A 71,445-nucleotide genomic window follows, 5' to 3' on the forward strand; every position below is an offset into this window, starting at 1 on the left:
TTTAAGTGTCTGAAATGTTTGCTTTCTACTTATTGGTAGGGCATGCCCTTCAGAATTTGTTATTCCACTTGCTAAGTACCGAAAATCTGTATATGGGACACAACTCTCAGTTGGCATGAGATTTGGTATGATGTTTGAGACAGAAGAATCCGGTAAGCGCAGGTAATTTTCCGATCCTTGGATTAAGCTGTACTATAATATGGCTGCTGGACCATTCAGCTGTGATGTGAAAAATCCTTAACAAGCAAGAAAAGTTGACATATGCTTCATCATCCTGCAGGTATATGGGTACAATAGTTGGTATCAGTGACTTGGATCCTTTGAGATGGCCTGGTTCTAAGTGGCGAAATATTCAGGTAGTTAATAAAAAGTTTAATGTGAAGTTCGATCATTCATAATATGTTGTTGTTTAGTCCAACTATTTTTCTATGAGCAGGTGGAGTGGGATGAACCAGGATGTGGTGACAAGCAGAATAGAGTTAGTGTATGGGAAATTGAGACTCCTGAAAGCCTTTTTATATTTCCTTCTTTAACTTCGAGTCTAAAACGGCCATTACAGTCTGGATTTTTGGGTAAGTTACTTGATCTGTGTTCCCTCAAATATCGATGAGCTTTCCTGTGTCTGATAAGTTAATGTTGATTGGTGCAGAAAACGACTGGGGAGCTTTGATACGAAGACCATATATAAGAGTTCCTGAAAACGGTGCAACGGAGCTGGCGAATTCAATGCCAAATATCTACTCTGAACACCTGATGAAAATGCTTTTGAAGCCACAACTTATTAACAATAATGGAGCCATGGCCATGCAACAAGAATCTGTTGCTATGAGAGGTACTCTACAAGATGCAAAGACCACACAGGCACCAGAGAACCATAAAGTTAATCTTGCTAGTACAGAGAACCTGCCACTGAAAAATTTGTATTCTCAATCTGTTCCTGACCAAGCTAATGTCGTGAACTTACATTCTCAAGCGAAAAATGATAACCATATGTCTTCTGGAACAGTTATTGATAAGCCGAAGCTCGAACCTGAGGTATTAAATGATCAAATGTATGAGATTCCATCTGCAGGAACAGGAACCAACATTGAAAAAGTGGCCTCAAATCCTGCTAACTCTCAAAGTGTTGCGAACCAATTGGCATTCCTTAATCAAAACCAGAGTCAGTCACTTGCGCAATCCGGTTCATGGCCTATACAACCTCAGTTAGAATCATCGGTATCCCATCCTCAACTTGTTGACATGCCTCAAGGTGATTCTGCAATTGCAAACAGCATGCTTCCTCAGCTAGACATTGATGAATGGATGGTGTATTCTTCTAACCAAACTTTTGCTAACCAAAACCGATCAACTGGGCCGGTATCAGATTTTCAAGAGCATTCTGCCGCACTTCAACCTCAAGTAGTGAATCCTCCCATGCCAATGAACCAAGAAGTGTGGGATCAATATGTCAAGAATTTTAAGCTTTTGTCTCAAGTAGACCAGCTGACATCTGTCTGTCAGCCGGGGATGTACAGCCTCAACGGTATATCGAGTTCAAACAATTTGAGGGATCTTTCAGCAGAGAGCAATAATCAAAGTGAAATTTGTGTCGATGTTAGTAATAGTGTAAATACAACCATGGTTGATCCTTCAACTTCAAGCACCATTTTGGATGAGTATTGCACTCTGAAGGAGAGGGATTTCCAGAATCCACAAGATTGCATCGTCGGCAACTTAAGTTCTAGCCAGGATGTCCAGTCTCAGATAACCTCTGCAAGTCTAACTGAGTCACATGCCTTTCCTCTGCAAGACAACTCAGGTGGTACATCTTCAAGTCATGTTGATTTTGATGAAAGCAGCTTTCTGCAGAATAACTCATGGCAACCAGTTGCTGCGCCCGTGCGAACCTACACTAAGGTTTGCTGTTGAAACCTCTTTCCAAATTCACAGTCATGCTAAGATATCTTACAAATGAATGACATTTATGCTATTAGCATTTTTCCTAATAAAAAATCAATTGTATCAACTGCATCTAATCATCATGGTTTTGTTGATTCAATGCTGACAGGTGCAAAAGGCAGGATCTGTAGGAAGATCAATTGATGTCACAACTTTCAAGAACTACGAAGAGCTGATCCGCGCGATTGAATGCATGTTTGGACTAGATGGTCTGCTGAATGACACCAAAGGTTCCGGCTGGAAACTGGTGTATGTGGATTATGAGAGTGATGTTCTTCTTGTTGGGGATGATCCTTGGGAGTAAGTTTCTGCATTCTCTTGTAATGTGGATTTATGAAAATATATTTATATGATCAAATAGCATATCATCTGATAATTTCCTTCATTTAAATTTTCTGCAGGGAATTTGTCGGCTGCGTTCGATGCATCAGAATCTTATCGCCTTCAGAAGTTCAACAGATGAGTGAAGAGGGAATGAAGCTTCTCAACAGTGGAGCCTTGCAAGGGATCAATGTTTGAATATTAGGTAGTGGCCTATATATAATATCACTTAAGCCATTCTTTGCAATTTCATTGCAACACTGGCATCAAAGTGTTTTTTCTAATTCAAGAAAATATCTCAAAAGTAAAGTTATTTGTTGTAGAATTCCTATGTATCAACCTTGTAATGACACAAAGGTTCTATGTAATGTATGAACTAAGTGACACTTTTGGCAAAGAATGGAGTATTAGGTGTATGGAAAAAACTTGAAGACAAGGTTGGTCTGAGTTTTAAGAAAGGTCACAGGCTAGAATGTTCCAATGAGCCAAAGATTACATACTTAATGTCATGTTGGGTGAGACATTCTTGCAAGCAAGTGGAAATATTATGCTTTATTTGCTTATAGCATATGACTTGCAACTTGTCAAATATTAGATCTGTTTCAAAATCAATTTAGACAAGTTATCCGTTAGAATGTCAATGTATAAAGACATAATTGTCGAAATATATTGATATTTTAATGTATTACTTTGTCTAAATTGATAGATACTTTAAAATTAAAGAAGTGATTAGCTATTTTTGCTCTCTTCTTGAATTAGTAACATTTTTGCATTGAATTTCCATCTTGTTAACTTGATATGTGAAAACTTAAGATGCAACATGGAAATTTGTGCATTAGCTCTTGAATTTTAATATTATTCTGGTTGCTTAGTTTTTTCCCCACTTCTTTTGTTTCCCAAACTAAATATAACACCATTCGAAGCAATCCAGCAGGCAGTAGTTAAGCAACTTGTGTTCCCATGAATCATGGTAATAAATAAATGGTCAAATAGTCATCATTAGTTACATTGGTCAGATCAATTTTGAGTTCAACTGGGTGCATTTTTCAATTTAATCTTGGTTTTTGGCGCTCCAGTTAATATTTTTTGACTCCCTAGTTTGGTGTCAATAATGTATTCAGAAATTGGTCTGTGATCTTGAAGTATTGTTTACTTCATTCATGGAAGTTACTTCAGCTTCACCTATCATTACTTTATATATTTATTGTTTCAATCATTGTTCCAGACCTGTACTTCGAAGATGGTCTTCGGTCGAGGCAAGTCCTATCTTCTCACCACTCTATCATGGCCGGACGACCTCCGGCCAGAAACCTGCAAAAAGCACACTGTCGCTCAAATACGAGATCATACACTTGGTGATCTGGTGTGTTTGGAAAATATAACTTCCTTTTTTAGTTCCTTTTATTCTTAGTTGTTGCCATATCTTAAGGTAGTTATTACTTGCAGCCGCTTTTGGTCGTTGCTGTTTAGGCATTCTACAACTGTCAAGGGGTCGATAATGCGATATTCGATTCGAATTGAATAGTATTTTGATGTTTAAGGCAACTGAGTTGTAATCTCTTTAATTTCAAGAAAATGGTGATAGAAGCAGCCATAGGTTAAACATTATAGGGACACTATTATTATGGTGGATTGGTGGCTATGTAAAACAGCAACTGTTTGTTTCTGCCATTGAATAATGAGAAGTTTACTCAGGAAGCACACACTGACATAACATAATTCATCTCAATTACTATGTTTCATGAGAGCACAGAACGGTTCTCGAGTTATTAAAAGAAATAAATAGATAGCTTCAACTTTAAGTTACTCATAATAATTAGAGACATATTGCATAGTTTAAGATATTAAAAGCAAATCCATGCCCTTCATTATTGACCAACAGATGATCAAAAATATATGCAGCAAGATACACACTACAACTTGCTAACAAATAAATTAGGTGACATCCAAGAGAAATAATGAAATTGGAAAAGATTTGGTGCATAACTTTTCTTTTTTATAATTTTTTTTTGTTATGTTTAAGATTAAAATCTGAAACCATTTATAAAGAGAGGAAAAAAATGACTATGCAGAGTAATGTAATATTTATTACTTTTACAAATGTTTTATTAATAAAATAGTGGATTACTAGGTAATTTGCTTGTATTAGATATGGTAGATGTACTCCCAAAAAAAAAGGTGCTATAAATTTGCTTTAACATTTGCATCTGTTGACCATGTTTCATGGGTCATAATCGTGTTGTGCAAATTTTCTACTAGTTTGTAATGTTACTTCATAGTTAGGGTTGTAACTTGTAAATGAATTCAATTCAACATGAAATTTGTGATTGGTAGTAAAATATTTATTCTCTTCTTGACACCTAAATATAACCTCCTATAAATGTGGTGGATATTCTGGAAAAAATTAGTCACTAAATCAGTCACTATATATTTGTATTGTTTCACACATTTTTAATATGTATTTTATATTTTAATATATATTTTATCCGAATGATTGATTTTTGTGTATATATAACATGAAGGATGAAAAAATTAATTGTTGGAAAAATATCCAGAAGGGAATGGATGATGATTGATGAATCACATTCTTAGAAGGCAATTGGAAATGGACTACTTCTTTTAGATGCAAAAACATTCATAGCCATGTCAATTCAATTGCATTTCAACAAAAGGAACTGTAACTGAAAAATAGTAGACTTTAGTTGACTTTGTAATTTTGATACAATTCACTTTTCATTGCTAATACTTTATAGAATCATGAATAACTCTAAAACAACTAGTATCCAAATACAGAAGAATAAGATTATATGAAAAGACCAGAACTAAATCCAAATATTTATTCTATTCCCACTTCAAATGGGATTTTGATGACTCTTTAGAAGCAATTCATTCACACAAAATTATGTGTGAAAAAGAGATAGCAGAACCAAGATTCAAGAGTATTCTTCCTTTCATCTATGTCCTAATCAAACAACTAGCATCCAAATCCTATTACCAGAAAGCCGCCGATTGAACCAAACTAACTCCGGCGCAGAGCATTATGCTCTAACCGGTTTCTGAAGCACAGCAGACAACACAACTTCAGATTTTCCTGATCCACTACTATCAACCTTTTCTCCTACAACCCATTTCAATTTCTTGTAACCAAACTTCTCAATCAACCTTGTCAAAGCTTGTTTCTTCTCTTCATTGGCACAATAGAAGTTGTCAATCCATAACAAACCACCAGCCCTTAAAACTCTATCAATATCAAACATCAAAAACTCCAACTTCTCTATCTTCCCTCCAACACCAACAACATCAATTGCACTTGAAGCATGAATCAGATCAAACACATTGTCATAGAAAGGGAACCTATGATCTAAGCTCAAGTAAAGAGGGAAAAGCCCTCTTGCAGCAATGAACTCACTGAATGGTGCATCAACATTGAGAGTGCTAGTGATCACAGTAACATTCCTCTCAGCCATTCTAGCTGCAAATGTTCCAGAACCACCACCAATATCAAAACCAATTCTAACACCTCCATTACTACTTCCCAAATCCAAAACATCATCAACAAGAAAATCATTCTTACTCTTAACCTTCACAAACCTTTGATTCTCATTACCATTCTTAACCAAATCAAAGCAATCAATGCATTCTTTACTCAACTTTTTCCCTTTCAAACACTCAAAACTCTTGCAATTAAGTCCACTCCAATTAACACTCTTGTTACCACTACTACCAACAACAAAAGGGTTCCAAAGAGAATTGGGAAAAGGGTTAAGTCCTACCTTTGAAACTGTCTTTGAAAAGCACCTTCTTCTTGGTAATGGCTCACACCCTTTCACAATCAGCTTCTGTGCAACACTCCAATCATCATTGCAAGGAGCATTGATCTTGTAGCTCATGTACTGTGACAACAAGTCTGAATTTTTCTCACACAAATGGCCAACAGAAGGAACCATCTCAGTGATCCCAGTTCTTGAATCTTTGCCTAGAGGTAGCTGGTGATGCTGCAGGAACATTTTCAACTCATTTGCAATGTTGGGTCTTGAAAGATCAATGCTTTCATAGCCAAGGAGCTCCTTTTCCATCTGGGCAAGTTTCTTCTGAGACAGATTAATCTCTCTCAGTATAATGGAAACTTGTTCTGAGATTATGGATATGTTCTTGTTGTTGTGAAGAATCTGAGTGTGTTTTGGTGAAGAAGTGAAAGCATAAAGAGCAAAAAGATTTGTGGTTATGACGGAGAAGATCATAACTATGTTCACAGCTGAAGAACAGAGTGTTGCTTTTCTGAATCTGGCAGTTCCATCACCAATTTTCAGAGAAACAGAACCCATTTTTTCCTTGTTCGTTTCTTACAGGTGAGAAATCACTGACACCGATGAGTGTGGAGAGTACCAAGTGAAGGTGTGATTCTAAGAGAGTAAGATCCAAAAATGGAACCTATGTCGGTTGGGCATGTTACTAGTTACAAGTACTACTATGTTTTTTTCTTTGTTACTGTTCTGACCGTGTAATAATGTCTGAGATAAGAGAGATCTATAATCAACTTGCCATTTTTATTTTAATAAATATGTATATATAAAAGAATCAAACATTTTCAATTTCAGTAGGTAGCATTAGTGGAATCCAATTGTTTTTATTGAAAAAGGTACAGTTGTAACCAAGAAAAAGAGTGATTGTAGTTGTGTGGTTTAGTTTTTAGAATCTTGTTAATTTGTGCTTTAAATATACATTTTAAGAGTACCATAAAAATAAATATTTTATTAAAATTTGTTTATTTTTTTACATTTTCAATTCATATATATATATATATATATATATTGTTATTATACCTTCATATCACTATACTACATTGCAAAATGCTTTGGGGAGTGTTATGCGATACAACAGATGAACCAATGCAAGCATGGGACAAGTCAAAACTCAAAAACCTTATTGTCAACCACAATAATAATTAGTGAATGCCTCGGTAAAGAAAATCATATTAACAATTATTAGTAACAGTAACATATATTTCTGTCACATAAAGTTGCTTAGTGATACAATAATAGCAATAAATTGAATTTAAACGTAATGCGGTGCAGCCAAGTTCTTGCAGGATTCAACTTCAACTTTCTGCTTTAAACATGAATTTACCCAAACATAATTTACAGCTTAGACTTTGATTTAGGAACCCATAAAATTTACAACTTAGTAAATATGCCTATATACATCATTTACAGTTAATACAAATTAAGGGTCAAAATTTACACCTGCATCATCATATCAGGACTGAGGGCAAGTTTGCGTCTAAACAGAAATGTAGTGTAAACACTACGCAATACATTGCATTAAGAGGAAGAAGATGAATTGCATATCAAGCACGGCGTTTACTCAAACGCCATGAATTTGGCTCCTGATATCTGTCATAGAGTGGTTCAATCCGCTCTTGACGCTTTCGCTTGCTCATCTTTGTAGGATCTGATACTTTGAAGAATCTTGGGGCCAATTCAACAAGCCATTTAGGATCTATCACTATGACCTCACGCATATATTCCTTAGTAGTCATAACAAGTTCATGGTAGATGACCCAACTAGGTTGTCTCTGGAACAAAGATGAACTTGGATGGATATATACAGGCTGGTTCTCAACAAGGGTTCTGTAGCCTTCCTGGGGATCCTTCCTTGCTGCATGGAAAAAGAATCCTGCAGTGATCGCCTTTCTGATCTTGGTAAAGTTTTTTCCAGCACTTACAACATCCAATTTATACCTGCATATCAGAGATGATGATTCAGATTTCAGAATCTAATTCAATCTGGCCAGCAAAATTATATGCAGAGGACCAATGACAAGATTTATGCTACAATTCACAGCAGAATATGTTAACAAGAAGCCCAATTTCGAAACATTTGGTGTCCTCTAAACATTTCACTATATTACAAAACAGTATATCTGCAGAAACATTGAGAACCTTGGTACAAAATTACAATTAAAAAGAAAACAAACAAACAAGCAAACAAGTAAACAAAGCAGCTAAAATATTTAGTAGCAGTAAATAGATATCTTACTTATCCATGATGGTGAGAAGCTGTTTCCTGACATCCTGTGCTCTCCTCAATGATCGAGATTGAACAAAGTTCTCAAAACACCATGGTCCCGAAAAATTCTTGGCTTTCCAAGCCTCATAAACAGCAAGCAGTGTGAGATGGTCACCTTCAGGCTGGAAAAACTTTGCCCTCTTCTGATCTGCTTGGGCTTGCTTTTCCCTAGGCCTGTAAAAAATATTGCCAGTCTGAATCATGGAAATTATCGTCAATATCTCATCACTACATCCAAGGTCCACACTGGCAAGTAACATCTTAGACAATGGTGGATCCAAGGGAAATTCTGCCATTTTCCTCCCCAATTTGGTTAAAAGGCCCTCTTCATCCAATGCTCCAAGACTATAGAGCTGTTCCATGGCTGAAATAATAGCTTGGGATGATGGTGGATCCATAAAATCAAAGGACAGAAGATCATTTATTCCCATAGCTTTCATGTTGAGAGTAGTCATTGCAAGATTTATCCTTTGAATCTCAGGAATCGTGGTGGGAGGCATCTCATTCCTATATGCGCTCTCAGTATATAGGCGATAGCATTTTCCAGGTCCAGTACGCCCTGCACGTCCTGCTCTTTGTTTGGCTGAAGCTTGTGATATCGGAGTTATCACCAATGAATCAAGTCCTTGTTTTGGGTTATAAACATTTTGCTTTGCAAACCCAGGATCAATAACGTAAAATATCCCATCAATAGTCAAAGAAGCCTCAGCAATGTTAGTTGCCACAACCACTTTCCTTTTCCCGGGAGGAGCAGGGTCAAATATCCTAGACTGCATTTCACTAGGAAGGGCACTATAAACAGGTAATATTATCAGTTCTGGAACATTCTTACCTAATCCCTTCATTCTTTCGTAGAGAGATTGACAAGCAAAATCAATCTCCTCTTGGCCAGTCAAGAAGAGAAGAATGTCTCCTTCAGGTTCAGTCAAGTGGATCTGTAGGACAGTGATTAAAGCTGCATCTAAGTAATCACTTTCTGGCTGCTTACTATAAAGAATCTCCACAGGGAAAGTTCTCCCGGGTATTGTAAAGATGTTACAGTTAAAGAAATATCCTGAGAACTTCTCTGCATCCAGAGTGGCAGATGTGACAATCAATCGCAACTCAGGTCTACACTGCACTAGCTGCTTAAGCAGTCCAAAAAGAACATCAGTATTAATGGTCCTTTCATGGGCTTCATCAAGCATTATGACAGAATACCGTGACAGATTCTCATCAGCCAGTATTTCCCTAAGAAGCATACCTTCGGTCATGTACTTGATTACAGTATCTGGTCCCGTAGAATCTTCAAACCGAATGGCATAACCAACTTCTTCTCCCAATCGACATCCAAACTCTTCTGCCACTCTCTTTGCAACTGACGTTGCAGCCACCCTACGAGGTTGAGTGCATCCAATTTTACCTCTTGTGGTGTAACCTGCTTCAGCAAGATACTGTGTGATCTGAGTAGTTTTGCCTGAGCCTGTTTCACCAATTACCACCAACACCTGATTATCATGGACAGCCTGAATCAATTCTTTTTTTAACTTGTAAATTGGGAGACTCTGCCTCTGTTCTTGAATAGAAAGCTTTGACCTTTGCCCAAAAGTAATGGTCTTCCCATAAGCATCCTTCTTCCATTCTGGCATATCATAGGCTGACAAACCAACACCCCTAAGCTCCTGAGCAAGATGCCTTTCACCAGACTCTGGCATAGGGTCTTCCCAAGGACGATTGAGATCCTTTGGAATAGAATCAAGCATGGTGCGCTGCTGCTGTTCTCGTACTTCTCTACGCTCCTTTATAAGTGCAGACTGGAGGGCAGCAGCACGACCAAGAGAACCCTCTGGATTTTTGAAAATCTTGACAGGAGATGTATCCATTTTATGCCTGCTCTGCCCTTGCAAAAATGCCGGTTCATCCTCATTCAACTCAATCTCAAGCTCCTCCTCAGCACCTTCCTCCTCGTACATCAGCCCATCCTCCTCCTCGTCATAAGTTGGGTACTCTGAAACACTCAAAACACCTGAAGCAATCAACTGCTTTGCCTCCCATCTCTCAGGAGAGCTCATCCTCTTCAAAGGCCTCCGTGATTTACCCATATCATCCTCCTCCACAATCCCGATACCTGACAGACCCGTCCTTGCAACTGCCCCATCCTTTAAATCCTGAATCCGAAATGTGTCCTCATCACTTTTCTTCAACGGAAGATCTTTGCCAGTATGCTGATCAACATCCCTCATTGACAGACTCAACTTGTGACCAGAAACAGATATTACCTTCACATAAACCTCCTGATCCCGCTTCACCACATCCTTCGCATTACTAATCCTCTTAGTTGCAATCTGCGAAACATGCACCAGTCCTTCCTTCCCTCTATCGTCATCCAACTGAACAAAGCAACCCGTATCCATCACCCTTGAAACCCTCCCTTTATAAATCTTATACAACTCAACTTCACCACCCCCACCATGTATCGGTTCCCTCCAACCTTTCCTCTCAACACCACAGCCACCACCATCATCTTCTTTGCCATAACCATCATTTTCATCTTCATACCCATTTAACCTCCACCTCTCATATCTATCCTTATCATTATCCCTACCACTATCACTATTAATCTCTCTATCCCTTCCCCTTCTCCTAGAATCCCTTCTTTCATCATCATAATCTCTATCTCTATCTCTATCTCTATCTCTATCCATATCTATATCTATATTTCTATTCCTATCTCTATCACTATACCTTTCATCTCTATCATATTTATCATACCTGTCCCTTCTGCCAATTCTTTCCCTTCTACCTCTGTCTGTTTCTCTGTCCCCATCTTCACCGTTTATCTCTCTGTCTCTGTCACCACCTTGTTCCTCTTTGGCTTCAGCTTCAATCTCCTTCTGCAGCTCCTTAACCCTGTCCCTATCATCCGCAATAGCCAGTGCCTTGAACTTCCCCTTGGAACCACCACCGTCCAGCTTCGAACCCTTACTGTCGCTGTTGCCGGAACCCTTCTTCGGAGGGAGAATAGCGTGGATTATCTTGAGAAGTGTCCGGACAAAATAATCGGGCAATTCGGCACCGTTCTCCTTCAGTTTCGCATCGAATTCTTCGAAGTTCTCGGAAGATCGACCCAACTCGGTGATGAACTCAGCAAGTACCTTATCAGCGTTTCCGGTGTGAGACTCCATTTCTGTGCAAACCTTCGAAACGAGAGACAAGTACTCGAGCTTCTTCAACAAATCCTGTGAACTCTCCACCGCCATGGCTTTGATTAAGAACCGAAGCTCGAACGATGAATTCGGAGTTAGCGTAGATTCGTGGTGTTATGTAAATGAAAATTTGGGGTAAAAGCGAGCATCTTTCAGATCAGAGGAACCGTAATTGGGATCAAACAAAAGAAGAAAGAAACAAAAACCCTAACAGAAATTGTGTAAGGTAATTAAACCCAGAAACTTTTAAATTTTAATACGAAGATGACGGTTAAACATTATCCTAATCTTAAGGTGGTTATTCTTTTAAGCTAATTGTTATTATAATTTTTTTTAAAGTCAACGTCTTAGAAAGATTTTTAAATAATTGCCTTCAGTTTATATATATTTATTTTAGTTGACAGATTCGTTGAGAGATTAATTAATATTTATTATTAATTAGAATAATAAAATATTGATAATATTATTCATATACTAAATATTTTTTATATTCGTGTGACTATCAATAATTAATTATTTTTTTATTATTTTTTTAGTTATTAAAATTAAAAAATATACATATAATAAACTTAATAAATATTATTCTAAATATATAACAAATTAAAAATATAAAAACAACAAAAAATATATAATAAAGATAATTTTATTTATTAAATCATAAGAAATAATATTATTTAATTATTAATCTATGATACTTACATCAAGGTGATGTAAGAACCATAAACTCTTAAGGTACTAAACTACCAAACATAAAAAAATCCTAAATTAAAATTTTATTTCTTCTTTGCATAATAGTTGAATGGGCTAGCACAAACAGCTTCAACTGCAAATCTATTTTGTTCAACCTTGCAACCAGTGGATCCCAAAATTCTCTCAGAAACATGAACAGAACACTTAGATTTGCCAAGACATTTCTCCTTCAAGTGTTGCAAAGTATTAGAAGCTTCACATTGAGATTTAGTAAATGATCCACATTGACCTTGTGGTTGACCGAAGCTTACAAATTTAAATTCGGAGATGACTTGATTTTCATGGCAGCTAAGTTCCAAAGTGTTGCCTTCATAAGCATTCGCACAGATATTTCCAATTGTCACCGTCGCAAATTTTATGTTAAATGGGTGTCCTCCCATCTCTTCAAACAAAACTAACTCATTCTCGTCTTCCTCGTTAAGGAATGATCTTGGAATATGATACCTACAAATTAAATTAAATTAAACAATCTTGCATGGTCAAAATAAAAAATATTAAAAAAATTAAATTTAATTAAAAATAATTAATTACCATTGTTGAGTAGGCTTTCCACAACCGGTAGCACATTTGCTAGAAGTATATGCACCACGGAAATCACAAGTTGTAGAACAACCATTATCATCAGCAAGATAAGTTGGCCAATACCTACCAATGTTGTTGCCATTAACCCAAGCTTGACCCTTTCCTAAACCACTCAAATCCACCGCTACTGGATCATTTCCAATTGGACTATTGAATTTTGTCTGAAATAAAATGTATCATTAGTTAAATAATAAGATATAAAAGAAATTAACAAGTAATTAAGTGTGTAAATAATGATTACCTTGTACCAAGTGAAAATCCTATCTGTTGGGAGACCTGTTTTGAGCCAACCAAGACTGTTCTTCTCATAATGTTTGGCATTTTCACCATGCAATCCAATTTTGTAGTTCCACACATTGTTTGTGATGTTCTTCACCACCTCATCACCACTTTCATCATGTGTTACCAAGTGAATTGGACCACCAACACCCACTTCCACATTGTCAAAGTATGCACCATAGTTCTATACACATAAAAGAGATTAATTAATTAATTAATTATTGTTAATAATAAGAATAAACATTATTATTAAGTATTAAGTCTATTATTTTCAAACCAAAAACCGCTAAAAAATCGAACAATTCTTTTAGTTTATCGATTAACTGTTGGTTCGACCAATTTTTTATTGGTTTTTTATTAAGCAATTTTTGACTTCATCCGAACCAACTAGGTGATTAGTTTTTGGTTAATCTAATTGAACCGGATGGTCCGGTTCGATTTTCAAAACCATGATATTAACAATGTAATTAACTTACTGGTAAGCCAACTGTGGCACTAAGGAGAGAAATCTCATTGGTCCCAGCCTTCAATGTGACATTGGTTTCAAAAGAGAATTGGTATTGTCCATTTTTAGCATATTGGGAACCTGATAATGTGAGACATTCACAGATTAATTAATTAAAGAATGATTAGTGTGACAATAATAACAATAATTAAATAATTAATTAATGAAAATTACCTGCATGTTTTCCATTAACAAATGCATGAAGTACGTGACCATTGGTATTGATTCTGAGCTGAACATCCTTCTTAGTCCACATATTATCATCAACATTAACACTGAGGAATAAAAGATTTTGTTAAACAAAAATCATTAACACTAAGTATAGCAAATTAGCAACCATATATATATATAATTAAAGAGAAAATATTATTAATTACCTGGTAATGTACCACAAGTAATCAGAGGTACCATTTGTGACAAGCTTTTGATCCAAAAGTTGAGGAGCACTTAGGGCAACATTACCAAGAATTTTTCCATTTTTCATTTGTTCAAAAGGTTCATGTCTCCATTGCCATTTCAAATTATAAGATTCATCATCATTGTCTGCAGCTTCATTCTCCTTCATCACCATTACGGATGTTTGAACATTGACCTGAACATATTTATAATAACTAATTAAAAAATAGTTCTTTTAAATTGTTAATCAAATAAGAGTGAATACCCCACTCACCCTGACAATTACCTCGAAAGGATAACGAGATCCCAAGAAAAAAAACACCCAATCCGATATCTGATCTTTTTTTTGGGCAAAAAAAAATAACATTAACTTTATTGTCAGGGGTCGGATTGGATCTTTTTTTTGTCAAGGATCTTATTGTTTTTTGAGGTAATTGTCAGGAGCTATTTTGAGTTTTTCTCATCAAATAATAATGATAATGATTAATTAATTAATAATTACCTTGGCAGTGCTATAAGCTTCATTAGAGCAATCTGGAAGAATAGACACAGACCAAGCTGGAACATTATATTGATTGTTCTGGAAATTAATTGAAGCATCATATGAATTATTTGCATTGCCAAGGAAGCAAGCTGATTTTCCACCATGGCTATAAATTGTGGCCTGTCATAATCAAATCAAAATTAATTAATTAATGTAACTTTAAAAAAAAATATTATCTAACAAAAATAATAAAAATTAAAAACTTACCGTGACCATGTTACCATATTCAACATCCCTCCTGTGACCATTAACAAGAACATCCTCAATTGATTTCAGAACCTCATGAAGTTTCTTAAGATGTCCCCACTTAGGTTGATTCAAATTACCTAAAGAAACAAATATAAAAAAAAAATAACCTCTTTTTGATCAAGTTTGCACTACATGATACTTGAACCCAAGACCTCTTGATTAAAAAAAGAAGCATATGCCACTTGAGCTAAAGTTTATTGGCAATAATTTTTTATATGCTTACCATATTCATCCAAAGGAGCATCATAGTCATATGAAGTAGTGATATATGGGCCTCCTGAAGTTCTTCCAAAATTGGTACCTCCATGGTACTGTAAACAATAAATACATGATAAATTGATTAAATTAAAGCATTAATCAAGATTAAAAAAAACAATTAATAATAATAATTACCATATAGTAGTTTTGGTATGTTCCACCATATTGGAAAAACCTTCCCACAGCAAAAGCAACATCCTCTGCAGTTCTATGTGGAATTTGTCCTCCCCAGTTCTTAAACCTAATAATTTAATTTCCCAAATTAATTGACCTAACACAAAATTATGAACGAAAATACCAAATAAAAAAAAATAAATCAAGAAATTATTGTTACCAGCCAGTCCAATTCTCAGTCCACATCTTAGGCTTGTTTTGGCTATTAGGATAAAATTGGTCACAGTAAAAACCGTTGCAAGAGTTAAGCTGTGTATTAGGGCACAAAAAAAAAAAACAATGAACTAATTAGCAACAATTATAAAAATTTTAAAAACAACATAATAATAAAATAAATTGTTATATTTAAACGATAAAAATGAAAATTTTATGTAATTTACCATTGGATCTGGAGCATTATCTTGTTGGCACATAACCCATGGAATACCAACTTGATAAGATTGAGCCAAGTTTGCACACCAATTAACATATTTTTTTCCATCATCACCATAAGAACTCATAATATTTCCATACTCATTTTCGATCTGTTAATTAGCACATAATAAAAAACAAAAATTATTATTTTTATTATTATGTGAATCATAAGAACTAAAATTAAATAAATTAATAAAAATTAAGAAAGGGAAAAAAAACCTGAGCAAGAATAATAGGTCCTCCTTGTGATGCAAAAAGCTTCTCGTGGTTCATCATGTCCACAATCAAGGTTGTGAAGTTTTTCATCTCATGCTGCAAAAATAATTAAACAAAAATTAGATTATAGAAGTCAAATTTATACTTCATTAAATAAAATAAAATTATAATATGAGGCACCTCGAATTGAGCATTGTTCGTCCTAAATTCAATGCCAGGAATGTTGTGCAACCACACTGGGAATCCACTGATGAGAGATTTTAAAAAAAAAAATTAAAAAGAAAATCGATCATATAATTCAAAATAATAAATATATTATGCTTAATTGTGTAAAATTAATATATAAATAATTTTACCCATAATTCCATTCTGCACAAACATATGGACCAATACGAAGCATGGCTTTAAGACCTTCATTTTGGACTGTTTTAATAAACCTCACTAAATCCAGATTCCCAGTAAAGTCATACTACAAAACAAAATAGAATATATTTAGCATTAAGAAAATATAATTTCAAAACCAAAATATTTTAAAACAAATATTTTTATTTCGAAAAATTATTAAAATATATATACCTGACGATAATGAGGTTCATGAGCGTTCCAAAAAACATAGGTTTCAATAACATCAAGTCCACCTTCCTTGGCTTTCTTGATCAGTGATGGCCACATCTATTATAATAAATAATAATACAAAAAATTAATATATAATAAGTTTTATTCGCCTTATAATTAGTTATACCAAAAATTTGTAAATAATTACTCGTATAAAAATAGGTGAAAATTCAGGTGAAGTCAACTTTATGTAAAGTTGATAAAAAAATTTAGTTACATCAGTCAAATCATTTAATGACTCTTAATTATCAACTTCATGTGAAGTTGATTGTACCTGAGTTTTTACCATAAAAATATCTTTATATAAAAGTATATTATAAATAAAAAATAAGATAGTTTTTTTTTAAAAAAAACAAAGAGCTCAACACGGTACAACAGAGCAGTCAAACAGAAATAAAATAATCAATTTAAGAAGAAAAAAACAGGATAGTTATTTGATAATTGATTATGATTATGCATTAATTACCTCAGCAGTACTACGTGGATAATGAATTGAGCCAGAAAATAGGATTTTTCTCTTCCCATTGAAAGTAATGGCTCTTCCATCATAAGAAACATTCATGGCTTCAATTGTGAAGCTCATCAAAGCCATGCATAGAAATAGAAATGCAGCATAAGAAGCCATTCTTATTCCCATCTTGTTATGACTGATGAGTAAGTAACTAAGATTTAAAGCTGAAGTGTGAGTAACTAAGTGTTGAGAGAACCTATATTTATAGTTGAATATTTGTTGAAAAATTTGGAATCAAATTTGAAATAGAATGGATAAGAGAGAAAAAAAAAAAAACAGATTCAGATAAGATTCAGCATACAGATTAAGTTAATCTTTTGTTGTAATTAAATTTTAGATCAAATTAACTACATTTTAAAATTTAAACTAACTAAATTGATCTTATTTACATTTATTTTATGAAATTCAAAAAGATTAAGTTAATCTTTTGTTGTAATCAAATTTTAGATCAAATTAACTACATTTTAAAATTTAAACTAACTAAATTGATCTTGTTTACATTTATTTTATGAAATTCAAAATTAAAAGGTTTTGGGATCTATTAGGTATTGGATTGGATTAACATGTTTAAAAAATGAAAAATTATCCATGATCCAATCCAAAATAGGTTTTATATTTTATCATAACTAATGTCTTTAAAAATTAAAAGGTTTTGGTGTTTTTTAAAACTATGGGAGGTTTAAAAAATTTTAAAAGTTTGGAGTACACAAATCGGACCCAACGATTTGTGTTGAAAAAATTTTGGAGTACACAAATCGGACTGTCGTACTCCAAATTTTTTTAATTTTTCAACACAAATCGTACGGTCCGATTTGTATTCTGTACATTAAATCATCCCATATTTTAAAAAAATACCACAATAGATCACAATTTAGAAAAACAACATTGTTAATCCAATATTAAAAATAAAAAAGTGCCATAGTCGTTTACCAAGCATGTTATAATTTTTAAAACATTATATTTAAAAACTATTTTTATAAAGTCAGAACTATACTTAAATTTAACTTTAATCAGTTGATCAAACTCGTTAAAATGTAATCGGATTTCATGGAATCCAAGTTAAATTCGAAATTTTATGTTCACCTGTAGAACCTGGATTCTAGCTTGATCTCAACACCAACATCCTTGTTCTAACACTTTAGATATTTGATGTGACTCGTCCAATTATATTAATTTTCATTTTTTTTATTTGCATTAAAAAAATCCTTCTCCTATCTTATCCAATCCAATATTTAAGCCATTTTTAAACCCTGTTCTTTCAACTGTGTGACCTTTTTTTTTTTGTGTCAAAGGGAATTCAACCAATAGTTGAAATAATTCCTATACACAAGGAAAGTTCAGTGTGTGGCCAAAGTAAGGTACACTTCAATATGTCACAAAAATAAAAAATATTAAAAAGTTAATTAAACATGGATGAACATATGTATATTTAAAATTTAGTGTGTGGCCAAATTTATTTATCAAAATGTCATATGTTTGTGGTTATTTTGTTCATCCCTGCTCTAGTCACATGAAAAAAAAATTAATCAATAAAAACAATTTAAACAAATTTTTAATTTAAACGGATCTGTTTCAATATAAAAATCTATTTATCTACTTGAAGTTTATTTAAACTCAATTTTGAGCTACCTTTGATTCTAAGGTAAAAAAAAATTATTTGTACACTTAAATACCTAATACATTCATTTAAACAATACTCCCCGATATTAGGCTCCTAATCTATCTAGTCCATGCTACAATTTAAACTAAGTGAAAGTGTGAAACGTATAGCTTTATCATTTGAAATCTGGTTAATACTTAATAATTAGCTAATTAATTAATTAGCATTTTTTGACATTTGAACAACTTTCTGATGTTAAGGAATTCTGAAATGAGAATAATAAAAAACTCAAATACATTTCTTTTAAAAAGTAAATTGTCAATGAAATTTGTTGAACTTTTTCATTCCTTTCTTTCCTCTTATCAAAGTTGTTAAGACCTTAAAGAGTTGCATTGTTGGTACTTGATAGTGTATTCAGAGAATGATGCGTTGGCTCTCAAGTGCGTGGTTGTACTTATAATGCAAGAAACATAGGGGCAAAAATATAAAAATTAACATCACAATCACAAGTAGTTTGGATTCTGGAACTTACAAGTTTATCACAATAAAAATGTATATGATGAAAAAAACAAAAACAAATAATGTACACATGTAAGCCTCACTCATTTCTATATATTTTTGTTCCGAAACAAACCCTACTTTCATGGCCAAACTCCACGTTTAAATTACCGGAGACAGACAGGAAGGGGAGGCAAAGAATAAAGTGAAGAGAAAAAAAAAACCCAAGAATTTTTTTCCTTTTAGGATAACAATAAAAAGCATAAAAAATTAACTCTAGTGGTTATCCTTCAAAGAAAATTAAGGCATGTAATCAGAAGTACAACATTGCATTCTGCCAAGGTGCTACAGCATTTGTAATGGTCACCAATGATTTTGGATGCATGTGAGCATACTATCCTTCAGTCGTGAAAGCATCACTTCATCTCTGCCATTTTCTCTCTGACAAAGAAGAAAAATCAAATGCTAAGTGATACATGCAACTCAAAAAGTAGGACTATCATTTTTCTCTCTTCTAATTTTAGTTAAGAGTCAGTTAAATTACTTAATTGAACTCTTGTGTGAAAGCAACTTATTATGTGTAATAACTTAATTTGAACGTCCAATAAAGACCTAAGCTATGTAGTAAAACAAGATAAAAAGTTTAAAATGTGGCTTTTGACTTGAAGTTATAAACCTAAATTTATTATTCAATACGTGCATCAGGGGAAGTACTCGAGACCTAAAGTCCATAACAAACACAATTATACGATATTTAATTGGTGAAGCACTGTTTACATACAAAGCAATGAAGGAAAAATATAAATTTAACTATTTCAGAGGAGTAGGAAACTATTAAGTGAACATATAAGTCTAAACATAAAATATTAAATAACTAACAGAGTAGGCTTCCAACATTTGTTTTCTTATATTAACATGAGAATCATGCTTAAAACCTCTATTCTAACCCTACACGCCTTACCACTTAAAACTATCAACATTTAGTTATTACTGAAGAACCAATTTGATTCAGCTAGTAAAATATGATGTCATGTTTTCTAAAGCAAAACAACTGACTACTCTAATATTAACAACGAAATATCATATATAACAAGTCTGAAAAAAACCACGTTATTGTCTTAGTCATAGGATCCCAAAAGAGTATGTAATATTAGAGTGCTTAAGAAAGTACCATGTTGAAGATGCACACCATTTCCCTTCGTGCTTGACTGTGGTGATCGCTGGATGCGTGGAGAGTCCTGCCTGCCAGTTGCACCGGGTAGGGAATGTCTCTTCTTAAGATGGATTTCTTGGTCATGTACATCCGGACTTGATCTTGGAGAGTTATTTGCATTCATCTTGGCCCTAGCAGATTCAGTAGCTTGCATGAAATGGGGAATAGAACTATTGTTACTACTGTTATCTCTTGCTTCTTGATCAATGTGATCAGATTTTGCTGAGCCGAAGGAACTGCGTCTCTTTCCGCTCGGTTGATCTTTAGGTTGTTGTTCCCTACTACCTCTTGTGCCTGAATCATGATTTGCACTTGCAGGAGATTTGTTATCGGAAGACAGGATTTTACGCTTATTGCCGGATCCAGTCTTGTTGGTTTTCTTCTCTTTAGGTTTGATGGATACCTGACTTGATGGTGTTCCTTGAGAATCAGGAATGGTCAACGATACCTGACTAGAAGGTGTTCCTAGTTGATATTGCTGACTTATTGGGGAAGCTTCCGGAGACAACTTGGAATCTTGTTGAATGGCCTCTTCCGGTTCTCTCAATAGGTCAGATGCATTTTGCTCAGGCTTAACAGCAACCTCTTGAGAATTCCCAACTAGCCCTGGATGGTTAACATTGTTGCTTATGTCATCAATGATCTCTAATTGATCTGAATATGAGTTTGGTATGCTATTAGTTGGAGCAGCCTGCACTATATTGGGATCAAGACCATGATCCGTCTTACTTTCAGGATTATCAATCCTTTCTACCAAATCTTTGGCATCATGCTCACTTTCCTTAGCCCCGGCCTCAGATCTGTCAGGTGAATCAAGAGTAGAAGTTACTGAGAGTTCAGTACCACATTCAGACGACCCAACAGTTATGAAAGGATAATTTGCAGAATTCTCAGATGAGAAGAACTCCTTCGATCTATGTGCAGTAACTGCAACAATAGAAGATGTCTCTGCTTGTGATTCAAGTGGTGCATCTTGATTGGACAGACTGCTTGATTTACTTGAATTGGCCATTGAAGTCAGCTCTTCAAATTTTGACTGCATGGCAATAAAAGCGGGATTATTAGACTTCCTTGTTCCATGCACAAGTTTCTTTCCCTCAGTCTCGAGTTGGTCTGAGTCAAATTGATTTGTAGATTGTCTGTCTGCTTCACCATCAATTTCAGGCTTCTGATCAATAGGACCAGGTTCCTCCGGGACACTTGCATTCGCTTCCATTTTGCCATTTTGGAAAGAATTAATTTCAGTTGCTGTTCCTTTATCATCACTGATAAAAGTCTTTTCAGGAACCTCTTCCAAGTCAAGTGGTACGAAAGAAGACGTAGAATGGTTTGCATCATAGTTATAGTTATTAGCATCATAAGTGGTTGTCTTATCTTCATCCTCAGATGCTGGAGGCAATTCCCTAGAGCCAGATGACTGAAGAACAACTTCGGTTTGAATGTCCATTTCCGATTGAGAAACAGAAGTGTCCTTTTTGGTTTTGTCTGATTGTTCAGGCATGCCAACTGGTTTTACGTTATCTGCAGAATCTGCTGATGAAACAGACATCCATCTCTCCAACCATCTCCAAGCAGAATCACTTTTTGAAGGGTCACATTTGACACCAATAGGTTTATTTCTTGGTGTTGATTCCAACAGCTTCAGTGTACAGAATATAGACAGAAATTTAAAAAAAAATGACATGAGATATATACATGATGTTTAAATAGGTAACATAAACAACCCATTTACTTTACCTGACAAGCGAACTTGTTGCTCGCTAGCTTCTCCATGGAAGTGTGTGTCACGTGATTTACATTACCCTAAATCATGGCAAAATAAAACCAAAAGATTAAGTGTAACACTAGCAGCATAAGTTTTTCAACATTGATACAAATATTATATGGATCACTGCAATGATAACACAGTCATAATATCAGGTAAGAGTCATAACCACAAATTAAAAACGAAATGGCAGAAAATACAGAGTTCAAGAAATTCACACTAAATTTTGAGACTGCGAGTTTCCAGCTCAAATATTTTCTTTTTTTGAGTTTAGGATGAGAAATGCATATATTTACTTTATGATTGAGGATGACTGATTAACACATTTTAACCTTTGCACAGAAACATCTGCAGTTACTAGCTATTGCCAAATATCAGTTCATCTTATCATCTCATTCTCAAACCTGATGATAATAGGATCATTAACATAGGCCTTGGGGGGAGAGAGAGAAGGGGGGGGGGGGGGGGGTTGGGAATTATTCATTATTCCAAATTCATAGTAGATTGTTCACTGGTGGAAGGCACACTGAAAGAATTGTGGATAGAATTTTGCATGCTGAGCAACATGTGCTCAAATTAAGCACTCTGGGTAATCGCGGGTTTCTTAGAGTATTGGAGATCCAAAAGTAGCTGCTAAAACAAGTAACCATTTATCCAAATATACTATCAGTGAGCAATGCGTGTGCTAATCAATAATTAAAAATATATATATCAAAATTCTTGAGAAATCATGTTTGACATTCAAATGATTTTCTGAATGTACCTGCTGAGCACGACGAGCTCGGACAAGGAGTTGCATTTTAACAATCGCTTGAACACATCGAAGCGTTCCTACGGCATGCCTCCTGACCAAGTGGCCTCGAAAAGCAGCTTGCAACTTGACTACATTCTTGCTCTTTAGCAATGCTCTCCGAGCCTAAAAGAAACAAAATAGAATATTTATAAAGGGAAGCTTACAGAATTCTTTTCTCAAAAGATCCAGGAAATAGTGAACCTCGAAAGGATGACGTACCAAGAACCCTCTAATGGCAGCCTGGATGATGATAACAGCTGATTCAGGTGGATTTGGATCAACATCCACCATATTCTTGGTTTCTGTAACAATTGTTTCTGGTATTTGTGAACTTTCCAAGGACAGTAACTGAGGCTTCTCATCAGAGACATTTGTTGTATGAATTTTCTCAACAACATTATGTTCAGCCGGCACTGGTTGAAAACTAATACTTCTACATTCTGAACTCTCCTTGTTTGCCGAAGATGGGGTTTCTGTTATTACAGTGTTGCTAAGCACGCGGTGCCTTGCAGATCGCTTCCGGAAACTCCAACCACGTTTATCACTAGTATCCTTGACCTGGAACAATTAAAATCTTTTAATATGATATAAGAGCAGCAATGAATTGTTTCAACAATAATATGAACAATGCTTCAAAAAGCATCCGTTTACTTGAGTAATGCACTATCCAGTAAAAATACAATTGAATCTAAATAGCATAGATCCAAAACACTGAAAAATAATAATTAAAAAAATAAATCAAGTAAGTATTCACAAGAAACCCTAAATAACCCAAGATTTTGCTGAAAAGACATAAGTTAAGATTTTTTTTAATACCGCAATCATATAAATTAATTCATCCCTACTAAATTACTTTTAAATGTTAGGTCAAAACTCAAACAATAATTCACATTAATCAGAACTGTTGTCATTTTCCAGCATTTGTAAAACAGTAGTAATTGAATCTCATGAAACGTGCATGGGGATTTCTTAAACAGAACAAATGCAATATTCGGGGTTTAGAAATAAAAGTAAACCAATTGTAAAATCCAACACAAAAACAGATGAACAGTTGAGAGTGTCAACACCTCCATATATTATTAATATCCATTGCTAGTCCTCAAAATCAAGGACAAAAAAGTAACAATAACAATGATTGCAGCATCGAATCCAAAAAGGGACGGAAAAATATATAAATATATAATTCTTAGGCTTTTTCATGGAAACTGAATCATAGATTCTAAATCTAAAACAAAAGGAACATAAATCACATCCAGAATATGAAAATTTTGAACTAATGATTAATGCATTAGTTTCCTAATCGAAACAGTGCCAGCTGGACAGCATCTAAACCAGAAAAATACACGGAAACAAATCAAGCACCATTACTAGTAAAAACGTAAAAACTCATGAATGCAAGAAACGGAAGAGAGGCAAAGCAAGTAACGAAGCAGATTCGAATGGTGAAGTGAGCAATGGAGAAAATTGAAGAAGGTGAGTGGAAGTGACTGACCTCAGAGACTGGTTGGTAATCTGTGTCTCCAGAATCAGGACCACCACCGCAAGTGATGAGCTTCAAGCACGAGCTAGATTTCACCATTCTCTCCCTCTCTCTCTCTCTCTCCCTCTCTCTCTCTCTCTCTCTTCTGTGTGACTGTGAGAGTGTTTAAAAGGAAAACAATGAGAAGAAGAAGACGACGAAGAAGAAGAAGAAGAAGCACTTGGTTTGCTTTGTTACTAGTTACCGTATAATATTATTGTTATTGTTGGAAGAGAGAGAAAGAAAAAAAAGAAAGAGAGAGAAGGTTAAGCTTAAAGAAACACGGATTTGAAAGGGAGTAATAAAATGTAGCTTAATGTATTCAATTGAATCCGCTGTGGCGTCCATTTCCCTCATCCACGCTTTGTTCCCTTCTCCTTCCACTTTCACACAATCTCAACCAAAATAATAATAATAATAATAAGTTAAATATTTTTTTTTTAAATTATGAATTAGACTCGAACAACTTTTAAGTAAATATGAAAGATTATGTTATTTGAATTATAGTTGGTTAACTAAGTTAAATAAGTTGTTAATATTCTGTAAAGTAGTCAATATTCTATAAAAAAAGTCTAGAAAATCAGTAATTTTTGTGTTTATTAGCCAACACTTAATCATTAAAATAAAAATGAGTGATTTTCTACTATTAGATGTAATCTCACACCATTAAAAATACTATTAATAACTAATTAATGATTACAAAACACTAAAATTACTGCTCCCTAGAATTCCTCTATTCTATAATATATTAATATACCCACAAATTTCTAACAGAAATAGACGGCAGCAATTGGCTTACCGCTTTTATTTTAAAATTTAATATTAGCTGACCTCCTAATGTTAATGTATATATTTATAAAAATATTATTTGTATATTAAAATTAGTTATTAATATATTTGTATATAAATATATGTATGATTTAATTTATTTTAATATATATTTATATTTTAATATATATTTTAAATTAATGATTAATTTTAGTCACTTATTAAAATTAGGAATGTGCATGATATGACCCGCTTTAAAGATCTGGTTCGGTTCTAAATATTTTAAGAGTTATTTTGGTATAATTTTATCGGGTCTAAAATTGGGTAAGAGTCTCATAAATTGACTTGGTCAGTATTTTGGGTCGGATCCGGACTATAGTTTTGGTCACTCAAATTTGGCCTGATGATCCGGTCATCATACACAATTAATATTTTGTGTTATTAGTGATGGATGATAGCGATTTTTATGTAAAATTTAAGTTTTGTAAACTTTAATATTTTGTGTTATTAGTCATTATAAGACTATAAGTTAATGTTTTATGTTTAAAATGCATAAGACTTTAGACTAATGTATAATATTGTATTATTTGTATTGATTTAAATATTTGGTGTTATTAGACAATATTAATATTGATTGTGGTTATGCTTTAATTTTAGAAAAGGGTTGGTTCTTGTTATATTTTTCTAAGTGAATTTTACCATGTCAAATAATAGTTGGAGTCTTAGAAATTTGAATATTTTCACATGTTAGCTTACAAGAAGATATCAAGGTAATGAATGTTAACGGCCCAGTTTTTACTCGATTTTTATTCGATATGATCGTGGCCCGAAAATATTTAGATTTTATTGGGTCTATGACCGAGTTCGGGTCTAACAAATAAGCCCAGTATATATTTCGGGTCGAATCTGAATAACATCAAACCTGATTTTATCCGATCCATAAACACTCCTAATTAAAATAGTCTTTTTTTCTGACTCTGAAAACAAATTTGTATCTTATAGGATACAATATGATTTTAAAAAAATAATTATAAGACAAAATTATTCCTTACCAAATGTATCAATCATCCTACGTTAAGCAATGATACATTAATGTATGCGCATTAAAAATTCTAGAATAATAATTTTGGAAAATAGGTTTATTAATTATTTAGTTAAATTAATAAACATTAAAGTTACTATATATAATCTATCTTAAATATAAATTTGAAACAATATCTAATCCATAGAAAAAAACATGATGAGTGTTAATTAATTAATTAATCTAAGTTTACCTTCCTTAACATAAAATGGAAAATTCTCATTATTACTCGTTGATTGTTGACGAACATTAATATCTAACTGACCAACTCGTGAGAAAATTACACGTAAGAATTGTCTTGTGCCTTTTATTTTTTAGTTTTTTTCTTGGTTGAATGAGTCCAAAAACCATAATTGCATTTTGGCTTCCATTTTTAACTTTAATTTGGGGTATTTATTACTTTATATAACCATATCTATGTAGAAATTCAGAAATTCAGGATGTGTTGTTAAGGTTATTTATGTTAAAAATTTAGTTTTTTTAATATATTTTTTATACAACAAATACTTTAAAATTTTGAAAATTTAATTCTCTCAATACAAAACTTTTACATCTAATAATATTTTAACAAGTGTCTAATCCATTTAATATTTATAAACGTAATTTTTTTTTAGTTAATGATATTTGTTAAGATATTAAATGTAAAAATTTTCGTTAAAAGACCAAAAGTTTGAAGCTTTGGAATAATCTAAAAATGTGGCAATAAATAATTTTCTTATTAACCATTTCAATTCTCAGTTGACATTATTTTTCAAATCCTGATTAAAGTGATAGAAAGCAAAAAAAAAAAAAAAAACACGTCGGTAATAAGTGTCTGAGTGAATATTAAATGTTTATTTTATTTTATATATATGCAAAATATCTTTAAAAAAAAAAAGTAAACAGAAAAAGAAAAAAAATAGTGTCAATTGAATATTAAATGCGAAGAAAATATTTTGTCGCGAGTTGGAATGTGGTTTTTTTTGTGTTGAAGTAAAAGTAATAATATATTTTAATATTATAATTTTTAGTGTTTTTTAAAATTATAGAATATATATAAATTAGAGGGTCTGATTTTTGTATTTTAAATTTTTTAATTTTTTTAAACATAAATTAAATGGTCCGATTTTTATATCTCTCATAAATGGAACGATTCGATTTCTGTACCTCTACAAATCAGACGGTTCAATTTTTGTACTTCTAATAAATTGGATGGTCCAATTTTTACTTCTCTAATTAAATAGTTTCACATTTAAAAATAACACCCCAATATTCTAAATTTTTAATATAAAAAACAAAAAGTGTTGGAATGTTACAGTCATATAAATTATGATGCAGGGTCTTTATATAAAGGACAAATGACATAAACAATTTAAACGAAATTTACATAAATTATCTAAAGTGAGAAGTGTTATATAAGTAACTTAATTTCATGTAAATCAAATTCACTTAGGTCAATTTACACATATAAACGTAAATTGAATTGATTAAGTTCGATTTAGGCGTCATGTTAGTAATTTGATTTTAATAAGTAACATACCCAACAACTCTTATAACCAATTTCATATAAGTTGATTGTCTTCAATGAAATGCTAAAAATCTGCCAGGCATCTACTGACATAATGTCCATTGATGGAAAGTCCTAAATGATACACAACATCCTAAAGCGTAATCGTACACTCTTCGAATGACATATAAAAAGTGTGAGTCTTGGGTCGCCACCGCTCTACAAATGCACTGACCAGCGGCTTATTCAACCTAAACCAGTGGTCGCTGAGTCTCGTGAGGTGGGCTAAATCGGCCATCGATAAGTATAGAATGATCCTGTCATCCATGGGTATACCATGCTGCCTCTTCATCATACTGGTGATACATCGATGTGGCTGCACCACGATAAAAAAAATCCTTTTAGAGCCATCACAGGTCACATTAAAATTAAACTACATTAAACAACTAGATAAATTAAATTGAATTAAATTAGATAATTTGATAAATTTAAACTATGTTAATTCTAAATAAATTAAACTGAATTAAACAATAAAAAAATTTAACCAACCTAAACGAAATAAATTTAGAACGAGTTAAATTTTTAACTAAATTACTAGGTCTTTATCCTAAAGTTGAGAAATTACATTATTTCTAAAAAATTAAATTAATTTACATCGTTCTCTTATTTCTACTGATTATTTAACCTAACATTATAAACCTCCCAAAACAACTCAAATACTACTAATCTATTTAATCACTTCTCTTACTAAACATTGCTAAACTCTAAACCAAGTCATGTAACTATCATTTGTAGTTTAATCACAATAGCATATATAACAAATTTCGAAACCACTTAACATCACAAATTATTATTGAAAAAAATTTTAGAAACTAATATCTTCATGGATCGAACCAGTAATGTGAGCGATGCAGTCTAACTGATAGATATGATTGGAATCGTCTTCCATATTCACAGTTTCAATTCTACCATTTTTTTGGCACAAATGTTTTATGAATTTCATGTTTTTGGTAGTTAGAATGTAATTTGAAGCAAATGGGTTCGAACTCCTTATACAGGCAAAGGAATACTAAATCAAAGCTATTTGGTTTGATTTACTACTGGCTCTCCTTCATGGTAAATCGAACCTACTCCATTCGATTTACTAAGTGGTGAATTCGAATCCATTAAATTCGAATTAATAGGGGCAAAATCCACAGATATAATTAGAAATTATTAGCTTTGATTTATAATGGATAGAGCTAAATTGCTAGTAAATCGACCCCTAATACATTCGATTTATATACATGCATAGTAGTTCAAATTATATTATTATTTCGATTTACTACTATAATATTTACATCGGCCTAATTTAATTCGATTTAAAATATATTTCAGGATATTAAAATAACTTATTCATTTTAGAACATTCATATAATTTTGTAATCTAACTCATTTAGTTAAGTTATTTGTCCTTATATAAACGATGAAATAAAACGAAATTATTATTTATTATAAAATAAATATTTAAAAAAAAAATAGAAAACATTGATTCCAGAGTTACTTATGTTATAAATAGAAGGGTTAAGTATGATTTTGGTCCCTAACGTAGGGGCTGAAAATTTTTTTCGTCCCTCGCCTTTTTTTTGCTCCAAAATAGTCCTCAAAGTTTCAGTTTGTTTTAAAACCGTCCTTCGAACCAAAATGCCCCTATCCCTTCTTCCCCAAAATTCTCCCTTCTTCCCCAAAATTATGCAAACCACTAGCACCACCACAACCACCACCACCCACCACCCACCACCCACCACCCACCACCTACCACCACCACCACCACTACCACCACCACCACCACCATTATCAGAACTCAGAATTAGAACAACAACAACCACCACCACCACCACCACCACCACCATCATCATCATCATCATCATCAGAACTCAGAATCAGAACAACCACCACCACCCCCCATCCACTGCCACTCCATCACCAGCATCCATCACACCAAAACATCAGAAAATCCAGAAAAATCAACATCAGAAAATCAGAAAAACCAAAACATCAGAAAATCAACATCATCATCGTCATCCTCATCAAAACCCAGAATTCAGAAAATCCAGAAAAATCAAACAACAATATTACTCAGAATCAGAAAATCATCATCATCATCAAGAACCCAGAATCAGCAAGAAGTGGATAGCGGATGGCGGTGCGGCGGTGGGGAAGAAGAAGAAGAAGAAGAAGAAGAAGAAGAAGAAGAAGAAGAAGTGGCGGTGGGGTCGGCGGGCGGCGGGAAGAAGAAGAAGAAGAAGAAGAAGAAGAAGAAGAAGAAGAAGGGTCGGCGGGCGGCGTGCAGCGGCATGGCGTCCCTCTTCTCTCCACCCTCCACCCTCCCCCCCTCCCCCACACCTTTCTCGGCCCCCTCCCCCCTTTCTTTCTTTCTCGCCCCCCTCCCCCCCTCTCCCACCCCGCTTCTGTATCCCCCTTTCTTTCTTTTTTTCTTTTTTTTTTATTTATTTTTTATTTATTTTATTTTATAATTTTTTTAATAAAGGGTAATTTGGTAATAAAAAAAATATAATTGGTAAAAAGGACGATTTTAAAACAAACTGAAACTTTGGGGACCATTTTGGAGCGAAAAAAGGCGAGGGATGAAATAAATTTTCAACCCCTACGTTAGGGACCAAAATCATACTTAACCCTAAATAGAACTACGTGATACTTGGATTGTATTTTATTCTGATATCTACTAACATGGGGTTAATTAAAGGAGTCATTTAACTAAATATACTTAAAATATTTTCTAATAATTAAAATTTAACATATATAATCAATTAAATTGTGTTATTTCTGTCATAATTAGATTAGACAAATTGATTTAGCTAAAAAATTGATGAACTAAATCTTAAACCGATTTAAATTAATATTCTTTTTTATAAAAATAATTATAATATCTTATTATAGAAAATGACTAAAATATTTTTATGATATATATGTATACATATAATAAGAGTATTTTAGTAATTTTTTATAATAAAGGATTATAGTTATTTTCAATAAAAAATATTAATTTAGATTAATTCAAAATTTAGTTCACTGATTTTTTGGTCAAATCAATTTATCTAATCTAATTTTGATAAAAATAATACAGTTTAATCAGTTATATATATTAAATTTTAACTACTAAAAAATATTAAAAAAAAAGATATTTTAGACATCTTTATCTGAGTGGTTTTCTTAATTAAAATGAGGACAATATAAATAATTACTTTTCTTTAAATTTCTAAACTCAAAACAAAACTTGAATATAAAACTATTTCTAAAGGGTTAACAAAATAGTTTTACTAAGTAAGTTAATTATTTGCATTAAATTCATTACTTTTACGGCATTCTCATTCCCTACTGAGAACGTGTGGTTTGTTCTCACCCCAAAATCTTCCACCCTTTCAGTGACACAGGTTCGAAGATTCAGTTAGAAGATGCAGACGACTAGTATATTAACTTGTGATTCCTGTTATTTTTATAGAGTTCCATCGCCCTTGTTTCTTTAAGTTTTATTTTATCCAGAGGGATAGGTATTGTAATTGAGTTTTATATTGAATTCATTTGTATAGCATTTACTATTATTAATAATTGTGTGATTTTAATTACTACAAATAATTTTCTGGTATTTTCTTATAAACTGAAACGCGATATCGACCTAAAGGCTCAATATTAAATAGTAAATAAGGAGAACAGGTTAGTACCTCCTTACTTTTGGTACGATCATGACGTGCTAAAGGTTAGGGTGTTACAGATGGTATCAGAGCCAGAACCCGGATCGATGTGCCAGCGAGGGCGCTGGGCTCCCTTAGGGGGGTGGATTGTAAGGCCCACATCGGTTGGAGAGGGGAACGAAGCATGCCTTATAAGGGTGTGGATACCTCTCCCTAGCATGACGCGTTTTGACGAGTGAGTGTGGGGGGCTTCGGCTAGCATCCCTATCGTCAAAAGCAAAACCGTGAGGCCTTGTGTGCCAAAACGGACAATATCGTGCTAGCGGCTGGTCTGGGCTGTTACATAATGTCCATCGATGAAAAACCCTAAATGGTACACAACATCCTAAAGCGTAATCGTACACTCTCCGAATGACATATGGAAAGTGTAAATCTCGGGTCACTACCGCTCCACAAATGCACTGACCAGCAGCTCATCCAACATAAACTAGTGGTCGTTGAGCCTCGTGAAATGGGCTAAGTCGGCCTGTTATCCATAGACATACCATGCTGCCTCCTCATACTGGTGATACATCGATGTAACTGCACCACGATGAAAAAAATCCTTTTAGAGCCATCACAAATTACATTAATTAAACTACATTAAACAATTAGATAAATTAAATTGAATTAAATTAGATAATTTGATAAATTAAACTATGTTGATTCTAAATAAATTAATCTGAATTAAACAACAACAAAATTAACCAACCCAAACGAAATAAATTTAGAACGACTTAAATTTTTAACTAAATTACTAGGTCTTTATCCTAAGGCTGGGAAATTACATTATTTCTAAAAAATTAAACTAATTTCCATCATTCTCTTATTTCTACTGATTATTTAACCTAACATTATAAATCTCCCTAAACAACTTAAATACTACTAATCTACTTAATCACTTCTCTTATTAAGTATTGCTAAACTCTAAACCAAGTTATGTAACTATCATTTATAGCTTAATCACAATAGCACATATAACAAATTTTGAAACCACTTAACATCACAAACTATTATTGAAAAAAATTTTAAAAATTAACATCTTCATAAATCGAATCAGTCATATGAGCAATGTCGTCTAACCGATAGATATAATTGGAATCGTCTTCCATGTTCATAGTTTCAATTCTACCATTTTTTTGGCATAAATGTTTTCTGAATTTCGTTTTTTTGGTGGTTAAAATGTAATTCGAAGCAAATGAATTCGAACTCCTTATATAGACAAAGAAAGACTAAATCGAAGCCATTTGGTTCGATTTACTGCTAGCTCCCCTTCATGATAAATCGAACCTACTCCATTCGATTTACTAGGTGATTCGAATTATTAGGGGCAAAATCCACGGATATAATTCGAAATCATTGGCTTTGATTTATAATGACAGAGAAGACGAAGGAGAGCAGAGAAGAAGAAACACAGTGGTTTCTAATAATAAATTGGGGATTAGGGTTATAAAATAATTCAGGGACTAAATTGAGTTAAAAAATGATAACAACCACGTCAGATAGCCGTTAGAATGTTATCATTCTAACTTGGCATCTCTCTATACACGTTATCACACCGTTTGGGAATATTCTCCAGAAAATGTTTTAGGGACAACCGTGAGTCACCTTTGTTCAATTCGAGGACAATATTGGAGCCAATGCAAGTTTAGAAACGACTTTGAAACTCGAGTGCAAGTTCAGGGACCACTCTAAAATTTAACTCGCCATTGATATTTCACATTCATATCAACTTAAAATATTTCGAATAATATATAATATGCTTAGACTTAGATATTTGACATAACTTCTTTTTATTATTATTATTATTTTTTTTTTTTAGTAAAAGGAAAAAGAAGTCATTCATGAGGATCAAAGATCCATACATACAGCTTCTGTTATTATTAAATAATAATGTTTCCATCTATCAAACCATGAAAACCAACCAATACTTTGATGCCTATTTTGTCCACAACTGCAACATTATTATGATTGTCACATGGATATGATTCTCCCCTCTCTAGAATATTTGTGCATATTTGTTATTAAATTTAATTAAATTAACAATTATATATATATTGTTTAGGGTTATTTTTTATTGTGTGCCATCACTATTAAGACTTTTTATTACACTTTTGACTAATTATTTAACTTAAATAATTATGATAATCCCTTCAAATACCTTTTTTTTTTATCATTTACAATAATCCAACTTAAAATAAATTTTATATTGAGGCTAATACTTAAAAAAAAACTTATTAGATCTTAAATTCTCTAACTATAATAACTCGTTTTTGTGGTGATATTTAATCTTTTAATATTAATGTTTATGATTAAATAAAAACTTAATTAAAATGTGAAATTTGAGAACAACTCAAATTTTCATGTGGTATGAAGGTAGTTTAATAATAACTTTTAATTTTGTTTTGATACTATATTAAAATTTAAATAGATCTAATCTATCCAAAAAAATAGCTTAAAATTATAGAAATTGGTACAAAAATACCCATATTATATTATTTCTTTATTACATATTAAAAATATTGCAATTTACAGCCTAGCTAGTTTTCTTCATATGTTCATGCATCCATTCCTTCTCAATTTCCTTAAAGGTGTCTCTTTTACCAAAAATCCAAAATTATTGATATGGAATCTGCCACTATATATTATTCTATAATAATACATGCTATGGTGGCTAAGATAGCATATATAGAGCACTTAATTAATTTTAATAAATTAAGTGGTTGTGCATGTTCAAATACTGGCATTATTGTAAACACTTATCAAATCCTACTAGTTGATGAAGTTTAATTATTTTGACTTCAAATTATTGTACTGGACACTGGCAATAATAAATTAATAATAAATTATTAAATGTCTCTTATATTATTGGTTTGAACGTTGTGCAGTCTATCTACAATTCTACATTATATTATTTAGGGGTGAGTACGGGTAGCGGGTACTCGATTACTCGTTCGAACTCCAACAGAACCAATTAGATTGGTTCTGAAATCAACGGGTAATTGGGTCCAATCCGAACCAAACTCATGATCTTTGTTAGTGATTGGTTTGGGTATCGGTTCTGGAGGTGCGAAACCCGAACCAACATGCGAACCTGATCATATATTAATTAAATAAAAAAATAAAAAATATATATGACTTTTTCATTAGACAAAAATTATTCACTATTATTATGTTTATATTTTAATGAGTTTAGTTTTTAATGTATTTGGTATTTAACATGTTTGGATTATTTCTATTGATATTACATGTTTATTGTACTTATTAAATTTTTAAGATAAAAAGTTGGTTTATTTTTTTTATGAATTTCAAAATCATCGGGTACCCAATTATTAGAACCGAACCAATCCGTTCTTAATCGATTTGGTTTGGTTCGAGTACATTTACAAAGAACACAAATCCAAACCAAACCAAACCAATTACATTTTGATCGATTCGGTTCTAATTTTACTATAAACTCGAACCAAATCGACATGTGCTCGCCCCTAATATTATCCATATAATTATATAATTTGTTACGCATGTGAATTATTTTTAGTGCACAAAACGTAAGAAGTTGTAAGTTTATATTATTAAAAGATTAATTGCACTTAATTCCTTAAATTTATACTATGTGCATTTTAGTCTTTAAGCTTTAAACATATCCAAATTTGACCACCTAAAAATTTCAAACTGTGTAAATTATGACTATATTGTTAACAAAATAACACAAATTAAACTTATAGATTAAACTTGTAAGTATATTTTAAAAAATTGAGAAAGAATTATTTGCACATAATTTAAAGTTCAATGCAATGCAAATAGCACATTCAGTTGATTAATTTACATATTTAGAGAATTAATTTGTTCGTTTTAAAATGTAGAGACAAAAGTACACAACACAAATTACAATTTAATAGAAGAAAAAAGTTCATATAATAACTACCTTTCGAATTAAATTCCAAATTAGGTCAATATTCTTAAAAGAAAATTAATGTTTATAACTTGAACAACTATCAAGGGGACATTATTGAGGAAAATTTAAAGTGATGAAAGCTTTTGGGTCCTGTTATTTTTTCTCTGAATATATTTAGTACAAGGAAGTGTTTTTCAAAAGCTAAGTTACCTTGTAGGTAGGGTATGATATTATAATAATAGTACCGAAGTAGTTGTTGCTCAGAGCAGGAATGTCATTGCATTTTTATGCTCATGCAATAATTCAAAAGGGTTATATATGAAATGCACCCTATTAAGTATGGTGCACCATGCATTGCATTGTTTTAACTAGATGACATAATGATAATATTAGATTATATATATTATTTTTTTTTAGTTTAAATTTTTAGAAAAAAGTGATTACATGACAATATGACATAATGATAATACTAAAGTTTTTATAACTAAAATGTCTAGAGTTCGATCATTGTATCTCCAAATATAAAAAAATAGCATAAGACAAATAAAAAAAAAGAAAAAAGTCTATATAAAAATTTAAACAAATCTAACAAGAATTTTTACTTGAAGGAACGTATAAAGATATACGTCTTCATGTATTAGTCGAGTGATCAATTCACTTGTCTACTTAAATAAATGTTAGGAGTTTGAATTTCGTCTTGTATATGCAATAACTCATTGACTAGTGACAGATTCTTAAACGGAACTCAGATTCGCAACATATTAATTTTTTTGGGAGATACTATGGATAACCCAAAAAATATATAATCATTCATGTTGTTTCTTTTTATCTATTTAAATTTTTTAAGGAAGTATTTTTATAACTATTTATATCCTAATCCAAAATATAAGTCAAGCCCAGTAACGTTAAGAGACCCAATTAAAGAGAATGACCTTGTCCACATATCCAAAAACTTCTTTTAAGAAGTCAGAATAGCTCGAAACAGGCAGCTCACACTTAACTAAGTGAGTAACTGCCTCTCAGAATTTCTCACTCATTTTTAAAAGAGAGATCTCAACAACCTCTAAGATAAAGGGACGGTTATCCACTATCAGAAGTGAAACTATTCTAACGGTAGTTATTGGCACATCACCTATAAATGCACTGACACCTCTCAGATATCTGTAAGTTCCAATACTCTAAACCTTATTAACCCCTTGTTGACTTAGGCATCAGAGTGTCTTATAAGTACGACCCCGGCCCCCACCTATTCAAACGCATTCGTACAATTCGGACGGCGGTTCTCAAACGTGCACAAGTCGGAGACCACCCTCCTTCAACGTTTGGGCTTTTCATTAGAACCAATCATCCGGTTTCAGGTAAACCCCGAAACAATAACATTGAAAATTTAATAACTCTTAAATCAAAACAATAAAACTCATACATATAAAATAAGCATTACAAATTTAACAAAAATTAATTTCTTATTTTATTATTTTACATTTCTCTTTATTTTAGAGAATGTTTTCAGCTAGCAATACCTCAGTAAGTCTACTCTAGCCACATACATAAGTAAATGTGGTTAGAATATTATTAGAGTGCACAATGCAACATATTCAACAAAGGTGCACCATAACATTGCCTGCAATTCACATGTACATTCATGTTTCATGTCTCATGTCTCTGGCCCAAACCAAAGTGATTGAGAGTAGCTGGAATAATAATAATAAAGCAATTTTTGTGTTGAGATTCTTTTGTCTTTGTGGCTCAAATAATAATCATCATCAAGAGAGTCCAAGCATCCATGCTCTGTCTTTTTCTTTTTTCTTCTTTATACACATCAAATATTATCATATCAAGGTCACTTCATTATTAATGCCCCTCCCAGATTAGACACATACACCATTTGAATTTAGAGACATAAATTAGTAATCGTACCAATATTAATAACTAATTATCATAAAATAAAATAGGGCCCCATATACTATTAGGTAAAAAAAAATTAGGTCAAACACACTTAGCAAGTTAGCATACAGAAAAATAACGAGAACGTTATTTACTATCATTAGCCCATTATTACTTGAATTTTAAAAATTAAATTGGTCAACTACCAACTTACTTTGATTATCAATTTATTAATTTTTTTTGTTATTCACGATATTCTTTACTCTTTAGTATCATAGAACAAGGACTAATCTATTGTAGATCCGAATTTTATTTAAAGATTTGTCGTTAGTTAATAAGTTACTGCATATACAAAGTGAGATTCGAATCTCAATAATTACTTAAGCGGATGAGTGAATTGATCACTTGATCAATCCAAATTAGTTGATTAATTAGATTTTCTTCGTAGATTTTTTTCTTTTTCTGACCCAAAATAATATCTTTTTGGTTCTTAGATTGATAGAATTTTAATTAAGTTCAATTTAACGATTGAATTTTCAATAACTACAAACAATAATAACGAAATATAATACAAATAATAATTGAATGATTATACAAAATAAATGATTCTAATCAACAAGAATAAATTATGATAATTTAAATGAGTTATAACTCAGTCACCAAAAAAAAAAAAAAAGAGTTATAACTCAAATGACATAGTCTCTTTGTAATTACCTAAAAGATCGCGGATTCGAGTCTCTCTATCTTTGATAAAAAAAAAATAAATTATGATAATTTATAGTCGGCATTTTAGTAGTTGTTTGATCTCTTAACATGTATGCTTAATTTCTAACAATTATTTTAGTGTGGATTAGATCATTAATATTTGAATTTTATTTACTAAGAATACTTATATGATAATGATACTATATATTGGATTGGATTCCTAACTAAACTTCCTTTTTGGTAGCATGAACATCTCAGTGAAAGCAAAATGTTCCAATCATAAGAAAGGTACATAGAAATCAATTGTGTCACCAATTTGATTTTGATGCCACCGCTTAGGGTTGAAGGAGAATTTATATTATATTATTTTCAGTTCAGCAATCAAAGGACGTTTAGGTGCAACGGCACATGACTATCCAACCATTTAAATTTAAATCAATTTTAATAATAATAAATATTAATAAATTCCAACATATGGAGGCCCATATCACATGGGAACCAACGTTACCACCATCTTCACTTCATCAAATTAATTAAAGAGTTCCCATTATCAGCTACTTGATACAATTTTCTCAAGTGAAATCTTAGGGTTGAGTATTGTGATTGATGAAATATATTTATAAATTTTTTTAGCAAAAAATATAATTTTATCCTAAGTTTTCTAGCAACATATGCTGGTTTAATTAACTCAAATTAGATTAATTAAGATTCAGTGAGTTACAAATACTAATCAATATTCTAGAGAGAGAAAACAAATCAAAAGTAACAATATTATGCTTATTATTGGTTATTCTTGGATTATTTGGTGAAATTTGTTCCATGCAATAGAATTATTAAAAAAAAGTAATTAATTTTTATTTAATTTACTTTATAAACCTCCTTATTTTAGTTGACTGAAATCTTGACCAAAAACTAATACTCAACATCCTTAATATATGATATTAACTTTTAGGGGTGAGCACGGGTAGCGGGTATCCGATTACCTGTCCGAACCGAACCGAACCAATTAAATTGGTTCTAGAATCAACAAGTAATTGGGCCTAACTTGAACTAAACCAATGACCTTTGTTAATAATTGGTTCGGGTATCGATTTTGGGGGTGCAAAACCCGAACCAACCCGTAAACTCGATCATATATTAATTAAATAAAAAAAATAAAAATATATATATGATTTTTGGTGGCTTTTAGTGAGATTATTCACTATTAATATGTTTGAATTTTAATGAGTTTAGTTTTTAATGTATTTGGTGTTTAACATGTTTAGATTATTTATATTGATGTTACATGTTTATTGTACTTGTTGAATTTTTAAGATAAAATTTGGTTTTTTTATGAATTTTAAAGTCATCGGGTACCCAATTATTTGAACCGAACCAATCCGTTCTTAATCGATTTGGTTTGGTTTGGGTACATACACAAAAAAATAAAAATCCAAACCAAACCGAACCGATTACATTTTGATCAGTTCGATTCTAATTTCACCTTGAACCCGAACCAAACCGACCCGTGCTCACCCCTATTAACTTTTGTACTAAGAAATCCAATATAAATATAACAAAACAAAAGATGTCATATATAATATAAAATAATTAATTATGATATAATACAATGTAAGTATAAAATAATATAAATATAATATTTGTCAAATGAATAAACCCAATGGGATACTAGTACACTCAAAATACTATTCTCTCTATTTCTTTTACATCTTCTATTTAAGAATATATAAAGTTTCATAGAATTTGCATCCAAACTATATATCAAAGGGAGTGTATGATAAAAAAATAAAAAAAAAGTAAAAAACCCTCAGTTAAAGGATATGGACCTGAAATGATCAAATGCCAGCTACACATAGCACATGTATGTGTATACACTCAATAGAGATGGCTGAAAATGGATGCATAAAATGCATGGACCAAAGTGGTTCCTATATGTGTTGTTGTCCCTTTAGTACCAATTTCTTGATCCCCCACCATTGCCATAGTGCTGTGGTTGGTTGATGAGTCACAAAATTGATGAGAGCTACATACTAATAATAATAACATTAATGATCATGATGTCTTGCATGTCACACATGTATATTTTTGAAATGAATCCTCATGCTTTAGAGTCACATATTGCATTATGACACTTTTTTGTCTTTATTGGTGAGAAGTTAATGTCCTCATTGACATTATCTTTTTCAATATTAATTTTTTGGTGTGAATTTGACATGATCATATTATTGAAGTTAACTTTTTCTTTTTTGGACTTTGGATCATATTATTGAAGTTGAACAAAGAATGAACACTAAGGTGTGACCGTGTGACTGTGTTGCTCAGAAAAAGCCCAAAAGGAGATGACAAAAACTACATATTCTAATGGGCCTCATGGATGTAAAGGGCTCAGTAGAATTAGTTGATAATGGGCCCAAGAAAATGATTGTGTTCTTGGCTTAATCTATTGGGCCTAAAAGAAAAGAGTTGGTGGCCCAAAACTTTATTTGAAAAAAAATAATAATATTGATATAGGGTAAAATAACATTTAATCACCTAATTATCATGTCAGTAAAAATAACTATTTTTCACTTGAATACATGAATGATTATCCAAAAAAAAAATAAATATAATTAAATGACTATGTAAAATATTTTACAATATGAATATATCAAAATTAAACTTTAAAAAAGACTAAACTTTTTTTTAATTATTTGATTATTTCTTGAAAGGACAAAGATTTGTTATACTTTCGAAAATATGCTAATTTTTTTTATATTGATTAAATATATGTGTAATACATTGTTATTGGAAGATTAGGTGTTTTTCTTTGATATGGTATTTTTTTTTATTGGTATTTATTCAAATTGGATGGTCCGATTTGTTTAAAGAAAAAAGTAAACTACAAATCAGAGGGTCCGATTTGTATTTTTATTTTTTTTATTTTTAAAAAAAAAATCAAATAGTCCGATTTTAACATTAAAAATTTTTTTATTTTCAAAAACATAAATCGGACCGTCCAATTTATGATTGTTTGTTTGAAAAATAAAACAAATCAAAGACACCAATTTATCTTAACTATAACAAAATAAAGTACATCTCTTCTCACACTATTTTAAGATACACTCTTCTCTCTCACACGAAAAAGAATTCGCGTCGGAAATACAATGCTATTGGGATAAGCATCAATGTGTGGCTGAGAGAGTTTGCAGTGAAATAATGATCTTTTGAAAGTTAGGACGGTACAGTCCAAAGAGCAGTTAGATAGAATGGTATGCAACCTCTTGATTATAATATTTCATCACATGTTTTAAAAAAAACTATGATTAGATATAAAAGATAATTGGTATGAATGGTAAGTAAATTTATCATTTTTCCCGTAATCTAAAAGTACAAGTTTTAAGTGATAGAAAATATTCGTCTTAGACCATTGTTGGACATCCATTTGTAGAAAACAAAATTTTAAGAAGAAAATTGAAAAATTAAAAAAAAAAAACAATTTCTGAAAATTGAATCAAGCAATGTAACAACAGAAGATGAAAGTATTGTATTGGTTGAGGGAATAGACTTTAGGAAAGCTTTCACATATACCAGTGTATTTGACTAATACATCCATATTCAATAATTAGGAAGCATTGGATATTGATTTAAAAATAGAAAATTTTTTTACGTGTTTTATTCACTTTATTAAAACAGCGGTGTACTAAGTACGAATAGGTAAACAATTTAAATTTTGTCTGATAATATATAGCGTAATTCCTAAAACATTTCTAATTAGATAGTAAAATGACAGACATAGTAGTAAACATGACCAAGCTAAAATGCAAACAATTTCAGCTAAGGACGTAATAACTAATTTGAAGTTCATGGGCTATTTCTTTAGCAGTCATGATAGACTATTAACAATGAGTGGTACTTGACCAGTAAATTAGATTTAGATTGTGTTTTTTTTAGTTGGTTACATGGTGAAATAAGTTGTATGAGTTCCAACAAGGTGTATGCATGTTGGGATAAATTATTTCATTAATTCAAATCATCTATACTGAATCACAAAAAAGTATATATATCATAGTGCGAAAATGTATTTTTAGTCATAGAAATTAGAAATTAATTGAAAAATTATCTCAGTCTTAATTAAAATCTTTTATATCTTTAATAGGATGACTGAATTGTAACTCCTCTGATAAAAAAAAGAATTATTGAGGCGGTTTTGGTATATCGAAGACTAAAATCCTGAAGTCACTATTTATATTTGAGCACGACAGAATTTTAGTCTTTAATATACTAAAGCCGCCTCAATAACTCTTTTTCTATCGGAGGAGTTACAATTCAGCCGTCCTATTAAGGATATAAAAGATTTTAATTGAATAAGTTTGAGACAACTTTAATTGAAATCACCTGCATTTTAGTTTGGTCATGTTCACTATCATTTTCGTTATTTCACTATCTAACTAGGGATGTTTTAGGAATTGCGCCATATGCTATCAACAAAATTTAAACCACCTATCTATTCGTACCTGGTACATCGCTATTTCAATAAAATGAATGAAACAGGTGAAAATTTTCCTAGACTTTATAATAAATTCAAATTTATCCTACTCCACTCATTTTCTTCTTTTTCTTTTATTACATAGTATAATTTCTTATTTATACTCTCAATAATTTCTAATAAGCCTAACTATTATTTATTATTGGTCCGTTCTATTAATTAAATTCTACATAAAAAACAAAGACATGTTTGGTTCTATAAATTTGAAAGATGGTGATAGAATTTGTATGTTTGCAAGATGGAGAGCCTAGTTGTTATTCTAAGTTTAGTATCCATCTTTGTTCTCTTCATTATCACACAAAGAAACACAAGAACAAGATCAAGAACACCACTTCCTCCTGGCCCTAAAGGCCTTCCTCTAATTGGAAATCTCCACCAACTTGATGCCAAATCCCCACATCACTATTTTAGAGAACTCTCCAAACACTATGGCCCCATCATGTCCTTCAAACTTGGTTCAACCCAAGCTCTTGTTATTTCCTCATCAAAATTAGCCAAAGAAGTGTTAAAGACACATGACCTCAAATTTGCAAGTAGGCCACCTTACTTAGGCCTAAGGAAATTGTCATATAATGGCTTGGACTTAGGTTTTGCACCTTATAGCCCTTATTGGAGAGAGATGAAGAAGCTTTGTGTTTTGCACCTTTTTAGCTCTCAAAGGGTCCATTCTTTTAGACCCTTTAGAGAACAAGAGGTTGCAAACATGATTAGGAGGATATCCCAACATGAAGATTCAAACAAAGTTGTAAACTTGAGTGACACTTTGATGTTTTTTACCAACACTTTGATATGTAGGGTTGCTTTTGGGAAAGAGTATGGTAATGAGTACCATGTTGTTGATGAAGAATTAGGGTGTGGCCAAAGGAGCAAGTTGCAAGTGTTGCTAAATGAGGCTCAAGCATTGTTGGTTGAGTTTTACTTTTCAGATCATTTTCCCATTTTGGGGTGGGTTGATTGGCTTAGAGGAACACTTTGGAGGCTAGATAAGAACTTCAAGGAATTGGACAAGTTCTATGAAAAAGTTATCTTTGACCATATGGATTCAGCTAGGGCTAATAAATCCAATGAGCAACAAGTTAAAGACATCATTGATATCTTTCTAGAGATGATGAATGATCACTCACTCTCCTTTGATCTCACTCTAGATCATATAAAAGCTGTGCTCATGGTAAGTAATTATAGCTAGCATCTTTTTAATATTTTTTGCTTTAGTTAAAAGAAATTATTATTGGTTATTGAATTTAATTTATTTAATTAGAAAAAAAAATTAAAATGAGAAAAATTATAAAGCGACAAAATAAAATTATACAGTTAGTCTCTACACTTTCAGTGAAATTATTGTAAATTAGTCCCTATACTTTAAAAATTTGTAATTGAGTTCCTAAAGAGAATTAAAATCTACAATTTAGTTTCCGCCAGTCAAAAAGTGTTGATTTAACAAAATATTTTCAAAATATGCTGAGAATATTCTGTTAAAATAGAAAATATACTAAGAATATTCTATTAAATCAAATATTTTTTGAACGACAGGGACTAAATTGCAAATTTTAATTATCTTTAGAGACCCAATTACAAATTTTTAAAGTGTAGGAACCAATTTGTAATTTCACTAAAAGTATAGAGAACAACCGTATAATTTAACCACAAAATAATGAGTTAGTCATAATTGAATTTGTAATTTTTATGGTGGGAATATTTGTTCTATAATTCAAGAGAAATTAGATTCTCACTTTTTTCATTTTACTAACTTTCTCTTATTTTAGAAGCTTTGGTCTGTCATCTGATATGGCTTACACTTGAATTCAACTAGATTTTCGTTAAAAACATTTTTAAATAATAAAAGTTTTATTTGTACATTAAAATCAGTTACCACAATGTATTTGTATATAAATATATGTGTGGTTTAATTTATTTTCAATGTGTATTTATATTTGAACGTGTATTTTATACTAATAGTTAATTTTGATGGCTGATTTTAGTGTACAGACAGCATAGTCTTTCAAATAAATACAATATGTGCTATGGAATTAGATCTAACATGATCGTTGAATGTGAATGCAGAACATCTTTATAGCTGGAACAGACCCAAGTGCAGGTACAACAGTTTGGGCAATGAATGAACTTTTGAAGAACCCTAAAGCTATGAAAAAGCTTCAAAGTGAAATTAGAGGTTTATTTGGAGACAAAGATTTCATAAATGAAGATGACATTCAAAGGCTTCCATATCTCAAAGCAGTAATAAAGGAAACACTAAGAATGTTCCCACCATCACCACTACTCTTACCAAGAGAAACAATTGAAACATGCAACATAGAAGGTTATGAAATAAAACCAAAAACTTTAGTCTATGTTAATGCATGGGCCATAGCAAGGGACCCCAAGAATTGGAAAGACCCAGAAGAGTTTTGTCCTGAAAGATTCATTGAGAATCCAATAGATCTCAAAGGGAATGATTTTGAGCTAATTCCATTTGGTAGTGGAAGAAGAATTTGCCCTGCCATGAACATGGGGTTGGTTACCATAGAAATTGCATTAGCAAATCTTGTTCACTCATTTGATTGGAGTTTGCCAATTGGGTTTGACAATGAAGAAATGTTTGACACGCAAGTGAAGCCAGGGATAACCATGCACAAGAAAAACGATCTTTTTCTTGTGGCCAAGAAACATGTACCTTAGATAGTGTTTGCAGAGAGACAGAGACGGAAAGACTGAGAGACAGAGATTAAGAGACAGAAATTGAAATAAATTTCCATATTTTGTTTGGTGTAGAGTGAAAGACAGAAATTGAAACAAAAATGAAATTCTAATTTAATTTGTACAAAAGGTAAAATTGGAATTAACTAATTGAAATGAAGGTATTTTAGGTATAAAATATTATTAAAGTTTTAATCTCTATCTCTAAAAATTTTAGTCTTCTGTGTCCTCACTTTTTGGAGGTACTGAAATACTGAAATTTTAGAGACAGAAACAAAAATTTTAGTATCAGTCTTTGAATCAACAAACATGATACTGAGTTTCAATCTTCCAATCTCTATCTCAGTACCTCAAAACAAACACTACCTTAAAGTTAGTTGTGTGCACGTGCCTTCCTAGGATTGATATTTAGCATGGTATTTTTATATACTCATGTATACAACACACAAGTTTTTGTTAAATATTAGTGCAAATTATAAGGGTTTTTTATTTTTATTTTTAGCAATTAAATTAAAAAAGCTTGGATTATGATAAGAGTAATTGATGACACTCACTAATGATCAAGTTTTCTATGAATTTAGTATATTTATATTATAACCTTGTGTTGGTATTCTTTTAGGAGAGGCTAATACATGTTTATAAAGATATTTAGTTTGGGATTTTTTTAATAAATAAAATAAAATAATTATTTATCGGTATATATTTTTTAAAAATATTTATATTTTTCTTTTATGATATAAAGGATAATTTACATACATAAATTGGATGAGAAAAAAAAATTACATAAATATTTTAAGTTGAATCTTGTTTGACTCTTTGTAAATCGAATCAAATAAATTTGATTTATATTTTTTTAATGTTGATTCGATTTACTACTTTACAATATATACATAGTAAATTGAATTAGCTATATTAGTAGTAAATCGAAAAAGTGTAAATCAAATTTATTTGATTCAATTTACAGAGTCAAATGAAACATGCATATATTAAAATTCAATTTAAGACATCTATGTAATTTTTTTCTTATTTAAATTTTTTTCTTATTTAATTTATTTATGTAAATTATCTTGAAATAAAATAAATTTAATTTTAATACACTGATAGTGTATAATATTTTACATAATCGTACAATTACATCCGTTCTTTTAGATGACAGTTGATATAGTCAATACAAAAAATAATTATTTTTATTAATGTATTATCACGTAATGAATTACACATATAAAATTATTTTATACCAACCAACTATACTTCAAAATTGGATTCATCAAATAAACCATTCCGATATCAATCAACATCTTTAGCCCACCGACCCCGACCCCCCCCCCCCCCCCCTTAATTCTAAAATAAGAAAAGAACATCCTTGCACTATTTTCCCACATAACACGTTTCAATGTCAATCAATGGTTTTCGTGAAAGAAAAATTAGTTATGAATTTATGATAGAGACGGATGAGAAATTGTATCTTGAACATTTTAATAGTCATCTGGAGTTATCTATAATGGTTTTTGTTTTTATCACTAGTAACAAAATAACTAGTCCCTCCATTTCTACTTAATTATCACTTCACTTTTTTTTAACATTAAAAAATTATACATCTAAACATTACATATATATAAACATAAATATGTCTAATATATTAATCTAAATGTACCAAAAATATAAAGATGACAATGGAATATTTGAGTTACCAAATAACATATCTTAAAAGGAAAAGAATTCTATAGAAATTTGCCAAGGAAGATGGTTATCTAATTGCAGACTATATATGATAACAAATTTGAAAGTTGCGGTTGCTATATATAAAACTTGCAAGAACAATAATACCCAAAATTTATCCACCAAGAAAAATCAGCTAGAGATTAAACCATTGTAATCTATAAATTATGGCTATAAACAAACCAATAAAATCCTTTTCCCCCCTAATAATTGCCTATATATTTTCTTGGTCTTCTCCACCACTAATTAAAATTCTAAACGGTACCATAATACAACCATGAATGGGAATACTAAGAAACTTATAGGTATCATCACAATGATCCCAACACAACATAAAAGCAGCCATTTTGTATGGTGAAGTCTTGAGATTCTTCAATGGAGCTTTTGATTCAACTAAAATATGGAACAATCAATGATAGGTAAGAAAAGGGAGTGGGGGCTATGTTCACTAACATGAAAAGGTGTTCCAAGTATAAGTTAACACTGAGAAACAAACAAATTAAATGAATATAATGGACCTAAAATGCAGGCAACAAATGTGATTTCAATGCGTCGGGTAGAAACGAATGCGACCGCGGCTGCGGCTGTGGCTGTGGCTTTGGCTCTTCTGGAGCATGGCTGTTTGGAAAATTTAGAGGAGGGGATCTCCACCAAGATTTGCGACAGTGCGCCTTAATCGCCGAACTTCAGCATCCAAGGTCTCATTCAAAGCTGTGAAAATAAGGACACAAATTGTTACACAGTTGTCGAAATGAAATGTAAGCCTTGAATGCTTAATTGGACCCCCCACACCCTAAAAGTATCATTATCATAGTTAAAAAATCTAGGGTTAAATAAGTTTTATAGCCACAGAATTTATTATTTTTGGTTTTAGTCCTTGTAGTTTATTTTTGATACACAAAAATTAAAACTTTTGGTTTTGGTCCATGCCATTAATTTGTCATTGTTAAATACTAACTGACAAACTGAAATCTAACTTAAGAATATCACATCCTGATTGTGTTAATGTCTGTATTAACAAAGACAAATTAACGATGGGGACTAAATCCAAACATTTAGAATTTTGCAAGCCACATCCCCAATCATGAATTACGAATATGATTGTGATCAAAGTTATATTTGATTGAATATTTAAATAACAATTATCTTTATTATAGTAGGTATCAAACTTATAAAGAAAAAGCATCACTTCAAAGTAACGGCTGTCATGCATTACCCCTGTAAAATTTGATACAAAAATGATATAAAAAGAGTAGCAGAAACTAAAGAGAGAACATTTAAATAGACAACAACTGACTTGCATAAATTTTTGCAACATGAACGTTTTGAGCAACTGCATCTATTGAAGAAAAATCAGGCCAATCAACTATAACCAGAATACAGCATTCTTTAATCTTTATAAACAATTTTGAAGGGGGTTATAACATGCAAGCAACTTCCAAGATATACAATATTGGTGAGAGTTACACTAGGGTTCCAAAAAACAAGAATTCGTCAAGATGAATCAAAAAGGCATGGTTGGATTAAAAAAATAAAAACCTTTCATACTCTGCTAATTCACATTAAACATTTCAAAAAATTGATAATCAGCAAACTTAATTGAACAAAGACACAAAGGCATAGAGTGAAGATTGTTGTCACACATAATTGAAAGAAATGACACAATTATCCACTTCAAATCAAGGTTACACTCTACAAAAGTTAGATCGGTTTTGGGCTAGTTATAATACATAGTGTAGAAGGAAAATATTTACGCATACCATCTTTCAGTTGGGACTGTTGTTCCAAGGCTTGAAGCTTCAATTTGTACTCATTATTCAAACTTTTAAGCTCTGAATTATCCATCTGGAGACAAGAATAACGCAGGGGGAGAAAAAAAGTAGAAAAAAAATTAGTATAAGTGATCGATGGTAATAGAATAAAACTGAGAAACCAAAGTAACATAAGCTCATCTCAGAAGATATTCACCTGTAGTTTAGTAAATTGAGTAGACAATGAGGTTGTTTCTGCCTGAAGAGTTTGCACCTTATGCTCCAGTTCAGAAATATATCGTGTTTTCCTTTCCTTTGACCGAGCAGCTGAGACACGATTAGCCAAAATCCTAGACAAGTATATAATAAATGCAATGAATTATGATAGTGAATTTGTCATAATTTTCTTTTTCTCAAAAGAGAGGGACGACTAGTTATAAAAGGCAAGGTACAAAATTCACCGTTTTGCACGCTTTGGATCCGCCATGGCAATCTCAGTGAGCTTGTCACTTTCCATTATTTTCTTTAACTCATCTGAGCTGAATTCACGCTTTACAAACTCTATACTGGTGTCAGATGTTTTACCATCTATTGAATTGCTAGGCGAGTGTTGACCAAATCGATTTTGCAAAGGAGGCAGCTTAGAAGATTCATCTTCAAGCTGAAAATCCCCGATGGAACTATCCAATGAAAAGCTTCTCCGGTGTCGGCCTACCGGTGCAATGTCTCCACTAGAACCCCTCTTGATACCCTCCTTCCGTTCTTCTTTATAGCTTGAAGTTGCTCCCTGAGCATAAGTTGTCTTTCCATTCGCATGACTTTCTACTTCATTGTCACTACTTTCAACCGTCTTTGAACCACTAGTTCTGCTATCCAAATCCTTATCTTCCATGCCAGGAAAGTTCATATTTTGTATGTTATCCAAATTCATGTACGCATTAAATAAATCATCTATGCAATCCTCTTTCTTGCCCATAGCTTCTCCAGTAAAGCAGTCAAAATGGACCATATCCTTACTTGGCTCCTTTAAAACTAACTGAATTGGCTTCTCAAAACCAGTGTTTTCTCCTTTGGAGACCAAATTGTCCCGGTCGCTCACATTCTTAGTAGGAACTGACTGAGAATAAGATTGAACAAGACCGGATATTCCTAAAGGGGAATCACTATTGCTGCGCCTGTGCCCCTTGCGAGGAGGAAGACTATGACCTCTGTTGGCGGTCAAAGATGGCGCAGTATGAGTAGAACCTAAATTTTCCTCCATAGACACATCCATTGCGACCGAATCACCAAAAGAGGTTGCAGCTGGCACCGGAGAAGCAACAGGGTCTCGATAAGTCAAAGGGCTCAATGGTGGCAAGGAATCAAGGGAAAAGAATGAGGGTTGGGACATAGACCTCGAATGCGACGAAGATGATGATGACCCTGGGCTCAAATTGGGCGAACGCAGTCTCTGAGAACCTAAATGGTGTTGGTTTTGAGAAGCTATATACTGAGAATATGGCAAATTGGTACTAGGGTGTGATGGCGGTATACCAATACCCGGCTTCGGATTCTCAGAGCCACCTGCACCCATCTGATTAAAAGCATTCAATCTGTTATTGTTCGATGGTGGTCTAGGAACTGCAGCTGAAGAACCAAATACTCCACTATTGTTTCTTTGATCAAAAGATTCCATTGACCCACACCACTACAGTTCCCACTGTGGAATGCTGCATACAAATATCAAATGTTGCAAAAGAGCATATCAGAATCCTGAATTCGGTAGCAGAAAACTGAATATTCTTTCAATATTGATGATTCCTCATACTTCACAAAGAAGCAGAAAACTAACTAAGGTCCAAGAAGCTAAACCAGAAAACAGAATCAGCTAGTAACAAAATGCTTAATCAGTAACCGAATTTCAAATTCCAACAAACTTAAAACTAGCTAACAAGAAATCAAGCAAGCAATCAACACATGAAGAATAAGCAGAAGTTGGCAATTGCTAATACCTGAGCTGAAATTACAGCAAGCAAGTAATTGAAGAAATGAAAAGGGTAGTGTACCTGGTCATAGGAAACCCTAACTTTGCAGCACCAGAGAGAGAGTCAAAAGAACAAAGAGAAGAAGGGAAAGAGGTTTAGACAACGAAAAAGGAAGAGTAGAGAAAGAAAGAAGAAAACTTGAAAGGAGAAGAGAGAAGGAAGTGTTGGTGGATGAAGATTGCTGTGTGTATCAAAGTGTGAAGAGTGCAGAGTGTGAAGAGCAGATGATCAAGTGCCTTTCTCCTGTTGCCTTTTCTTGTCTACCTCATTCAGTCAGACGCGCTTATTGTTTCTTCCTTCCTTTTTTTTTTTAACCAAAATAATCCGGAATCTTTTAATTGAGTATGGACATTTGAGGTATAACTTATTGGCTTTCTTTTTTCTTTTCATAGTTAAAAATTATTGATATGTCATAATTTTATTAAATTATTTAGCGATTTTTAATTAATATCTTCCTATAAAAAATAATTATATATGGGTCTTCACCTTTAATTGCGGATAAAAAATATTATTATCTATGTAGATTTATTTGTTTATATGATTATTTAAGTAGCTATAGCCTAATATAAAATATTGTATTTTTGTTAATATAATAATTTGTAAGAGATAAATACTAATTTGGTATTTGAAAAATTTTGATGTTAATAAAATAGTATCTGATGTTTGTTACTGACAAAATAATCCTAAAAAATTTTAAAATTTAACAAAATCACCCGATTATGATTAAAGAAGAATAAGCAACAAACACAAAAAAAGGTCGTCAAAAACATCGTCGAAGTTCTCTGTTATCATTAGAGCTCTCCTTTTTCGAGTTACATTCACTGTAAAGTCATTCTTTTATAGTTGGGTGATTTTGTCAAATTTAAAAATCTTTTAAAAATTATTTTATTAATAACAAAAATCAAGTAACATTTTAATATTTTAAATACTAATTTAATATTTACCTCTAATTTGTAAATAGATATTTGTAAAACAGATAGTATAATATAACAAAAACATTTTGTTTAAATTTGTGTTCCTCAATATTTGTTGATATTTAGTTATGGGAAAATATCCAAAGATGTTTACCATTTCCTTATTATCCGCCACTGTTATGGGAAACTTGTTTATTAGTCACTAAGTCATGGTGAGTATTAGGTATATCTAATTGATTTAAAATCCAAAGGGATTAGGCAACTCACCCTAAAGGAAACTTAATTTAATATTCATGTCGCTTTATATTTTGGTTTTAAGACATGAAATGAAAGGTAGGGCGTACAAATTTAAATGATCCAAAATTTAAATTAAATTGTTTATTCAATTCACTTCAATTCAAATTGAAAATAAAACGATCAATTTAATTAGTTGATTAGTCAGTTTATTTATTCGTATAAACAAATATCGAAAGTTTAAATTCTGTTTTGTATATACAATAATTTATTAGTTAACAGACCTTTAAAATTAAATCGAATCTAAATCGCAAACACCCTAATAAAAAAAGCGCTAATAAGTTCGAAATTTAAATTGGATCGGTTATTTTGACTGCACATATAAATTGGGCTCTTGAGCCTTGGATCCGAAGGTTTTTTTTATATAAAAAAAAAGAATTCAATAATTAAACAATTAAAAATGGGCCTTAAATTTAAATCTAACTTTTCAATATTTTTTATTTTATTTTTTAAATTCTAAATCTAACTTAACAAATTTTTTTAACATCAAACATAATATAAAAAATTTATTTAATGTCTGTCTCTCAATTTTTGTTTTTTAATTCTGTTTTTTAGTCTCAATCTCTCTTTTAAACTCAAAATGAAGTGGCAACTACGGTATGACTTTTATTGTTTGGCCTGAGACTGAAAATTCGTTAGAGAGAAAAATCTACCATAATTTACGTCAACAAATTCTTCTTTGCAGACTTGGCCCAAGCCCAAAATCAAACAGTCAAACTTTGAGCGTTTACTTAATTGATCCCCTTGCAACAAATCACTACCGTCGATTAAATTCTTCAAATCAGCGAACCCCGTTTATACCCTTCTCCTATAAATGGAAGCTCTTGCCTCTTTCATCCAAACGCAAACCCTAATTCCTATCTGAGTTCCTCTTCTCTGCTCCCACTTCCGTTGTTCTGTTCGTTCAATCAATTTGTTGATTCTGTTAAGATTTTGGTTTTTCTGTTTGCGTTTTTCGTATATTCGGCCAAATGACGAATCTTTCGAAATGCTGAGAGCTCAAATCCTTTGAGTGCAGTGAATAGCTTCATTTGAATAGGAAGATCTGATGCCACTTTCTCACGTTCATGTTCTTAAAATTAGTTCTCTTTTTGTTTACGTCTTTATATACCCTACTGTAATTTGAAAAAAAAAGGTTTATTTTATTTAATTCTAAAAATTCGATGTTCTTAATTTTCGTTGAATTAAGCTAACTAAGGATTGTTATATCTATAGCCTATGATGCAGTTGTATAATTCAGAAGTGCAATGTTATTGCATTTAATGTGTTGAAACATTTTTTGAACTAGGACGGTCTGAGGCTACAAAAATTGATTCACAACCTTAGGTTTATAATTTCTAAGGCTCTTCTTTTCAAGTGAGATTTTTGGTTTATGTTGAACAACATTTTAATAATGGATTTATTGGTGTCGTGCTGTGGATGATGAGAAATATAATTTTACAGTTATCCCTGGCTGATATAGCAGGTGATGAAATTTTGTAATCTGACACGCACTGATTATTACATATGCAAACAATTAGGGTACTTTAGTTGAGGCTTGGCTCATGATTCATTAGTACCTTGTTTTGTGTTTTGTACTTTACTGTTTTACATTGTTTTTAACAATAATAATAATAATGATAACGATGATGATGATGATGATGATTTAATTAAATTTTTATGACCTTTAATTTTTGTACTTAAGTTGGATTAAAAAATCCTTTTTAACCAAGTTCTTTTGTGTTGCAGCTATTGTATTTGTTAGAGCATTTTTACAGGTATGGTCAGTAAAATCTATTGGAACAAGATTATTCAATACTATGCCAACTTCAAATTGAAGCCAAGTAAAAGATTATGATGTTTCTACCTAATAGATATTAGCTAATGGGTACGCCCTCAGTTGTGTAAGAAAAAGAACTTTGTTATGATAAGTGTAAAGAAATTGCATAGATGATTTATAAACAAGCTGTATAATTTAAAGCGTTGCCAAATAAATAGCAATCTTAGAATGGTGCTAAGGAATTTGCAGATGGAAAATCATTACATTATCGCGCTTCTCATTGTTTCCATCATCATGAACATTTACAGAAGCATGAAAGGGCATCAGTTGCCAAATTCAGCCATACATTAATACTACCACCTAAAGATGTAGCTACGAACAAACAACAGAAAAACAACAAACCCGAAAGAAATTTTACATATACATCAATTCTACAGAATAATTGAGTATTTGTTAGAATCGTTCGTGACCACAAACAGCACATGGCTCTAAAATTATTTGAGTTTGATGACTAGATGCACTAATCAAGACAATTTAGAGCTATTTATCCATAATGTAACCTTTTTTTACATGCCCATGTTTCTACCCTGCCACAGACCATTTAGGCAGATTCAATCATAGATGAAACTTTATATAATGGCCTTATTTTTCATCCATGACTTTAGAATCCATCAATTGTGGACTCTACATATCATGATACGGAATGCTACACCAGCGGCGCAACTGCTGGTGATCTACTTTATCGTGATATACCGATTTGTACCATGTTTGGCCCAATGGTCCTTGAGGTCAACTGGGTTTGACAGATCATGACCCTCAGTAGCAAGCCGACTAAGCAGCTTATTGAAAGCACTTCCACTCATTTTCCGGCCACCTATCCGAGCATGCCTCTTGTTAGGAACTGCTGGAAGGGGATACACTGAAAGGGTGGTTGTGCAACAAGCAGATTGCCAACCTCCATTTCCCCATTTGTAACACTGCCTCAGAACACCAGTACAAGAACACCCGGGAGCTGGCATTGTCGACTCATCGTACGCAACTTGGTTCAATGCCAAGTCCTGGGATTTCCAATCGGCCTTTGTCACCTCTAACTGCTTGTTAAGGTCTTCGCTCCCATTAATCATTTCCTGACTACTCTTCCATTCATTAGCCTTGCCAAACATCATCTTGTGAGTATCTTCGTCATCCCTCTTCACCTTTCTAGTACCTTTTGAAGCCTTCTTATTTGGTGAAACTGACTTAGGCTCCTTTGGTCGTTTACCTCGCCGGGACTTCCCAGCCTCTGAAGGAATGGGCACAGTTGGGAGGGAATCACTTGTGTGCATTTCCCTTGCAGTGTAAGAACCGTCACCCATATTATTAGGCATGTGGTGTACTTGTTGCTGTGGATGATGCATATGTTTGATACCCCGTGAGATTTGGCATCCAGGAGGGCATGAGGACGGCATACTGCTGTTGGTTAGGGAATTTTCACGATATTGAAGTGCAGCAATTGCATTGTCTCGTTCAATTAAAGCATTATTTCGTTCTGTGATTGCAGCATCCCGCTGCAGGAATGCCATGTCGCGCTCTGCAAGTGCTGCCTTCTTCTCAGAAAGAGCCAGGTTTCTTTCTTGAATAAGTGCATCCCTTTCAGCCATAAGAGCCATAATTTGTTTCATAGAAGGCTGATGTTGCATCAACCACTGCAATAGCAATTTCGAGACCAACATTATCAGAATAAAGCACCTTGTGTGAGGAGGAAAAACATGTCCAACTTGGTAATTGTTAGTTCATAAAGACAATTTGTAATGAAGTTATCTATGAACAGGAACGATTTTCATGTACCTGTCCGGGGCTAGATTTATATTGATCTGCTTTGTGCCTTCCATTTTCACGGTGCCCAGCATCATCCATCAGAAACTCAAACTATTGGCCCTAGGTCTCCTCAACCTGTTTGGAACTTGGTTAATCAAACACTAATTTGCTCGGAGTCCTGCATATCAATAAATTAGCTAGTCATATTTTATATAGAGATATAAGTGGAGCATCTTTTTCCTCCATTTTTCTTGTGGCACGGGAAATTGTATAGGAAGACATTCTTCCACAAATAACTCCAACCAAAATACATGCTGCATAAATTGAAATACATACCATGGCTATACATTGGATTGTACAATCAACGAATGTATTAACACTTGATCAAAATTATTCCTACACAATAATGTGATTTGGTAAGTCAACAAGGATTCAGACATGCAAATAATGCCAGCTGAAAAACACTCACATATAAACCCTCAAATGGTATCTGTCATAAAAATTAGGAAGAGAAGCACTAAATTTGAGCAAAACTACAAGCGGTTTGGCAGTGCAGAGGGATGGAGAAAGGTAATTGTTTGGTTTGAAAAATCTTTGTGATCAACACAGAATGCAGGGAAGAAAAGACACTGCAAAAATAAACTAAAAAGAGAAAAACATAAGTAAGGTTCTTTTCAGGTGATACTACCAACTACAGAGTACATGTAGTTGACAGGAAAAAAGGGTTGCAAGTATATCATCCAAGATTTGTGTGTGTTCTACTTTAACTATCAGTCAATGAAAAGTTGACTTAGTCTTTGCAATGTTATAGTTAAGCTTTGCAAGCTACATTCCAAATGAATCAAAGTGACTCCACGCCCAAGACCAAAAATAGTTCTTTAACAATGGGATGGCTACATGAACACTGAAAATTCACGAATGAAAATTAAATAAAGAGTATATGATGATGATGGTGAATTGAAACTTAAATAAAAGGTAGTTAAGATAGATCCCCTTTTTATTGTCTAAATAACCATTTTCTTTACACATTATACTTGAATTATACCTAGTTTAATTACTATTAATCTAGTTCAAGTTCAAGTGATTTAGCATAAATCGGCCCAACAGAAACTACATATATGCAATAATTCAAATAACCATATTCTGTAGCTAATTACATTAAACCAAATTCGTGATTACTTCCCTAAATCTTAGTACCTTACTACCACAACCCACATTCCACTTAACAAGGTCAACGTATCAAATCTAAAAACACAATTTCTGGCATTTCGACAAATTCTACCTGAAACCACGGATCCAGCTGGAAAAAAAAATCGGAAGCAACAAGCAACAAGAGATTCTAAAACCTCGACACTATATAAACTGAAACAAAAAATTAACGCAATTTTAAAATATCACTGCGTGAAGTTGGAAGATGGAAGAACTACAAAAATTGAAGTTGCTGAGAGGACATGTAAACATAGTAATCCGAAAGAAAAAAGCTATAAACAAAGAGAAAATTAAAATTGAAGGCGAGAAACTGCTGATAAGAAAAGAGTTGAATGAAATGAAACTTACGAGAACTTAGATCGGCGAGAAGATCGAGTAGAGAAAGTTGAAGAAGATAAGAGCATAGAGAGTAGAAGATCGAAACCCTAATTTTTGCAGCAGAAAAAAAAAACCGATAATGTGTTGGATATGGGAGATTTTTTTATTTTTTTTTTGCACCAATTTCTGAGTAAAATTGTTTTCTGCGTTGTCTTTGCAAATTTTCTTTGTTTCGTACTTGGTGGATGCTACGGTGAGAATGAAAACTTTTTTCCATGGTTCTGAAAAATGTTAATATTAATATTCATGTAGTTCCTGCATAGATTTACGACATAAATAATTTTTATAGTAATATAATTCGATTATATATTTATATTAAATAGATAAATATAAATTTAAGAATTTGAAAATATAGATTTTTAATTAATAAATATTGTGAATCTAATTATATTAAAATAATTAATATTATTCTTTTTTCCTAACTGTACTATTTTTTTTTTATTGTTTCTAACTGTATTATTACTACAAGTCTACAATTAGTACAATACTACTATTTCGTTTTTTTTCTTTTCAAAGTTCTTCGTATTTTTTTTTTTTTAATTTGAAAATTCAAGTCATGCCAACAATAAAAACTAATGTATTGGGCCCAAGCCCTAAATTTCACCATCTAGTCTCTTACCAGCCCACACACCTAACGATTAGTTAATAATGCTTCTCCCAAATGGATAACGAAAACATTAACGTAGCTTACAGCCAACTCAAAAATAGCATTTCATAAGTCAACCGTCTCCATACACATATCGCACTAATATATAAACATATGAGAATGGATCTTCTTCAATAAAAAAAAATAGATAGTGTGTAGTATTTATTCTAATTATTTATTATTATTTTTTTTATTTATTTCTGATCCCACTTATAGAATCAAAAGTGAGAAATTTAAATTCTGTCAAGTGTTAAAAAAACTAAAGAGAATATATTTCCTGAACACATAGTGTCAACATCACATATTTACTTTTATGATCAGCACCAAAAAACTTTCTATTTATTTTTAAAGTTTAAATAATTTCCTCTAAATAATTAATGTCACCGAGATCAAATAATAATAATAATAATAATAATAATAATAATAATAATAATAATAATAATAATAGTTAATTCATTTTAAAATTACTATTATTCTAACAACAAGAATAAACTAACTTTAATGAAGGGAGTTAAGATACCAAATGCAACTTTTTTATTAATTTTTTACTATCTAAATATAGTGCTATTATTAGCAAATTATAGTTTTCTTTTCTAGAATTGTCATGCGTAGTTATAATAAGTTGAGGTAAATGTTAATATAATAAAATAATATCTAAATTATAATTTTACATCAAGGTTATTAAAATAAAAACAAAAAACATAAATTTAATGCTATTTTATTTATAAAAACAATATCACAGTTAAGTTTTTAATATTTAATAATATGAAATTAATACCTATATGTATAAATAGAGTTAACTATCAAAAGCTTCGAATTATTTAAATACGAACAAAAATATATTCGAATTTTACTATTCATAAAAATGCCTCTAAATAATTTAAAAACGCAACAAAAATATTTAACAATAAATATATATTTACAAAAAATACTTTAAAAATCAAATTTTGATGTGATTTTTTACAAATATAATTTTAAAAAAAATGAGATATTATTATTTTTAAAATTTGGTAATTTTTTTAAGTATATATTTTTTGTGATTTTTAAAAATATTATTAGTTGTTAACAAAAAAAATTACAAAATAAATATATATACTTAACGAAAAATCACAAAATTTTAAGGATAATAATATGTCCTTTTTAATCATGCTTATAAAAAATTGTATCAAAATTCAATCTTTAATGTATTTTTAAAAAATACGTATTTAATGTTAGATAATCTTGCAAAAAAACTAACATTAAATATGTATTTCTCAAAAAATACATTAGAGATTGAATTTTCATATTTAAAAAAAATGAGATGATTTTTTGTTAAATATATATTATTTTGTGATTTTTTAAAAGTATTATAACAAAAAATTATAAAAAATATATACTTAACTAAAAACCACCAAATTTTAAGTATAATAATATCTTTTTTTGTAATTATATTTGTAAAAAATTATATAAAAAAATTATATTTTTGTATAATCTTAAATATCTATGTTAATACAATATTAAATATCTAGAATAAATTAAATACTAAGAATACATAAAGAGTACATTATAATTAATTATAATGTTAATAGATATTTTTAATGAATAAAAAATAAAAGATTATAAAATTATATATACTCTTATTATAATTAATTACTATCAATATTAAACTAACCTTTATTGATACTGTGCATGAATTCTTCTGCATTAACATTTATCTATCTTTTGTTAAACATTATGGATACTTAGATAGATGGAACATTAACATTGACTTTTGAGTTCGGATGTTCCACCGAATTCGGATGACAGTTCTTCTGATGATGCATTGGGTAACAGTTCGAATGATAGCTCTTTTGATGATGATATGTATACGCTACGGTGATATTGACATTGATGTAGTGAGAGATATGTCTACACTTTATTCAGCAATCTATTATTTTATATTATTAGTTGTTATTAAACTATTTTTTTAAACAAATACTTTATATATATTTAGTTTTATTTTTAATTTTATTATTTTATTTTATCTTTTTTTATTTTATTTTTTATTTTTTATAAACAAATACTCTATATATATTTAGTTTTATTTTTATAAATTTTAACCAATTAAAAAATATATTTTTTATTTTTACGTACTCTTTACGTACTTTTTACGTACTCCTTCAGTTTTATTAGTTGTATCTCCAGCAGCATGCCACAGAATTTAAATGTCAGCAGAGTTTTTTAGTGGTATTGACATGTAGTGAGAAGAGTAGTATAGTTGGCATAAACATAAATGTAAGGATTATTAATCAAAATACATATAAAAAATAATATAATTTTAGAAATTTTAAAGATATATAATGTTTTTAATAATACATTTTCTATCAACTTAGCCTGTAATATGATATTTTATGTATGAATAAGTTATTGATATTATTTATTAGCACCTAAATATTATGGTTTTGGAGGTTTTAAAATATATACATATATATATATATATATATATATATATATATATATATATATATATATATATGGGATAAAACGTTATTCTAAAATAAGATTATTATTATAATGACATATAAAGTATTAAAATTGTATTAACATTAATTATATTATTAGAATAAAAAAATATAAAATAAAAAAATAATTAATTAGGCTAAATAAATCAGAAAATATTACCGAGCAAATATCACAATAATTATGTTATTAATTAAAAAAATTAATTCAAATTTTTATTTAAAATAAATAATTAAAAATTACCAACAAATAAAAAAATAAAATATAATAAAAAATAATTTTAGTAGTATAAATATTTAAATTAAATTATTTTATATAATTTTTATTTTTTACTTTATTATAATTTAAGTTTAGAATAACAGATTTTATAATTTTAAAAGTATGTAATTAGTAACCACAATTAATGATAAAAACTAATAACAGTTTTTTATGTTTTTTCTTTTATCATCATTAAATTTCAAGTATTTTTTAGACATAATTTAATACATGGTCAAATAAGGTTTTTTTTTATCTAAATAAAAAATTAATTATTTATCATTTTTATTAAAAGTGGAAAGAATAATTATCATTTTGTGTATTATTGTATTGTAATTTTGCATTTTATGCTATAAATTAGAGGGAAAATGAAAGCTGATTTTCTTAGAAATGAAGAAATATCGTGTGTAATACTCTTTAACGATAATTTGATATATATATATATATATATACTTGAAAAATAATAAAAATTATTAAAATTTATTATTTTTATTTATCACTTAACTATTAATTTAATTTTTTTAATTTAATAATTTAACAATATATTTTATCTTATACTTTTAAATATTAATAGATAATTAATGACAAAAAATAATCAATTATGATAACTCTCTAGCATTCTCATATATATATATATATATATATATATATATATATATATATATATATATATATATATATTGTTGTCTTTATGTGCGACAATAATTTAAAATTGATATCTCTGTATTTTTCCTATTTTGTTTTGTTACGTATTGGTACTTTGTACACGATAAGTAATTATATATTAAAAATGAGTTGAAGTATTATATTTTCTTAAATAGTTAAATTTATTTAAGTTATGCTCACTAATAATAAATGTAAGTACTCACTGTTTGGAATGTGCTAAAGGAATTAAAAACTGTCTGCTGTTAGAGTTATTTTTTTCTGCTAGAGTTTGCAAAAAAAATTCTAATTTTGTAAATTTTGCTCATAAAGTGTCTAAAGATAATCATGGCAACTTCAGCTGCTAATTAATATTACGACAATTTTGTAGATGAGAATGAAAGGGATCAGGTTTTTCACTTTGAGGATAAAGATATTAAGGAAGGAATGAAAAAATGCACAGAAAACTTGATAGGCAGACTCATAATAAACAGACAATTCAGTGTTAAAACTCTTAAAGTGGCACTATATGCTCTATAGAGACAACCAGAGGACTTTAAGGTGATGGACCATAGGAGAAATCTATTCCAATTTTTCTTTGAAAAAGAAATTGACCTGGTTCGAATAGAGAAGGGAGCATCGTAGCTGTTTAAAAATGACATTCTAAACCTACAGAAGTGATCCGCAAAGATTGAGATTAATGAGAAAGAATTTACTTTGGTTCCCATATAGGTGCATATGTGGAGACTACCTGAGCAATACAAGACGGCAGGTTTAGGGAGAAAGGTGGGAGAAGCGATGGGAAATGTTATAGATGCTTATGTGTTCATTATGAGAGGGAAAGAAGAAACAATTCTCAAAATTCAAATACTGTTGGATATAACTAAGCCTTTGAGAAGGGTTTTAAAAATTGCAGGTAGAAATAACAAAGTGATAAAGACTCAGATCAAGTATGAGAGAATTGAAAACTTCTGCCACTATTGTGGCTTTGTAAAGCATGAAATCAGAGCTTGCGGTCAATATTTGGAGAACTCAGTGAATGAAAGTCAATAAGAGGAACAGTGGGGACCTTGGCTACGAGCTGAACAACTTGGGAGGAGAGCTAGGAATCAAAAGGAAAATCAGCACCCAAATTGGAAGAACAAGGCTGGAGAAGGGAGAGAGAGATCAAACAAACCAACACCGATGTGTTTAATCAAAAGTTTTGCCAATCCATCTGTCCAGGTTAATAATTCACAGGTGCGGGAGGAAGAAGATGAAGTGCAGAGCAGAAAGAATTGTTATAGTACAGTGGGAGAAAATGGAGGTGAATTGGAGGATCGAAATATTTTGGGAAACAAGGAGAAGGTGGATGAAAATAGAGCTAAACAAATTCACAAAATCAATTCGGATTATGCCTTTTTCATTGGAGTAGGGGAGGAATCTGGAGGTAATAAAGGGGCAGGAAGAATAATATGCATCTAGCAAGGAAGAAATATTCTTTCAAATCAAATTCGGAGTTTAAGCGACAATCTAAAGACGCTGGTGAAGACTTACAAAATAAAAAACCATGCTCGGAAGAACAACATTTAGCTAAAAAGGGAGAGGATGCCGCCGATAATTTGGCACCCCAAGAGACATGAAGATGGGAATGTTGAATTGTTGGGATTTGAAAAAATTTATGATATTCCTAACAGTTCACAGCATCAAAGGAATTTTTAAATCTCATTCTCCCGAGGTTTTGTTTTTATACGAGATAAAGAACAATTCCTTGATTGTGGAGGGTGTGCTGCGGAGAGTCGAATACAATTCTATGTTCTTAGTGGACCCGATTGGGTTGGTAGATGGTCTTGTGGAAGTGTGAAAATATAATATTCAAATTCAGATTCTCAGACATGATAATTTTTTTCATTCATTTCACAGCTGATGATCAACAAGCAGAGCAAAAATGGGAGGTTATAGGAGTGCACTTGAGTACGGAAGAGGTGAGAAGGATTGAGCAATATAATCGAGTGTTACAGCTTATGGACATTGGTGGAGATAAATTAGTTATCATAGGAGATTTCAATGCAATCAAGACAAATCACGAGAAGGAGAGTGGCAGAGCAAAATCAAGTACTTCCATACAAAACTTCAATGATTTCATCAATGATGGAGGTTTAATTGATTTGGCTTATGAAGGGAATAAGTTCACGTGGAGTAGTCGGCAATTCGGAGGAAAGCTTGTTAAAGAGAGGCTGGATAGAGCCTTAGCAACCAGTGCTTCGAGAAATGATTGGCCGATGCTGTGGTTATCCACTTGGAGGACACATGATTTGATCATAGACTAATTTTATTAAGTGCAAAGATCGAAAGAAGGAGGTTTAAGAGAAGACTCAAATTTCAAGAAAGATGGTGTGAGATGGGGGATGTTACTGCCATTGTGAAGGAGGTTTGGAGAGAAAGAGCGGAGGGTTCACCAATGTTTCAGCTTGTAACTAAATTGAAAAAATGTAGACATAAACTTGTGGATTGGCAAATGTCTTCCTTCTCTAACTCTAAGGTCAGGATTTTTAATGTCAAAGGGAATTTGACTAAAAAAGTAGAAAAGGGAGAGCATGCCAATGGTACCGTAATCCAAAACATAGAGGCTGAATTAAAGGAAGCTCTAGACTAAGAAAAGAGATATTAACGAGAAAAATCTATAGTTAATTGGCTGAATTGGGGCAATCGGAACACTAAATTCTTTCACTCCAAGTTTCAAGCGAGGAATAGATGAAATAGAATATAGTATTTGGAGGACGAAGAAGGGAATACAGTAACAGAGGTGGAAGAAATAGCAAAAACAACCCAGAAGTATTTTGAGACTCTTTTTACCTCAAGCAACCCAAAGGACCCAACCGAAGAGATTCAAGGTATTTCAAAGAAAATAGATGCAGTGACTAACCAGAGGTTAGTCAGACCAGTGACAGAAAAAGAGATCAAAGCGGCAATTTTTTCTATCAACCCCTTATCTGCATGTGGGGATGATGGACTCACTGCTAAGTTCTATCAGATTTATTGGGATGTGATCAAGGAGGATGTCATAAGAGCAGTTAGAAATTTTTTCTCTGGAGGTAAACTACTTATGGCTTTTAATCACATGAATATCTACTTAATTCCTAAAATTTCAAATGCTAGTAATACGAAGCAGATTAGACCTATAAGCCTTAGTAGTGTGTTTTATAAAATTATATCCAAGATCTTGGTGCATAGGTTGCAGTTTGCTATGAATATATTGATTAGTGATACACAAAGTACTTTTGTTAAAGGAAGACTGATTAGTGACAACATATTAATTGCACATGAAATTATGCATTTTCTAAAGAACAAGAAATTTGGGAGTCATGATTTCGCTTTGAAGATTGATACGAGTAAAACATATGATAGGATAGAATGATCTTTCATATGGTCTATGATGAGAAAGCTAGGCTTTTGTAATAAGTAGGTGGATTGGATTAAGGAGTGTGTGATGATAGTTTCTTATTCTGTTACTGTGAATGGTCAACCTCATGATTTCTTTAAACCATGTAGAGGAATGCGACAAGGCGACCTCTTCTCCCCTTACCTTTTTCTATTTTGTGTAAATGGACTTTCCCATCTACTCCACAGAGGAGAACAAAGACAAGAATTTTTTGAATTGAAACTTAATCACCGATGTCCCAAAATCAATCACTTATTTTTTGCATATGACTCAATACTGTTTAGTAAGACTACTGAAGAAAATTGTCGGAAACTAATTCAGATTTTACAGAGTTATGAGGAGATTAGTGGTTAGAAGGTCAACTTGGATAAATCATCAGTGTTCTTTAGCAGAAATACACCAGTGCATATGCGAGATTCCCTAGCTAACATACTCCAAGTTCGTCATATTGGCAATCAAGACAAATATTTAGGATTTTTGTTAGTCATCCAAAAGTCTAAAAGGACAACATTTAATTACATAAAGGATAAGGTTATACAAAAACTTCAACACTGAAAAAGGACTTTACTTTCATCAAGTGGTAGGGAGGTGTTAATAAAAGCCGTTGCAACTGTTGTACCGCTTTACACCTTAAACTGCTTCAAACTTTCAGAAACGCTGCTCGAAAAAATTCAGAGGGTAATTCTGCAATTTTGGTGGGGGCAAAAGGAAAGCGAAAGGAGGATGCAGTAGATAAGTTGAAGAATACACTCCATAATGGGTTGCAAAACTAATGTTACTAAACAGACAATGGAATCAAACAAAAATAAAAGAACATTTCAGTCAAGAAATAGCAGAGGTAATTATTAACACAAAATTGTAGAAGGAGAAGATTACATTACCTGCTGAAGGAGAAGAAACGAAGTTATTCAGTCTTATCTCGTTATAAACTTGCATTTCAAATTTATCATCCTCAAGTAGAATTTCTCCCTGTTCAGTGCAAAAAAGAATCTACATGGCCAGAAATATGGAATCTTGAAAGCCAACCCAAGATAAAGAATTTCTTATGGAAGCTAATGAATAATGGATTACCAGTCAAATTAAAGCTCCACACTTGAATGTCCTAAGTTAACCCTATCTGTCCACAGTATAACTCAGCAGAATAATTGACCTCATATTATTTGTGGATCTCTCCAGATTCAGTAGAAGCTTGGAGGCTATTGGGTATTCATCTCCCATTAGTTACTGATAAGCGTTGCGGTGGTAGAAAGAATTGTAAAATCAAAACAAAAGAAGAAGACAATTGAAGGAGAAAAAGGAACTTCTAGCTAATCAAGCATGACAGATTTGTAAATCCATAAATGAGCATGTTTTTAAAAGAAAGAGGAAGTTACTTGTGGAAGTTGTTAATGCTGCTAGAAAGTTCATAGAAGAGTGCACTGCCCTTTGCCTTTCCATTTCCTTTTCTTGAAGATGCCTTTAGCAATTTCTTGTATTACTTCAATTGATAGTTATTTTAATTGATTGGTGAAACTTTTTTATGTTTGCCATTATTATGTGTGATGTCCGTTTTTGGACCAATTTTTATTCAATGAATAAAAGTAACTATCTTGAATAAAAAAACCTAAAATAGATAAATTTTATATTTATTACTCGTAGTTTCATTGATATTAGATCAAGTGAGCATAGTCGAGTTTGAATTTGAATCTTCTAAATTTTGAATTTTTATTTAAGGGGATAAAATGTGATTTTTTACTCTTAATTTGAATCTTCTAAATTTTGAATTTTTATTTAATGGGATAAAATGTGATTTTTTACTCTTAATTTTTTTTTTGGTCCCACTTATAAAATAAAGAGTGAACTATCAACTCAGTTCTTGTCCATTTCTCAGAATGACAACGCAATCCATTAAGATAAAAACGATCCACTTCGGTCCCTATCCTCTATTTTCGTGACACAATACGGTTTCTGTGGGTGTTTTTCTGTCAACTCTGAACGAAAAATACTGACGTGTCAGATGTAAGGCTAAGTTGTCACGTCATGCTTGTTGAGGTGGTCCTTATGTGGACAATTAGAAATGGGCAAGGGCCTAATTGTCTCTAAATTCAAATTGGTTAGGAGTTTATTTGTCTTTATTCTTTAAACAATATATTTTTCAAATTATTTTTATTCATTATATTAATATTCTTTTTTCATAAACTATTGAATATATGGTATAATAAATATAAATTAATTAATAAATTATTTAAATTTAAAAATATTATTTATTATGAAACTAAATAAATAATTCTCAAATATAATTTTTAAATATATAAATAATAAACACTAAAATACAATTAATATATTAATAATAATAACTCTATGATATACTACTAGTATTATGATCTAGATAATTTTCACAATAAAATAGAAACTAATAAATACATTATTTGATATATAGTAAAAAAAATTTGAGTAATAACAAACTTAATTTTTTATCTTTTTAAACTAAATTAATAATTCCATTTGATATATTTGTACTAAATTATACTATTAGCAGAATACTAAATTAAATTATTTTATACCGTTTTACTTTTTATCTTATTATAATTTAAGTTTAGGATAATATATTTTATAATTTTAAAAATATGTAATTAGCAACCACAATTAATGGTAAAAAACTAATTATAAATAGCCTCAATTTGTATTTTTACAACATAATTAAAGCACAATTTATAATTTTAATTTTGTTAGTAATCAACATTTTTTAAACTTTTTGGTTGAGTCATTGTATTTTACGATTGACAAATTTTAAAAAAAAAATTGTGATGAATTATTACAATCATAAATAATTAATAAAATAAAAAAATTTATAAAAAGAAATCAAATAAAAGATAAAAAGTAGAGTAGAAATGTATTGAAATTAAAAATTTGTCAATTGTGTTAGAAATTTTAAAAATTTGTATTTTATTATATAATCAAGTTTGTTACTCACTCCAATTTTATTATCTCCATGTATCCAAAAAAGTATATATAATGATTCACTTATTTTAAAGAAAATAAAACTCTTCAAATATACTGTATAATGTATAATTTAAGAATAATAAGATAAACAAATATCTAGAATTTTATAATAGTATTTGAAATTTTCAATAATAATAATACAAAAAGTTCAAATATACCAAAACGAGTTCTAGATCTCAATTCAATAATTGTTCTTTGTACATCTTATCTGAATTTAAATTTTAAAACTTAATTTGTATATTTTTTTTCTTTCTATATATATTATTTTTGACAAAAAAAAAACAAGAAAAAAACTATCAGACAAAAAAATATTGTATCAAAGAATTATTATAAGAAGATTTATAATTAGAGAAAAAAAAGCATTAATAATAATAAAGAATAAAAAATAAGTTTATATTAAAGAATGTTAGAAAAGAAATAATGAAGTTTATATTAATAATAATAATGTTGAGGAATAATGTTGCTTCCGCCTTTGGCTATTGGTAAAAAAAAAATAATTCGAGAAAACGAAAATAGCAATATCAATAGTAACTATACAAATCAAAATACATAAGAAAAAAATAGTCTATTATATGATAAAATTAACATGAGTATAATTTATCATTAAATAAATAAAGTTAACACAAAATAAAATTATACGTAAAGAGAAAAAAAACAAAAAAAAATAAAAAATAGCAAAAGTGAAAAAAAAAATTATTTTTACAATTTTATTCTGTCATGTTTATAATATAGAAGTAGAGCTGGCAATACATACTTTACTCACGGATATCCAACCTGTCCGCTGGTGATAGGATAAAGAGCGGTCCGAATTTGCTTGCGATAGAGTACGTTACGATTTATGGTGTACCGTATCCTACTCTACCCACACTCCTAATATATAATACTTATATTTTAAAAATTATACAGATAGTGAAGGAGGTGAGAGTTGAACCCACAACCTCCTTTATACAATTTATTAGAATAAGTAAGAACTGGAATATGATGATAATGATTATGATGCATTTTCTGAATTGATGGAAGAGTAATGTTGCAAGAACTTAGAATTAGAAAAAATGTTATAAGATATTTATCTTTGTTTATGTTATTTTAATTTTATTAAAAACTTGATGATCATGTTATTTGTAATTTTATATTGGATTTCTTTAAGATTTTATTGTTTTTAATTTTAGGGTAAAGTACTAAATTGGTCTCCTAAGTTTGGGCGTAATTCTGTTTTGGTCCTTAAGGTTTAAAGTGTTCTATTTGAATCCAAAAAAGTTCCATTTAGCATCAATTTAGTCCCACAATGAGGTCAAAATTAAATAATTAACAAAATGTCCTACATAACAACAGTTCAAGAACAAAATCGATAATCTGGAGAACAAGTACAAGCTCCAGAGGCACAAAATCAACCATTGATGCATCAATACATTTATTTATCATTTTCTTTAGTTTTATAGAAAATATTTTATTTATATTATAAAAAAATAATAAATAAATGTATTAATGTATCAATTGTTGATTTTATGCCTCTAGAACTTGTACTTGTTCTCCAGATTATCGATTTTGTTATTGTACTGTTGTTATGTAGGACATTTTGTTAATTATTTAATTTTGACCTCACTGTGGGACTAAATTGATGCTAAATGAAACTTTTTTGGATTCAAATAGAACACTTTAAACTTTAAGGACCAAAACAGAATTACACACAAACCTAGGGGACCAATTTAGTACTTTACCCTTAATTTTAATTTAAACATAATTTTTTATTTTCTATTTTATTAATATATATAAAATTTGGACGATTGAATGTTATATTTGCTTGAAATATTTGTTTTTTCTGGAGGTAGTTAGAATAGGGTAAAGTTTAGAACTTTAACTTTAAGGTGCGAATATGGTTAAAATTGAAAAATTTTCAACCTGAATGAAATAAGATAGAGTATTAACAAAGAAATCAACCCTACTTTACCCATTTTAAGCCCTATATAAAAATCTGAAAAACAACTATGCTTTTGTGTTTGTCCAGGCAAGATTGGTTGGCAAGAATAGCCATGCTAGTGGTTTATCTGAGTATGTTCCAATGGTTGACAAGACCGTTGATGTTGCATGGAAGGAGAAGCAGGCCAAAACTCAAAATACGTTTGGCTCCACAGGTTAGAATACTTTATGCTATCTTCCTTTTAGTTATTGATTTTTGTCATGCCATGATTATCAACGTATCTTCGTTTTATTGAAGCATGATAGGCAGGAGCTAATAAACACATTTTTCATTCTCACCCTGTCCCTTGCATAAGGGTGTGAGGAATGCAATATTAATGACCAAACTATGTGATTATACATGATAAAGTATGAAAGGGAATTAGAGTGTTTACACACTAGACTTAGACCTATGCAAGATGAATTCATTTTTATTAAAAGAAAAAATTACTAGCATATGATAGTTTTTTCTTCTTAAAGATAGAAATTATGTGCTAGTTTATTGATTCTCAATAGCATGTCATGTCAAAGTAATAAAGGATTCTAATCAGCATAAAATTCTATTATGCTGGAATTTTATATGAATGACTACTTATCTCTCTTTCTCCCTTCTTTCCTTCTATAATGCTTTATGACGATGAATTTGAGTATTAATTAATAAGTTGATCCGTCATATTTTAAACCTGTTAATATTATATTTCAATTTTTACTGTATAGATATATTTTAAAACATTTTTTGCATACAAATTTTGCCAATCAAATCAGATCATATTTGTTGAGTTTGAAAAATTTGTATCAAATTTGATGAATATTATTAAATATTGATTAAAAAACTAAATTATTGGCTTCCAATTATTTGGTTGAGATATTTGTTAGTGTGCAGGAAGAAAAATAAAATTATTTCTTGATCCAAGTGATGAAAGCCTAACTTAATTACTAAACATATTTAGTCCAATAATAATTATCACTTCAAGTGGCTGAATATTAAAAGAGAAAGAGAATCTAAAGAGGCCCATGTTACAAGCCCACTAACCAATATTTAATGATCAAAAGAAGGAACCCAAATGTTCTCAAAGCAAGCCACGGTTACCTACTACATGGTGGAATGGAATTCAAAATTTAAATATCACTTCAATCAGAAGAAGAAAAGAAAAACAGAGAGAAAGTAAACAAAAAAGTTATGGAAGAAAAAAATGCTAAGATGATGATAGCCTTTGAAAAAGGAAGATCCGAAGCAAGGCATGGTTAGATCTTTGCCATTGAAGGCAAGATTTTGAAGAAGAACTTCAAAATCCTCCATACCAAGAAAAGAAAGAATCCGAAGAATAAAAAATGGAAAGCATGAAGCTGTCAAGGATCAGAAGTTCATCATGGGCCAGAGTTCTTTTTTGGAGCCAAAGTCAAGATCAATGGGTCAGAGTGAAGGAACTTGATGAAAAGGGTTGAGAGAGGTACATGTATATTGGTTTTTGGTTTTTCCTCTCTCTTCTCTTTGTCCGAACTGAAGCTTTTTTTTGGTTGGAGAAGAAGTTGCTTGGTTGAACCGGTTTTAACATTGGAAGCTTCCTCTTCTATATTAAGGGTGAACAGCCAAGGGTTGAGTCGGAGATAAAGTGAAAACACAGAGTTCTCATAACTACCCGAAGCTAACAGAATTTTTCTCCTTCAATGAGTTTCATTTTAGTTTCTTTTTCTTAGTATGTCTGTGTCTCATGGTAAAAAAGGCAAACATGGTGAGGTTTGTAAGAAAAAGTCAGTGAGAGAAAAAAGACAGTGAGTCAATATTAGTGAAAAAGCCATAGATGTCTCAGAGTTTCTTTGTACATTTGTTTGTTGTGTTTCATGATCCTGTGAGGATTCCTTTGCAAGTTGGGTTAGCACTTTGGGGTTGAAAACTTGTTAGGAGTCTAAGTCAAGTTCAAATTTGGGGATAGAATCTGGATTTATCCCAGATAGAACTAGGTAGATCCTATGGAAGAATTGGTGTTTGTAATCTGATGATTATAGTGAAATTTTATCACTGTTGTGATGGAGATGTAGGCTGCATTGCACTT

The 71,445-nt window shown here is 31.4% G+C and overlaps 8 protein-coding genes and 2 non-coding genes across 11 annotated transcripts in view; 4 read left to right on the plus strand and 6 right to left on the minus strand.

Annotated features, from left to right (window-relative positions):
• The window catches only part of MP (Transcriptional factor B3 family protein / auxin-responsive factor AUX/IAA-like protein), a 5,795-nt gene extending 2,968 nt beyond the window's left edge, over positions 1-2,827 (plus strand). Inside the window, exons 9-14 of the mRNA XM_088490160.1 lie at positions 40-162; positions 281-356; positions 437-572; positions 650-1,899; positions 2,051-2,241; positions 2,343-2,827. Of these exons, the coding sequence (XP_088346286.1) occupies positions 40-162; positions 281-356; positions 437-572; positions 650-1,899; positions 2,051-2,241; positions 2,343-2,460 (1,894 nt within the window). The 3' untranslated portion in view covers positions 2,461-2,827. The remainder of the gene's footprint in view (positions 1-39; positions 163-280; positions 357-436; positions 573-649; positions 1,900-2,050; positions 2,242-2,342) is intronic.
• A 2,049-nt stretch (positions 2,828-4,876) lies between these two features.
• Positions 4,877-6,787, minus strand: LOC107645299 (putative methyltransferase At1g29790). Its single transcript, XM_016349292.3, has one exon. The coding sequence runs from the start codon at positions 6,585-6,587 to the stop codon at positions 5,301-5,303; it is 1,287 nt and encodes a 428-aa protein (XP_016204778.1). The 5' UTR covers positions 6,588-6,787; the 3' UTR covers positions 4,877-5,300.
• Positions 6,788-7,338: 551 nt separating this feature from the next.
• LOC107645298 (putative pre-mRNA-splicing factor ATP-dependent RNA helicase DEAH5) lies at positions 7,339-11,854 on the minus strand. The gene is made up of 2 exons (XM_016349291.3): positions 8,302-11,854; positions 7,339-8,003 (listed from the first exon to the last, which is right to left on the minus strand). Exons 1-2 carry the CDS (start codon positions 11,568-11,570, stop codon positions 7,610-7,612), a joined length of 3,663 nt encoding a protein of 1,220 aa, XP_016204777.2. The 5' UTR covers positions 11,571-11,854; the 3' UTR covers positions 7,339-7,609.
• Positions 11,855-12,266: 412 nt separating this feature from the next.
• On the minus strand, positions 12,267-16,555 carry LOC107646224 (beta-galactosidase-like). The gene is made up of 16 exons (XM_021103630.2): positions 16,460-16,555; positions 16,240-16,352; positions 16,064-16,130; positions 15,887-15,979; positions 15,634-15,777; positions 15,414-15,502; positions 15,215-15,320; positions 15,045-15,132; positions 14,780-14,898; positions 14,531-14,692; positions 14,010-14,224; positions 13,807-13,907; positions 13,604-13,713; positions 13,090-13,311; positions 12,798-13,009; positions 12,267-12,710 (listed from the first exon to the last, which is right to left on the minus strand). Exons 1-16 carry the CDS (start codon positions 16,553-16,555, stop codon positions 12,290-12,292), a joined length of 2,358 nt encoding a protein of 785 aa, XP_020959289.2. The 3' UTR covers positions 12,267-12,289.
• A 2,527-nt stretch (positions 16,556-19,082) lies between these two features.
• On the minus strand, positions 19,083-24,736 carry LOC107645297 (protein IQ-DOMAIN 32). Its single transcript, XM_016349290.3, has 6 exons — positions 24,371-24,736; positions 23,098-23,436; positions 22,849-23,001; positions 22,058-22,123; positions 20,279-21,959; positions 19,083-19,548 (listed from the first exon to the last, which is right to left on the minus strand). The coding sequence occupies exons 1-6, from the start codon at positions 24,455-24,457 to the stop codon at positions 19,529-19,531; spliced, it is 2,346 nt and encodes a 781-aa protein (XP_016204776.1). The 5' UTR covers positions 24,458-24,736; the 3' UTR covers positions 19,083-19,528.
• A 17,951-nt stretch (positions 24,737-42,687) lies between these two features.
• On the plus strand, positions 42,688-45,702 carry LOC107646223 (cytochrome P450 83B1). Its single transcript, XM_088489336.1, has 2 exons — positions 42,688-43,640; positions 44,534-45,702. Exons 1-2 carry the CDS (start codon positions 42,711-42,713, stop codon positions 45,146-45,148), a joined length of 1,545 nt encoding a protein of 514 aa, XP_088345462.1. The 5' UTR covers positions 42,688-42,710; the 3' UTR covers positions 45,149-45,702.
• Positions 45,703-46,910: 1,208 nt separating this feature from the next.
• LOC107645296 (bZIP transcription factor 29) lies at positions 46,911-50,986 on the minus strand. The gene is made up of 5 exons (XM_088490312.1): positions 50,682-50,986; positions 49,098-50,345; positions 48,854-48,986; positions 48,646-48,730; positions 46,911-47,596 (listed from the first exon to the last, which is right to left on the minus strand). The coding sequence occupies exons 2-5, from the start codon at positions 50,309-50,311 to the stop codon at positions 47,517-47,519; spliced, it is 1,512 nt and encodes a 503-aa protein (XP_088346438.1). The 5' UTR covers positions 50,312-50,345; positions 50,682-50,986; the 3' UTR covers positions 46,911-47,516.
• A 2,096-nt stretch (positions 50,987-53,082) lies between these two features.
• LOC148554392 (small nucleolar RNA snoR20a) lies at positions 53,083-53,169 on the plus strand. The gene has a single exon (XR_015886309.1). It is a non-coding gene; the product is annotated as a small nucleolar RNA snoR20a (small nucleolar RNA).
• A 109-nt stretch (positions 53,170-53,278) lies between these two features.
• LOC148554393 (small nucleolar RNA R38) lies at positions 53,279-53,362 on the plus strand. The gene has a single exon (XR_015888426.1). It is a non-coding gene; the product is annotated as a small nucleolar RNA R38 (small nucleolar RNA).
• Positions 53,363-54,015: 653 nt separating this feature from the next.
• Positions 54,016-57,261, minus strand: BPC6 (basic pentacysteine 6). Of its 2 annotated transcripts, none has more exons than XM_016349286.3 (4): positions 56,982-57,261; positions 55,761-55,820; positions 55,455-55,602; positions 54,016-55,312 (listed from the first exon to the last, which is right to left on the minus strand). In XM_016349286.3, the coding sequence occupies exons 3-4, from the start codon at positions 55,521-55,523 to the stop codon at positions 54,362-54,364; spliced, it is 1,020 nt and encodes a 339-aa protein (XP_016204772.1). In that variant the 5' UTR covers positions 55,524-55,602; positions 55,761-55,820; positions 56,982-57,261; the 3' UTR covers positions 54,016-54,361. The 2 variants fall into 2 exon arrangements, with proteins under 2 accessions (XP_016204772.1, XP_088347350.1); XM_088491224.1 differs by having other exon boundaries at positions 55,455-55,559; positions 56,982-57,247.
• Positions 57,262-71,445: the final 14,184 nt, after the last annotated feature.

The sequence above is a fragment of the Arachis ipaensis genome, chromosome B6 (assembly GCF_059453495.1).
Source record: "Arachis ipaensis isolate K30076 ecotype BB chromosome B6, ASM5945349v1, whole genome shotgun sequence".
NCBI classification, from domain to species: Eukaryota; Viridiplantae; Streptophyta; class Magnoliopsida; order Fabales; family Fabaceae; genus Arachis; species Arachis ipaensis.

Excerpts from the sequence above, each read along its gene's own strand:
- LOC107646224 (XM_021103630.2), bottom strand. The coding sequence starts at position 16,555 with ATGTGGCCATCACTGATCAAGAAAGCCAAGGAAGGTGGACTTGATGTT. Across the intron at positions 15,980-16,063 it reads CGAACAATGCTCAATTCGAG|CATGAGATGAAAAACTTCAC; the intron begins GTGCCTCATATT and ends TTATTTTTGCAG. Across the intron at positions 13,908-14,009 it reads TACTTGTGGTACATTACCAG|TGTTAATGTTGATGATAATA; the intron begins GTAATTAATAAT and ends TTTATTCCTCAG.
- LOC107646223 (XM_088489336.1), top strand. The coding sequence starts at position 42,711 with ATGGAGAGCCTAGTTGTTATTCTAAGTTTAGTATCCATCTTTGTTCTC. Across the intron at positions 43,641-44,533 it reads ATATAAAAGCTGTGCTCATG|AACATCTTTATAGCTGGAAC; the intron begins GTAAGTAATTAT and ends ATGTGAATGCAG.
- LOC107645297 (XM_016349290.3), bottom strand. The coding sequence starts at position 24,457 with ATGGTGAAATCTAGCTCGTGCTTGAAGCTCATCACTTGCGGTGGTGGT. Across the intron at positions 23,002-23,097 it reads CTGCCATTAGAGGGTTCTTG|GCTCGGAGAGCATTGCTAAA; the intron begins GTACGTCATCCT and ends TGTTTCTTTTAG. Across the intron at positions 22,124-22,848 it reads GAGCTCGTCGTGCTCAGCAG|GGTAATGTAAATCACGTGAC; the intron begins GTACATTCAGAA and ends GCCATGATTTAG.
- BPC6 (XM_016349286.3), bottom strand. The coding sequence starts at position 55,523 with ATGGATGATGCTGGGCACCGTGAAAATGGAAGGCACAAAGCAGATCAA. Across the intron at positions 55,313-55,454 it reads ATAAATCTAGCCCCGGACAG|TGGTTGATGCAACATCAGCC; the intron begins GTACATGAAAAT and ends TTGCTATTGCAG.
- LOC107645296 (XM_088490312.1), bottom strand. The coding sequence starts at position 50,311 with ATGGAATCTTTTGATCAAAGAAACAATAGTGGAGTATTTGGTTCTTCA. Across the intron at positions 48,731-48,853 it reads CTCAATTTACTAAACTACAG|ATGGATAATTCAGAGCTTAA; the intron begins GTGAATATCTTC and ends TCTTGTCTCCAG. Across the intron at positions 47,597-48,645 it reads ACAGTCCCAACTGAAAGATG|CTTTGAATGAGACCTTGGAT; the intron begins GTATGCGTAAAT and ends TTATTTTCACAG.
- LOC107645298 (XM_016349291.3), bottom strand. The coding sequence starts at position 11,570 with ATGGCGGTGGAGAGTTCACAGGATTTGTTGAAGAAGCTCGAGTACTTG. Across the intron at positions 8,004-8,301 it reads CTTCTCACCATCATGGATAA|GTATAAATTGGATGTTGTAA; the intron begins GTAAGATATCTA and ends TCTGATATGCAG.
- LOC107645299 (XM_016349292.3), bottom strand. The coding sequence starts at position 6,587 with ATGGGTTCTGTTTCTCTGAAAATTGGTGATGGAACTGCCAGATTCAGA.